The 72,089-nt window shown below is 37.1% G+C and overlaps 2 protein-coding genes, 1 long non-coding RNA gene and 1 other non-coding gene across 4 annotated transcripts; 2 read left to right on the forward strand and 2 right to left on the reverse strand.

The window, feature by feature from the left end:
* The first annotated feature begins 13,238 nt into the window (after positions 1-13,238).
* On the forward strand, positions 13,239-15,071 carry LOC140182695 (uncharacterized). The gene is made up of 3 exons (XR_011878734.1): positions 13,239-13,631; positions 14,142-14,201; positions 14,869-15,071. It is a non-coding gene; the product is annotated as an uncharacterized lncRNA (long non-coding RNA).
* Positions 15,072-22,694: 7,623 nt separating this feature from the next.
* On the forward strand, positions 22,695-25,322 carry LOC112785685 (uncharacterized). The gene is made up of 4 exons (XM_025829128.1): positions 22,695-24,507; positions 24,607-24,811; positions 24,896-25,062; positions 25,174-25,322. The coding sequence occupies exons 1-4, from the start codon at positions 22,695-22,697 to the stop codon at positions 25,320-25,322; spliced, it is 2,334 nt and encodes a 777-aa protein (XP_025684913.1).
* A 3,065-nt stretch (positions 25,323-28,387) lies between these two features.
* Positions 28,388-29,924, reverse strand: LOC112786693 (probable carboxylesterase 7). The gene has a single exon (XM_025830062.2). It carries the CDS (start codon positions 29,873-29,875, stop codon positions 28,607-28,609), a length of 1,269 nt encoding a protein of 422 aa, XP_025685847.1. The 5' UTR covers positions 29,876-29,924; the 3' UTR covers positions 28,388-28,606.
* A 10,106-nt stretch (positions 29,925-40,030) lies between these two features.
* On the reverse strand, positions 40,031-40,138 carry LOC112788218 (small nucleolar RNA R71). The gene has a single exon (XR_003195593.1). It is a non-coding gene; the product is annotated as a small nucleolar RNA R71 (small nucleolar RNA).
* Positions 40,139-72,089: the final 31,951 nt, after the last annotated feature.

Genomic DNA, 72,089 nt, shown 5'->3' on the forward strand with positions numbered 1-72,089 from the left:
GGAGAAGTTGGAGTTGCCTTTGTGTCTTCCTGAATTAACTCTGGTACTCACTGTTCCTCACCTGCTTGTGAGTGATTTCTCAATGCAGGCTGTATGTGATTGATATTGGTTGAGTAGGCTGCAAGATACTCCTCCGAATCTGAACCCCAGGTTTAGTGTGGATCCATCTTTACTTGAGGGTGAAGCGCGTACAGTTCATTCTCCTTGTATACCTACTCAAAACGTCACAACCAAGGGTCGGATCTTCCGGATCAGAGAATGCTGCAGTCTTTGGGTTTAGCCTCTACCACAAAGACCTAATCTCCCCGGAAAGCGGCTGAACTGATGTTCGAGAAGTCCTCATGAAGTCGTTGGATTAGCGTCTGAGAGATGTATATTCAAGCTGTTGGCTCCTTGTCCGGTGAAATCGCATCTACCCAAGTGACGGGGTGTTTGTCAGGCATTTCGTCTTAATGTGATTAATAGAGCTAATTGGTTAGATATCCTATTTCCACATGAAGTACAATAACATTTAGAATTAATCAACACGGATCGAAGAATAGTAGTAATTTATTAATTCATAGACTCAGTAGGACTCCTTCCTCAACCTAGAGTTTAGAAACTCATACTGAGATAAAATACAATGATAAACGAAAATAGGGTGAATAATGGTAAAGATGTCCGTGATTTAAAATACCTTTAAATAATAAACAGAAGCTAGTAAGGGTAAAATAGTCTTTTAGTATAAAATCCCTTCTGGGGCCACTTGGTGAGTGTTGGGCTGAGTTTTGATGAGATCCACGTGCTATGGGCTGGTGGAAACTAGCTAGGGGTCCTTTTGGGCGTTTGTACATTGTCTTGCTCTTGGGCAGACCTGGGGGGCAGGAAGCTGCGTTGGACGTCAGTTTGGCTTTCATCCGAACAAAGTATAGACTATTATATATTCTAAAATCTTGAAATATCTTTCCATAGCTGTTAGACGCTCCATTTGGATTCTGTAGCTAGAAAGCTTCAAATGAGGTAGGTCAAATCCGGACAGCATCTCTGCTTTTCTTCTTGAATCAGACTTCTGCTCCAGCTCTCATTCAGCCAGAAAATACCTGAAATTGTACAAAAACACAAAAACTCATAGTAGAATCCAAATATGTGAAATTAACACTAAAACCTATAAAAACTCAACAAAAACTAAATAAAAACTACTAAAACTATATGAAAGTGATGCAAAAAAGCGTATAAAATATCCGCTCATCACAACACCAAACTTAAACTGTTGCTTGTCCCCAAGCCACTAAAAACACAGTAGGATAGAAAAGAAAATTAAGATACAATAAATTTCTAAGTTTCAAATGAAGCTTAGTTAAAATCAGATGAGCGGGTCTTAGTAGCTTTTTGCTTCTGAATAGTTTGGTATCTCACTATCCATTGAAACTCAGAGATGTTAGCATCTTTAGGAACTTAGAATCCAGATAATATCATTGACTCTCCTAGTTAACCTTATTTTTGATTCTTGAACACAGCTTTCTGAGTCTTGGCCGTGACCCTAAGCACTCTGTTTCCCAGTATTACCACCGGATACATCATGCCATAGACACTTTAACTGGGTGAACCTTTTCAGATTGTGACTCAGCTTTGCTAGAGTCCCAGATAGAGGTGTCCAGAGTTCTTAAGCACACTCTTTTTGCTTTGGACCACGACTTTAACCCCTTAGTCTAAAGCCTTTCACTTGACACCTTCACGCCACAAGCACATGGTTAGGGACAACTTGGTTTAGCTGCTTAGGCCATGATTTTATTCCCTTGGGCCCTCCTATCCATTAATGCTCAAAGCTTTGGTCCTTCTACCCTTGCCTTTTGTTTAAAGGGTTACTAGCTTTTTCAATCTGCCCTCATTTTCCTGCATTTTTGGGCAGTAATGGATTTTCTGCTTTTTATTATTTTTTTCTTTTTGCCATTTTTTTCTTCTTTGCATGCATATAATTTTTGTCTTTGCAACATGCTTTTTTTTGCTTTTTTCTGCTTTTTCTTACTTTAAGAATCAATTTTCAGATTTTTCATATTATCAATAATATTTTTCCTTTTTATTATTCTTTTAAGAGTCAACATTCTAAAATTTAACTTCAAATATGCATTGTTTAATCATACATTCAGAAAACAAAAGCAAATGACACCACATTAAACTAATTAAACTAATCTTATTTAAACTTGAAATTCAAGCATCTCTTTATTCTTTTAAAAAAATTATTTAAGTAAGGTGAGAGATATATGGAACATTTTACAATTTTAAGACATCAATGTAAATGATCATGTAGCTAGAACAAGAGAACAAATAAAACAACATAGAAAACAGAAAAATAACAAGAAAGGAGTAAAAGAGAACAAATCCACCTTAATGATGGTGGCTAGTTCTCCTCCTTGAGAATTCCATGTAGTGATTGATCTCTTCAATGTCATTCCTTTGTCTTGTTAAGGCTGCTGCATAGGTTCATGTGCATGCTCTCTGGTTTGCTCCATCCTCTTCTTCTATACTTAAGAGTGGTAGAAGTCACAAAGCAAAGTTTTTGCAACACCAAACTTAAGAGTTTTGCTCGTCCTCGAGCAAATATGATCAATGGGGAAGAAGAAGGTGGGGTAGGTGGAGTTCTGTGGGACCTCTTGGTCCTGACAGGCTAAGGAATTCCAGATTCTCTGCTTCTCTGCATTGGCGTTTGGATGCCCAGGGGCTGCTCCCTGGTTGGAATTCAACGCTAGCAATGCTCCCCTCTTGTGGCGTTGAACGCCCAGTGATGACTTCCTTACTGGCGTTCAACTTTAACACTCTTTCCGGAGTGTTCTGTTTTCACTGCTGTGAAATCTGTCTCTTGACTGATGCATATGATCATGGCTCTGACAATTGAAAAGAAAAACAAAATAAAGGAAAATAAATATGGTTGAGTAAGGTTGGGTTGCCTCCTAACAAGCGCTCTTTTAAAGTCACTAGCTTGACCTTTAGCTCCTTACTGAGGTGAGTATGGGCTCAGATTTTCACCCTTGATAGTGAATTTTCTTCCTGTCCTTTCATGAATGAGCTCTACATACTCTAGAGATAGGACAAGGCTCACTGTATGTGGTAGGACTGGATTCTTAGTGAAGACAACTCTCATGTCAGGTGAGAGCCTTCAGTTGGGACTTTCTTGTCCATCCAGCCTTTAGGTACTTTCTTCTTAGTACCTTTGTGCTTAGAGCTTGTTGAGGCTGCCCAACACCAAACTTAGAATTGGTGTCTGGAGGTTCTACAGAGCTCTGCACAGAAAGAGAGGGTTGGCACACTAGGTGTTGTACTGTTATCTCTCTTTTAGAGAGAGAATTAGGATGAGGCATATTGAATAAGATGTGATCCTCCCCTAACTTTAGGGTTAGTTCTGCCTTAGCCACATCAATGATAGCATTAGCTGTGGCTAAGAAAGGTCTTCCAAGAATGACACAATCATCCTCATCCTCTCCTATGTCTAAGACAATAAAGTTTGCAGGGATGTAGTGGTTTTCAACTTTAACCAAGACATCCTCCACTAAGCCATATGGCTTCTTCATGGTCTTGTCTACCATCTCTAAAGAGACGTGTGCAACTTGTACCTCAAGGATTCCCATCTTCTCCATTACAGAGAGTGGCATGAGGTTTATGCTTGACCCTAGTCACATAGAGCCTTTTAAAAGGTCATAGTGACTATGGTACAAGGAATCAGAAAGCGTCCAGGATCTGGAAGCTTCTGAGGTAGCTCTTGCTGAACCAAAGCATGGAGTTATTTGGTGAGCAATGGAGGTTCTTCCTCTAGAGGCTTTGTACCAAATATCTTGGCATTCAGCTTCATTAGAGCTCCTAGGAAACGAGCAACTTGCTCTTCCCTAGTGTCTTCATCCTCACTTGAGGATGAATAGTCATCAGAACTTATGCACTACAGAAGTGCATTCAAAGGAACCTCAATTGTCTTTATAGTTTCCTTTGGTTCTAGGCTAGAGAGTTCTTGAGTGGGATTCAAGCACTCAAAGGGTGTGCTTGTGCTGGCATTCAATGCCAGCTCTATGAGCTTATTGGGCGTTGAACGCCCTTGCTGTCCACCCTAATTGCCGTTAAACGCCAGTCCCTCTAGCATTCTGGGTGTTGAACGTTCAGTGAGGGGTTCCTCACTGGCGTTCAGTGCCAGAATGGCTTCCTGGTTGGACGTTGAACGCCCAGTGAGGGGTTCCTCACTGGCGTTCAATGCCAGAAAGCCTTCCTGTTTGGGCGTTGAACGCCCAGCCAGTGCTCCCTGGCTGGCGTTCAACGCCAGCTCTTCTACCAGGATGGGCGTTAAATGCCAATGAGAACTTCCTCACTGACGCCAGGCTTGCTACCATTGTGGGCATTGAACGCCCAGTGAACTCTTCTTCACTGGCGTTTAACACCTTCCCATTCTCCTCTAATTCGGCCTCTACCTCCAAGGTTATGGCCTTGCACTCTTCTCTAGGATTAACCTCAGTGTTACTAGAAGAGTGTCAGGAGGAATCTCAGGGATCCTCTTGCTCAGTTTACCAACCTGTACCTCCAAATTTCTGATGGAGGACCTTGTTTCATTAATGAAACTATGGGTGGTCTTAGTGAGGATGGAAACCATAATGGCTAAGTCAGAAAGGCTCTACTTATAGGTCTCCATATTTCTTTGAGAAGATGAGAATGATGGTCTATTGTTGAACCTATTCTGGTTCCTACCACACCTTGAATGCTATTGAAACCTTGCTGAGATTTCTGTTGATCCTTCCATGAAAGGTTAGGATGGTTCCTCCATGAAGGGTTGTAAGTGTTTTCGTAGGCTCTCCCATGTAATTCACCTCCTCCATGGTGGGTTGATCAGGATCATAAGCTTCTTCTTCAAGAGAAGCTTCCTGATTACTGCCAGATGCAGTTTGCATCCCAGTCAGATGTTGAGAGATCATGTTGACCTGTTGGGTCAAGATCTTATTCTGAGCCAGGATGGCATTCAGAGTCTCAACTTCATGAACTCCTTTCTTCTGAGAGATTCCATGGTTCACAAGATTCCTCTCATAAGTGTACATGAACTGGTTGTTAACAACCATTTCAATGAGTTCTCTTGCTTCTGCAGGTGTTTTCTTCAAGTGGAGGGATCCACCTGCAGAGCTATCCAATGAGATATTGGATATCCCAGACAGGTCATCATAGAACATGCATATGAGGGACCATTCTGAGAGCATGTCAGGAGGACATCTCCTGATCATCTGCTTGTATCTTTCCCAATCTTCATAGAGGGATTCATCTTCTCTTTGTCTGAAGGTTTGAACTTCCACTCTAATCTTGCTCATCCTTTGAGGAGGAAAGAACTTAGCCAGAAAAGCATTAACAAGCTTTTTCCAAGAGTCAAGACTCTCTCTAGGCTGGGCATCCAACCAGAACTTAGCTCTGTTTCTTAAGGCAAAGGGAAAGAGCATCAGCTTGTAGACTTCAGGATTAACTCCATTAGTCTTTACAGTATCACAGATCTGTAAAAATTCTGCCAAGAACTAATGTGGATCTTCCATTGGAAGTCTATGGAATTTGCAGTTCTGCTGTAGAAGAGAGACTAACTGAGGCTTAAGCTCAAAATTGTTAGCTCCAATGGCAGGTACAGCAATGCTTCTACCATAAAAGTTAGAGGTAGGCATGGTGAAGTCAACAAAACCTTTCTGGCTCCTCTTGTGATTCGGCCATGCCTCCCTGTTCTTGTTCAAAACTTTCTGAGAGGTCTCTTCTGGAGTGTTGTGCTTTAGCTTGTTGTAAACGCCTCCTTAGAGTCTTCTCAGATTTAAGATCAGGAGTCAAGAGGGGTTCTTTATCCCTGTTCCTGGTCATAAACAAGAAGAAAAGAAAAGAAAGAAAAAGAAGAAAGTTCTTTGTGCCAATTGGCAAGAAGCTCCTCCTTAAAGTGAGATATGAAGAAAGACGATAAAATAGAAACCAAATGGGAGTTCTATGTTTAAGAACAAAGGACTCCCTGTAAAATGTGAAGAAGAAAGGAAAGAAGATAAAGAAATGTAGGTAGAAGAAGGGGAAGAAGAAGAATTCGAATGATATAGATGGAGAAGAGAAGAAGTATAAATAGAAAAAGCAAATAACAATTAAAATAATTTTGTTTTTATTTATTTATTTAATATTTTCAAAATTAGGTTATTAATTTAAAAAGAATTTTAAAATTTAAATGTTAAAGTTTTGAAAACTGAAGAGAGAAAAGAGAAGAAGTTTTCGAAAATTAAGAGAGATGAGAGTTAGTTAGGTAGTTTTGAAAAAGAAGAGAGAGAAGAAGATATTATTTTCAAAAATTAAGGAGGGAAGAGTTAGTTTGGAGGTTTTAAAAAATAAGAGAGAGAAAAAAGGAGATATAGTTTTCAAAAATTTGAGAGAGGGAAAGGTTAGTTAGATGGTTTTTTTTTTTTTTTTTTTTTTTTGGTGACTAGTTAGATGGTTTTGAAAAGGAAGAGAGAGAAAATAAGATATTAATTAAGAAAAGATAAAAATAAAAATAAAAGATAAGATAAGAAAATATTTGAATTTTAAAAATAAGATAAGATAAGAAAAGTTTTGAAAATATTATTTGAATTTTGAAATTTGATTTTGAAAAAGATATTTTTTTAAATTTTGAAATTTGAAAAGATAAGATAAGATTTTTAAATTTTTGAAAAAGATATGATATGATTTGAAAAAAATAAGATTTTTGAAAAAGATATGATTTTTATTTTTGAAAAATTTGATTTTCGAAAACTTGACAACTAAGATATGATAAGATAAAATTTTGAAATTGAAATCTGAATTTTTATTTTAAATTTTCGAAAATAGTGTTTAAAATTAAGTTAGAAAAGATATTTTTTATTTTTGAATTTATTGATGAAAGAGAAAAATACAAAAAAGACATAAGCTAGACTTAAAATTTTTAGATCTAGCACCCATGTTTTTTCGAAAATTTTTGGAGGAAAACACCAAGGGACACCAAACTTAAAAATTTTAAGATCAAGACACATACAAGACTCAAGAACACCTTGAATACTAACTAAGAACACTTCGAATACTAACAAGAACACAAAGAACAACAATTAAAGACTCAAAGAACACAAGAACATAAAAAGAACACCAAACTTAAAATCTTTTAGAAAACCAAACAAAATTTTCAAAAATCCAAAGAAAAATAACAAGAAAACACCAAACTTAATGAATTGAAACAAGATTTAAACAAAGAAAATATTTTTGAGAATTTTTAGAAAATAAGACTCAAAGAAAATGCAAGACTCAACAAGAACATCAACACTGTAACTCAAACAAAAAGCTGAGGATGCCAAAAATAAACTATATGAAAAAGGTTTTTGAAAGGGTTAAAAATATTTTTTGGAATTAAAAAATAAGAACATGCAAGACTCAATACCAAGAACAAAAATCAAAACAAGAAAATAAAAATATTTTTGAAAAGATGTTTGAATTTTTCGAAAAATTTGGAGAAGAAAATAAAAAATAAAATAAAGGACTTTAATCAAAGTTATACTCTTGCAAAAATCAAAGACTCAACAAGAACATAAATTGAACAAAGAAAAAAAAATATTTTTGAAAAAATTTTTAGTGATTTTCGAAAATTGAGAAGAAGAAAGTAAAAAAAAAAAAGACTCAACAAAACAAAATAAAATAAAATAAAATTACCTGATCTAGGGAGCAAGACAATCCTTCAGTTTGTCCAAACTCAAAATTCCCAGCAACGGTACTAAAGACTTGGTGTGCATGTATGCAAACCCCACATTTTTCGTACAGCAACAGTACCACCAAGTGCACTGGGTCGTCCAAGTAATACCTGAGCGAGTCAGGGTCGACTCCACGAGGATTGTGGTTTGAAGCAAGCTATGGTTATCTTGCAGGTCTTCGTCAGGCAGATCAGAAGGTTGATGGATTAGAGAAAACTATTCATAATTTGTATTTGTAAATAAATTTAGTTGGATTGAGACAAGGGCAATCAGTAATGGGAATAGAGTTGAGAGTTGGAGTTGCTTTGTCTTTCTGAATTAAATCTGTTACTACTACTCTCCTTGATTGTGAGTGATTTCTTCAATGGTAGGTTGTATGTGATTGACACTGGTTTAAGCAGCTGCCAATACTCCTCCGGATCTGAACCCCAGGTTTAGTGTGGATCCATCTCTACATGAGGGTGAAGCGCGTACAGTCCATTCTCCTTTATGATCCTACTCAAAACACCACAAACAAGGTCGGATCTTCCGAATCAGAGAATGCTACATCTTTGGGTTCTAGCCTCTACCACAGAGACCCTACTCTCTCCAGAAATCGGCTGAACTGATGTCTCGAGAAGTCCCCAACGAAATTGTAGATTAGCTGTCTGAGAGATGTATATTCATGCTCTTGGTCGTCCTTGTCCGGTGAAAGACGCATTCTGACCCAAGTAGACGCGAATGTTTGTCAGGCACGTTCGTCTTAATTTGATAAACAGAGCTAATTGGTTAGATCATCCTATTCACCATGATGAAGTACAAATATACATCTTAGAATTAATCAAACACGGATCGAAGAGAAATAGTAGTACTTTTATTAATTCATAGGACTCAGCAGGGCTCCTCCCCTCAACCTAGGAGGTTTAGAAACTCATAATGAGGTAGAATACAATGATAAAACGAAAATAGGGCTGAATAATGGTAAAGATATCCGTGATCTATGTAAAATACACTTTAAATACTAAACAGATGACTAGTAAGGGTAAAACAGTCTATTTAGTACTAAAATCCACTTCTGAGACCCACTTGGTGAGTGTTTGGGCTGAGCTTTGATGAGATCCATGTGATATGAAGTCTCTTGGGCGTGGAACGCCAGCTAGGGGGTCCTCTTTGGGCGTTTGTACATTGATCTCTGCTCTTTTGGCCCTGGATGCCTGGATGGGGGCAGGAAGCTGGTGTTGGACGCCAGTTTTGGGCCTTGTAATCCGAAGCAAAGTATAAACTATTATATATTACTGGAAAGCTCTAAAAGTCAACTTTCCATAGCCGCTAAGAGTGCTCCATTTGGACTTCTGTAGCTCCAGAAAAGCTCTTCCAAATGCAGGTAGGTCAGATCCAGACAGCATCTGCAGTGCTTTCTGTCTCTGAGTCAGACTTCTACTCCAGCTCCTCAATTTCAGCTAGAAAATACCTGAAATTGTTCAAAAAACTCATAGTAAAATCCAAAAATGTAAAATTAACACTAAAACCTATAAAAACTCAACAAAAACTAAATAAAAGCTACTAAAAACTATATGAAAGTAATGCCAAAAAGCGTATAAAATATCCACTCATCAATTACATTTCTTGTTAACTAAATAAATTTTAACTTTGTTTATTATATTTTATATCAATGATTTAGGTTTAAATTTTAGATTTTAGAATTTAGGATTTAACATTTAATATTTTAGAATTTAAAGTTGGAAAAGTATAGGTAGACAATGAAAATATTAAACAATGTGAACAATGGATACATCGGATATTCAATTCACTAGGTATACGGATAGTTATTCCAATATTAGGATTTAGGTGAGTAATTTAAAAGTGTAGTGTGTTTTACTTGAATTGGACCAATTTTAAAACCTATTGTTCATATTGTTCAAAAAAGTCATTGATTACTTAGCATAACCCTTTAAAATTTATGCTTTAGAATTCAAGGAATGTTGTACTTCTTATTTTTCTCGGAGGACATTAAATATAGAATATAAATTGAATATAAAATATATATATATTAAAATAAATTAAATAATATATGTATTCATCATATACAAATATATAATAGTTAATTATAAATTATCGATTTTTGTTGTGCACATTATATTTGTTAAAATATATTTTAAGAATATTTTTGTATTAACAAATTTAAAAGATAATTTAGTTTTGTCAGTAAATTAATAATTAGAAAGTAGTTTTGGTGGTTTATTTTAATTTATTTGTTAATAAATAACCATCTGGATTCATGTGTTCTGCCCATATTTGCAGGAAATTAAATACAGTTATTAACTTTACAAAAAAACACGTGGATTCATACTTTTATTGCAACGTTCAAAAAGCATAAAATAATAAAATTCAATTACGTACAGAGCTTTAATGTGAATGTATTTCAGATATAATAATTATTCGTTGTACTTCTACTCTATAAATATGTAGATATCGAAGATCCTTGGTCGTCCTCATATGTTGTGCAGGAATGCAATATCCCACATTTTACTCTTCTTGCCAATAAATGGGTATGGAATAATGTTAAGTAGTTAAAATATTATGAACAATAAATAAAAATATATAATCAATAATATTATATTTATAAAAGAATGTAAATTATTTTTTGAATTTAATCGATATAATTAATTTGTTTATAATTATTTTTTTATTTAATTACACTAAAAGTTAATTTTAAATTTAATATAAATTAAATCTCAAAAATGCTCTTTTATTATTATATTTACAATTTTATAAATTTTTTTAAATAAAACTTTTAAATTTTGATATTTTTAATTCTAGAAAAATTTTAAATCACCTCAATACATTTTATAAAAAATAAAATATCTTATATTTGATTAGTCTCTATTTATTAAAAACGTCCAAAATTATTAGTTTTTAATCTACAAAATAAAATAATAAATTAACACCAATTTATTAATTATAGACATTATATATATATAAAATTATGAATGTTAAATTAAAAAATTTTAACGACTATTATACAGCTCATATTTTACATATAGAATATAGACTATTAAAAAATAAAAAATAAAAAATAAAATGTAAAAAAAATTAAAAAATAAAATTTTAAAAATAATTATTAACTCATTATATATATCAAAATTAATAAATAAACATACATATGGATATTAAATAAAAATATCAAAATAATTAAAATTATGATTTATTAGTGTATATATGAGATAATAATTTAAAAAATACAATAAGACATATAATTTAAAATTTGGTAATATTAATTGTAAAAATTTATTAATTATGGACATCATACGTATGAAATTATGAATGTTATGAGTATGAAATTATGGATGTTATTAATATAAAATTACGGATGTTATGTATATGAACTTATGGATGTTATGAGTAAATTTATCAATTGAATAAATTAATTTAAGTATTTGATATTTTTAAATTCAATTATATAAAATTTGAAAATATTTGTGTTAAAAAATTAGAATAAATTATTATTTCACTTTGAAAAATATAAAACAAATATTACGTAAGTGAGACAATAAATTAGTGATTACAAAAAAAATTAATTAAAATTAATAGCAATTAAAATTTGGATTACTCGAATCTCTACAATAATATTATGTAGGTGTAGTGAAACAATAAAGAAAAAATAAATTAGTGGTTACAAAAAAATCAATTAACATTAATGACATTTAAAGTATGTTATTATGATTAGTCTTTAATGCAATAGTATATATGAAAATCAAATTATAAATAGTCTCATTAATATATGATATGTTACATTCTAATAGTTAGGGATATAATGTGATAAATTGAATGATAAGAGAGTGAAATAAAAAATCAAAATGTAAAAAAGTTATATAAATAAAGTTAAATTAAGAAATTTTTGGTTAGTTATGGCTGAATTATTTTGGCTCTCAAACTTTTTTCCATACATAATACTTGAAGAATAACAATATAACTAAGATCCTGTGAAGGAAAGATAAACAAAATCGATAACCAATATTCACACACGAAATGTTAACGTAAGAAGCGTCGAATATAGAAGCAATATATATGTGTGTGTGCGTGCGTGCGTACGTGCGTGCGTGTGTATATAGATTCTCTTCTTTATATATATGTATTTTGTCCTTCCTAGAGGTTGACTTGGAGAAACAGGATTTGTATTTTGTCTTTTGGAACACACTTTTGGTTGTATATATGTATAAGTATGGTCGGCCTTTACTTCACAGGTCGAGCTTGGAATTTGCTATTTGTATCTTTGGCACTCTATATCATATGTTTATTTTCCTTTTCGTGTGTTGTTATCTATCCCTTTATACTTACCCATTTCGAGTGTGAAATAGAGTAGAAATACTCAGTAGAGTACAAGTGTTTTTTCTTTTTCGAATTTAAGAGTTACTTGAATAAAATTGTAGAGAGTAAGTTAGAAACATGATGTGGCCGTCATCCTCCTATTCCGAGTTTCTAAGTCCCGATTTCGTCATTCTCAATGGTGGGGAGTGTTCCTGTAAGGACTATGACTGATGCTCAAGTTAAAATGGGTCACAAAAGGAATTAAGTTAGAGATAATACTTGAGTACACATATTTAAAATTGTGCATATATTATGAGGTTATGATGTTATAATTTTTCTTATGTGAGTTACTTTTTTCATGAGCTACTCTCATCATAAGATGCTTGATGCCTTATTGTGGTCTCTCTTCAACTTGTAGCTTGTAGTTCTTGTGGTGGATACCCTCAACTCGTAGCTAGGCTCAAGCGTCTGAGTTTTCGAAATTTCGATGAAGAAATATCAAAATAAATTCAAGTTGCCAAAATCAATAATTATTAAATTTACTATGCTTAAAATAGTAACTTAATAATGAAAATATTGAGTTTAAAATAAAGAAATTATTTTTCGTAAAATAATTGCTTGATGAATTTTTTCTATTTAAGTCCAATCTATCTAAATGATTTTTTTCCCATATAAAGTAATTGCTTGGACAATTGAATGATGAAATTTTTAATTTAGATTAGTTGACTCATAAATTTTTTTTTCAATAAACAATGGTTTAGAGATTATTCCTTTATTTCTACCATAAATTTTCATATTATTTTTTAAAAATAATACTCTCTAAAAAATTTTAAATAAAATTAATACATCATACCTTTTCATGATTAAATATGAATATGGTTTGACTTCAAGGAGCTCAATTAGGATTTTTATCATTTTTTTCTTTAATAAAAAATGAGCTTCCGTCTTCTGACTTTGTAAACTTCGATCTCTGAATGTCAAGTAGTAGGGGTGTTCAAAACCGATCCGGACCGAACTAAACCGACTAACCGAACCAAAAAAACCGAAAATCGAATAAACCAAAAATCGAAAAAACCGAAAAAATATGTTTTGCTATTTTTATTATGGTTCGGTTCGGTTTTCGCTTCTGATAATGAAAACCCCAACCGAACCGAACCGAACCGGTCAGGAAAAACCCTAAAATAACCAACACCCCATCCCCCCACAAAGGCCCAAACGAACGTGCCTAACCTAATCCCCTTACCCCCACACCCCACCCCCAAACGAAACTTAGCTAGTAGTCACTCTCTTCTCACACTCTCGCTTTCTGCACTCTCGAGGCCTGCGGCGAACCCACCTAGCGCCGACGAGACCGTTCCTCCCACCACCTTGCAGCGCCGCCGAACTCTCCCCCTAGCGCCTCCGAATCTTCCTCCCACTGCTCCCAGGACCTCCTCGCGAACAGAGTACAACGAAGCCCCAGCCCCAGCCAGCAGTGAGCAGCCCAGCACCACTCTCGCACCCAGCAGTAGCACAGCACCACCAACTCACCCAGCACAGCACCACGCCACCACCCAGCAGTGTTTCTGGCCACCCACAACTTAGCACCTCCCACCCAGCCACCGATTCAAGTCAGATATGGAGCGGTAGCCACCGAGCCAGGTATGTAATTTAACTAATTTCTGTTTTGAATTACTGAAAGTGCTTCTGTTTGTATTGTTGGTAGCTTGGTATTGTTGGAAAAATAATATAAACTGCTTCTGGTTATTATTAGTTTTTTTGGAAGAATAATATAAGAAACTTTTGAAGTGATTTAGTATGAAATCAGATTTGAAAACAGATAAACTGGTTTTGGATCTTGATAGGAAGATATTGAAATCAGATTTGAAGCAGATTTGAAGAATTAAATTTGGAGTAGATTTGAAATTAGTGTATTGTTGCTGATTGCTGGTTGAATTCTTTTTGTTGAATTACTTTATTGTTGGTATTGTTGCTGATTGTTGCTGGTTTTTAATTTATTTGTTGTTGTGTTTTTGCTGGTTTTTATTTGTTGTTGTGTTTTTGCTGGTTTTTAATTTGGCACAATACTTTGTCCTTCCAGTTCCAATGTTACTGTACTCTGTAAATGCGATATTACTTATGATTTCCTATTATTTTCATAAATTTGACAAGTATGGAGCTTTCAAGATCTTTATCTCCTTTTGTTGCCAATATGACAGCTTTGACAAATATGTAAGTGCTTAACTCTAAATCAGAGAACTTTAAAATCAGTTTATATACTTATTCTATGGCTGCACCTACAGCTCGCTGTTAAATGCGATCTATGTTCCCTCATAATGTGCTAATGAAATCCTTGGAATTCATGAAGAACATCTAGCCTAGTTAGTATTCACACAACAGGGACCAGAGTTGATGCATGACCTTCTCCATTTATTATTTAGTTACACCAATTATAAATTTATTATTCTAAAATCAGAACTTTGTTAATGGTAACAAATTGATGGGGGAGGAGGACTCTTATTGTTGAATTCCTTGTCTATATAGATAACTTATTTGTTTCTTTAACATTGCCTGTGAATTTATGTATGCAGAGTAGGTAAAAAAGAGGGCATTATTGCATAGAAGGAGAGGGAATAATAAAAATTTACACTTTTACAAAGTATTAGAGTTTCAATAAATAGACAAAAGTACAAATGAAAGAATTTGGAAGAGATAAAAGTACACATCAAAACTTAATAAATATCAGAGTACACATCAAAACTTCATAAATTATTTTGTTGTCATGTCCTCTCACTTTTCTTTCTAGTGAATAAAAAAATTTTACATGATTCAACTCCTTTGTTAACTAATTTTTATCAACATTTTAATAACCCGTGCTTTTGTTCATTTCATCTGAAAGGGTATGTATGTATAAGCAAGTTGCTCAGATGGCTGAACTGAAGAAGATTTTGTATGGGAAGTTCAAGGACTCGGTCAATCTGGAGGAGGATAGTAGCCTTCTTCTTGTTCATAGGTCTTTTTGGGTTGATTTGAACTCTATTGGACTTTGGAAAATTTTCAATCAGATTGTCCCATGTTTTATTTCATTTCATGTTTAGAGTATTTTCTTGCTTGAACTCTATTGTTCTCTTTATTATTAGAATGTACAACTAGATTAGAATGTTTTTTACTAGTCTTATATTATTATTATTGTTGTTGTTCTTATTATGTAACTGCTTTTTTATTTCAGGTTGGTTTGCGTTAAGAAGTTTAGCTGTTTTGTTGGGAAAGACACTATAATTTGGCTATCTTTTAATAGAAATTTATTTTTATTTTTAGTTGTGTTGACTATTGAACTTTTAAACTTCTTTAATTGTCGTATTTGAATTCCTTTTGTCTTTAAATTTTATTAGACCAAGACTTTGTTAGCTATTGTATATTTGTGCTTGTCGATTTCAATGTTATGACTTTGTAAAATAGTATGTTAGTATTTTTTTGAATTGATTCAAAAAACCGAACAAACCGAACCAAACCAAACCGATTTAATTGGTTTGGTTTGGTTCGGATAGCTTTGATAAAAAAATCGAACCAAACCGAACCGCAGTTTAATTGGACGATCGGATCGGATGACTTTTCTCTCAAAAACCGAACCAAACCACACCGCGAACACCCCTATCAAGTAGTGTTCTTTGTGGTAAATTTACAAAAAAAAAATTGACTTCTTACTTCACAACTTTTAAGTTGTTACTAAGCCTCTAAATTATTGACCATTTAATTGGTCTAGTAATTATAAGCCTTTGAAGTGTATAATGATATGATCACAAATTGAAATTTGTAAATCTTACTATCTTTTTGGTGGAATTTTTGTATTATGTGCTTTAATGCTTCTCTTTTATGATCATGCATTTTTTGCTTTTTTTTTGTTTGTTTAAGCATATTGTTCATCTTGTGAACATGGATTGTGTTAAACTCATCTTGGGGTAAAACTTAGAATGAAGAGAATGTGAAAAGCGACGTGTCCCCACAGACAGCGCCACCGTTCATATGTATTTTTGCTCTTCCGAGTTTAGGAGTTACCTGAACAAAATTGTAGAGAGTAGGTTGAAAACACGATGTTGCTGTCATCCTCCTATACCGAGTTCATAATGTCCCAAGTTCGTCATTCCCAATGGTGGGATCTTTCTTGCAAGGACTCCGACAGTTAAGTTAGCATGGGTCGCAAGAGGAACTAAGTTAGAGCTCATACCTAAATAATGCATGTATTTGGAGTAGTGCGTATGTTATGAGGTTATGATGTTACAAGTTTCTTTTATATGGGTTGCTCTTTTCATGAGCTAGTCTCATCATAAGATGCTTGATGCCTTATTGTGGTCTTTGTTCATATGATGCTCTTAGGCCTATAAATAGTCAATTTGTAACATTCTCCTGTAAAAGTACAATGATAGTTATAATTTAACAATTAACCTCATAAAAAAATTGAGTTATTAGGCATTAGAATGAGTTATGAGCAAGGTTCTAAAAACCGGACCGGTTCTTAAATCGCTCTAGTCACTAGTTTACTAGTCCAACTGTGACTCAATCAAAAAAACTATTTTATAATAAAATAATAAATACATTATAAATAAACATCCTAAAAAGTACAAACATCAAATATTATTCAAACTTTAATGTCTGAAAAAACAGTGTAGCATTTGCCAAAACTCAGATAAATGAAGTCTTGAAGTATACACTACAAGAAATGCAATGAGTACCATCAGATTTATCGTTATCTTGAAGTTGACGGTATAAACAGCGGCGAAAATTGTCTACCAGCGGGTTATTTTGTCAGATGCTAATTACCAGCGGAATTTTTAATGAATTTGTGGAGACTGAGTGGCTGCTAACCGTCAGATTATTTCGACGGTAACTTTGACGCCATATCATGTGTTTTGGTGCCAAGTTACCATCGGATTTGTTCGTCGATAAATCCTATAGTAATTTTTTGGCACAGTTAAGCCATAATTAGTAGTCAAATTAAGACTCTTCTTAACAAAATTAGGACAGAAATTCAAAATTACTAGAAATTAACAAATTATTTTATTAAAAATAAATAGTCTGAATATAATAAATATTACAGAAATATAATACAATGAAGTAGACATAAAAAAATCAAATCCCTAATCCCTACAGATCCTGATAATTGTCATCGTTGTTGTCTTCCCCCTGCTAAAGAGGCAGAGTAAGCGCTGATGTCAGTTCCCTACTAGCAGCGTTGCCGCTGGTACTAGCAGCACCGCTGCCTCCAGCGCACATCTGCTCATTGTACACCTCCATCTGCTCTCACAAACGATCTAGCTGCTCCAGCTTCTCTGTCAGGTCCGAGCTGATAGCAACGACTCCTTCCGCGTGTGTAAGAAGGTCGTTGTACCTCTTTTCAGATTGCTCCACTTGTTGGTGAAGCTCCTGTGTTAGATTATGTACCTCCTCCCTCAAGTCGACAATTTCTTGGGGTTTGGCAGGGCTGGTGGTAGAGGCAGATGTAGAGGCAGAGGAAGCCACCAATGCGGAGGAGCGGAGGCCACTGGCGAAGAACGACCCAAACCCAAAGCAACAATTCTTGTAGGGTTTAGAGGTGGTCTTGTGCCAAACTAACCAAGAAGGTTTAGCGGCTCATAACTCAAAGAGAAAACTAGGGTTCAAAAAGTGTGAAATTGCGTAAGAGAGAAGATTCCCTGAAGGGATAAATCTTTTTGCTTTTATATCTAGTCTAATTTGATTTGAAACTAAAATAAAAAACAAAAATAATAAAATCTAAAGCTAAAATATTTTTTGTAAATGAAAATAATTAAAACAAAATAAAATAGAACAATTAAACACTAAATCCAACTACAGATGCTCCTTTGGTGAAAGTGGATCCGCATTGCTAGCGCTAAACGCTGAATGGACAGAAACTCCTCTTTAAATTCTGATTGACTGGCGCTAAATGTCAGCTTTGGCATTTAGCACCCTAGTGGGCAGAGTTCTCCCTTGCGTTTCTGATTTGCTGGCGCTAAACACCCAGGTCCGCGTTTAGCGCCAGTTTGACAGATTCAAAACTCTTCTCTTTTCTTGCACACGACCTCTGCGAAACCGATCCAAACTTTACCTGTGGTAATTAAAACCTAAAGCAACTCAAATTAGCATCCAAAGAGGTTTTAAACACTAAAATTAAATTAAAACTCAATAAATTTGTATCTAAAATAAATAGAAAATGGAGAAAAGATGCTCACGTATCACAACACCAAACTTGAACTGTTGCTTGTCCTCAAGCAACTAAAAGTGATATAGGACTAAAAAGAGAAATCGTCTAAGACTTGAGTGTTCATTTAAACTCTTGTCCAATTACTAAGTGGTGTTAATGACACTTTGATTCTGAATAGGTTTTGCATCTCACTATCCTTTGAAGCTTAGAAATGTTTATATCCCTCAAAATTAGAACTCAGATGATATTATGGATTCTCTTCCTCCTTAAGCCCTGATTAATCCTTGAACACAGCTTTTTCTTGTCTTTTCTTTGGTGCTGTGCACCTTGAGCCTAGCCGTGACTCTAAATATTTTGTCTCAAGCTTAACTTGACACAAAAATACCACAAGCACTTAACTGGGGAACTCTTTGAGTTTTCATTTTCTTTTCTTTTAATTTCTCCTAGCCAGTGGTGCTCAGAGCCTTTAGCATACTCTGTAATTGCACTTAGTCTTGACTCTTAGTGCTCTATCCAAGGGTTACTTGTCATATTCACACCATAAGCATATGGTTGGGAAAATGACTCTTTAAACTTTTAATCATATTTGACCTTCCTAACCATTGATGCTTAGAGACTTGGATCTTGCCTTTTATTTTATTTTTCTTTTTTGCTGTTTGTTTTGTTTCAAGGATTAATTTCTTTCTCAATTTAGAGAATCCATAATATTTTTCTAAGTTCCTGTACCTCAAGAAATCAACATTCTTTACTTCAATCTCAATCATGCACTATTCACTTCATGCATTCAGAATCATAGATAATACCACAACATCAAAGTAACTAGAACAAATCAGAATATATACTCAAGTCTCATGTATTTTACTACTTTTTTCTTTTTCTTTTGATTTTTCAAACTCAATGAGCAATACATGAGATATTTTTTAAAATAAACATAAAATATCAAATTAAATACTAAGATAGAAAAATAATAAAATACTTCTAATAATCATGCAAAAGAATTCAAACGGATAACAGAAAGCAAGATAAAATAACTAGAATAATAGAAAATAAGTAAAGCAGTGGATAATGTAACTCAACCACCTCAGTCTTAGTGGTTACTCCCTCCCAGGAATCCTCTCAAGTGCGTCAGCTCCTTCAACTCTCACCTCTGACTCTGCTGTTCCTCTACTAGCTGATGGAGGAGGGCAGAGTGATCCTGATACTCTATCCTCAACTGATCAACAGAAGACGTCAGCTACCCAATAGATGTGGTTAACTGATCCCAATAGTCACGAGGAGGGAAATAATATCCCTGAGGCATCTCAGGCTGCTCTTGCTGAGAAGGGGAAACTAACTCCTGAGGCGGTGCTCGTCCAAGCTCCTTGGCATACTCCATACGGAACTAGCTCCTGAGGCGGTGCTCGTCCAAGCTCATTGGCATACTTCATACCCCTCCGTGTGATCGGCCTCTCAAATGTCAATAGGGGTGTCTCCATCAATGCGGACTCGAGCAGCCTCACACAAGTGGAAGATGAGGTGGGGGAAGGTCAATTTAATAGAGGTGAAGGCCTTCGCCACTATGTTGTACAGCTCCTGAGGGATCACACGGTGCACCCCCACCTCATTACCAAGTATGATGCAGTGAATCATCATAGCTCGGTCAATAGTAACCTCAGACCGGTTACTCATAAGGATGATGGAGCGCTAAATGAACTCCAACCACCCCCAAGCAACCGGCTTCAAATCATGCCTTCCCAATTGGTGTGGCTACCCTCTAGCATCCCTCCTCCATTGTGCTTTATGGAGGTATATATTAGTGAGGACCTGGTCCAGTCTCTAATCAGTATTGACTCTATGAGTGTAGGAGTGAGGATCATCTCTGAATGGTGGCAGCTGAAGTATATCCCTCACCTTCTCTGGACCAAACTCCAGGATCCTCCCTCAGACCATAGTGCGCTAGTTCTTTGGTTTGGGGTTCACACCCTTGACATGCTTGTAAGTCACCTAAGCATTTGGTGTAGAACTCCCTGACCATCAGAACACCAACATCAGTTACAGGGTTGCACAAAACTCCCCAACTCCTCCTCAGAATTTGTTCTCGGATCTCCGGATATTATCCGGTTACAAATCAAATCGGACCTCCGGGGTCACCTTCTTTTTGCTCACAACTTCATTAAAGTGACCCTCGTGGGTCTTGGAGAAGAACCGACTAAAGTCAAATGGACCGGTTGCAGGAGCTTTCTCTTTTTTCTTCCTTGAAGAGGATTCTCTAGTTTTTGGTGCCATATAGATAATGATAGAAATGAAAAAGTGGAGCATCCCAACACCAAGTTTAAAACTTTTGCTCGTCCCCGAGCAAAAAAAAAAAAAAAGAACAGAAAAAAAAGAAAGGAGAAAAATAAATTGACTATGAGGTGGTAAGAAAGGAGAAAAAATAAATAAGAAGGAAGTAACGAGGTGAAAATGAAGAAAAGGGATAGAAGATGGTGAATGGAGGTCTGGTGAAAAGTGAAAAAGAAGTAGGTCTTTATAGAAAGGGGGGAAGGTTCAGTTATATTGGAGAGGGAGTAGGGTTGGGTAAAGTAAATGGGTTGGTATATGGGGAATGGGAAAGAGAGATATGGGGGAGATTTGATGAGATTTGATATGGTGATGGGGTGTGAAAAATTGAATGAATGGATTTGGGGTGAAATATGAATTGATGGGGGTTGAAGGGAAGGAATGATGGAGGAGAGAGAGAGGGGTTTGAAATGGTAAAAAAAAAGGGTGGGTGAAGTTGTTACCGTTGCAAATTTGAATTTCCTTTCTCAATACTCAATTCTACGTCCAGCGTTTAGTGCCACAGTGCCTCGCATTATGTGCCATTTACGGAACTAAACGTCCATCCTGGCGTTTAGCGCCACTACCCTTTTAAATATTTTTTTAGGACGAGGCCTGGCGCTAAACGCCCAAGTGGCGTTTAGCGCCCTATGAGGCATGAGTCTGTCTTGGGTTGCGTGCCATCTAGGGCGTTAAACGCCAGAAGACGTTTAACGCCAACACTCTAGCTGCAAAATCAGGTGCTAAATGCCCAGCTTGGCATTTAATGCCACCCTTCAGTGAGCTCCTTGAGAATTGTGCCATTCTCTGTGAAGTATACATACTTTTTTTTATGATACACACATCTACACTTCAAGTTATTCCTGCCATAGTTGTAAGAACCGGACCGGACCGGCCGGTTCGACCGGAAAACCGGTGAACCGGACCCATAACCGGTCCGGTTGAGTGCTGTAACCGGATAAGGAAGAGAGCCGTTTCGAACCGGGTTGAACCGGCCGGTTTTGATGAAAACCAGAAAACCGGCGGTTTCTGGTTAACCGACCGGTTCGAAAATGTTTTTTTTTAATTTTTTTTTCTTTTCCAAAACGACGTCGTTTTGGTTTATTTAAAAAAAAAAAAAAAAAAAAAAGAAAAGTCCTACGGCGCCTAAGCCCCCCACCCCAGTTTTTAGTTTTCACTTTCCCCTTTTCCCCCCAAGGCCCCAACCCTAACGGCGCCTAAGCCCCCCTCAGTCCCTCACCTCACTCACCCAGCCCCCAGCCCCCAGCCGCCCGCCGTCATCCTCTTCGTCTCACCGCCAGGCGCCGGTCTGAACTCTGAAGGAACCAACTCAACCAAGGGAGTAGGAACAGGACAGAGACAGAGACAGATACAGACTCGCGACGGCGCCACCCGCGAACTCGCCGTTGCCGCGAAGTCGCCGTTGCCGCCCAGTCGAAGTCGCCGTTCCATCGCCGTCGCCCTCGCCCAGTCGAACTCGCCGTTCCAGCGCCGTCGCCCTCGCCCAGTCGAATTTGCCGTTCCAGCGCCGTCGCCCTCGCCCAGTCGAAGTCGCCGTTCCAGCGCCGTCGCCCTCGCCCAGTCGCCGTTGCTTTTCCGGTCGAACTCGCCGTTGCCTCACCCTTCTGCTCTGTGACTCTGTGAAACAGGTAAGCTCCAGTTGATTGTTCTGTAATATGCTTCTGCTCTGTTCTGTAATATTTCTGTAATATTTCTGTAATATTTCTGTAATATGCTTCTGCTCTGTTCTGCACTAGAAGTTTAATGATTGTTCTGTGAAAAATGCATTACACCCGCTCTGTTCTGTGAAAAACTTACTTTGTTTCTACACTTCTTGCTGACTTGCTGTTATGAATATGAATATGCTTGTTGAAATTGTTAAGCTGAATATCCTTGTTGAAACTTGAAAGCTTGAAATATGAAATTGTTGAATATGCTTATTGAAATTGTTAAGCTGAATATCCTTGCTGACTTGTAAGTTGTAAATTTGTTGTTTACTTGTTTTGTTGATTTGTACTGGAAATATGAAACTGTTGAATTATATGCTTGATTTGAAATTTGAATCTATGAAATATGAATATGTTTGTCTTGCTGAATAGGGAATTTAACTATTTAAGCATTTAAGGTTGCTGTCTTGGTGAATAGGGAATAGGAACTAGGGAATTTACTAATTTAGGATTGTTATTGTTTTATAATTTTGCGGTTTTGCTACTCCATATTCTTTTAGAATGTCTGCTGCGAATACACCATCAGAAACACCATCTTCGCAAGAACAAGGATCAACTGCTGATGCATCAATCGGAACCCAAAAAAACAATAATAGAGCAAAAAACGATCCTGCATGGGGTCATTGTAAACAAGTTGTGGAGTCTGGAAAAACAATTCTGCTATGCATATATTGTGAGAAGCTTATTAGGGGTGGAGGAATTCATCGGTTTAAGCTTCATTTGGCTGGAAAAGGAGGAGATGTTGAGTCTTGTCGAAAGGTGCCAGCTGCAGTGAGACACCAATTCCATGAAAGTATTGAAGAGCTTCGAAGCAAGAAAAGAAAAACTCAAGAACAATATGCCGAAAGTTATAATGCTTGTGATGATGTTGAAAGAGAATTTGACGAGATCGAACGTAATGAGATGCAACAACAACAAAAATCCAGGGTTCCAACACCTAACTCTAGAAAAGGAAAACAAGTCAAAGGTTTACAATCCTATTTTCCACCAGCAACAACACCCGGAGCTCAACCAAGTATCAAAAGCGTTCTTCAAAGCAAAGAAATTGTGGAGAAGTGTGATATTGCTATTGCGAAATGGATGGTGGATGCCTCTGTTCCATTTAATGCGGTTAATTCAGCTTACTATCAGCCAATGATTGATGCTATTGCAAGCATGGGTGCAGGGTATAAAGGGCCAAGTTATCCAAGAGTCCGTGGGTATTTGTTGAGTAAATTAGTTGAGGATGTGAGGAAAATGATTGATGGTTATCGTGAGATTTGGAAGCAAACTGGATGCACTATTATGGCCGATGGATGGACTGATCGTTGTAGGCGTACTTTGATTAATTTTTTAGTTTATTGTCCTAAAGGAACTGTTTTTCTAAAGTCGGTTGATGCTTCTAATATCTCAAAAACTGCTGAAAATTTGTTTAAGTTGTTTAGGGATGTTGTATTGTTTGTTGGTCCTGAAAATGTTGTGCATATTGTAACGGACAATGCTGCAAACTATGTTGCTGCGGGAAGGTTGTTGGAGGCTGAGTTTCCTAAATTATATTGGTCCCCTTGTGCAGCTCATTGTGTTAATCTGATGTTTCAAGATATTGGGAAGTTGCAAGAAGTGAGTCAAACTGTGTCACAAGCTTCACTGATCACTAAGTATATCTATAATCATTGCTATCCACTGTTCTTGATGAGAAAGTTTACAGGTGGGCGGGAAATACTTCGTCCAGCTCCAACTCGGTTTGCTACTAATTTCATTGCTTTGCAAAGTATTTTAGCTCAAAAGGATCCTTTGAGAGCTATGGTGACTTCTAGAGAATTTACAAGCTCGGCTTACTCCAAAGAAGCCAAAGCTAAGAAATTCGTGGATCAAGTCTTGGATTCTAAATTTTGGAGTCAATGCACTGATATTGTTAAGCTTACTGAGCCACTTGTTCGTGTTTTACGTATTGTGGATAGTGAAGACAGACCTGCCATGGGTTTTCTTTATCAAGCTATTTATAAGGCTAGAGAAGAAATGGTGAAGAGGTTTCAGAAAAGAAAGAAGGTTGTTGATCCTTATTTGAAGATTTTGGATACCCGTTGGGATGCACAACTTAAGAAAAATCTTCATGCCGCTGGTTATTGGTTAAATCCAGCTTTTCGATTTAATGCTGGAGAATTTGAAAAGCACAAAGAAACGATTTCTGGCTTGTTGGATGTCATTGAGAAATATGCTTATGATGATCCTGTACTGAATTCTAAGCTGACAAGTGAGAAGAGGATCTTTAAGAATGCTGAGAAAGATTTTGGAAGACCCTCTGCAATACGTGAACGAACCACTGTTATGCTAGGTGAAATTTCTTCATAAATTTGGTCTTTTACTATTGTGATGTATTAATTATGTGATATTATGATTGTGATAAATTATTTATCTGTTTTTTTATGTTAAGATCAATGGTGGGAATCTTATGGTTGTGGAGCCCCAAATTTGCAAAAGTTGGCTATTCGTGTTTTAAGCCAGACTTGTAGCTCTTCAGGTTGTGAGCGTAACTGGAGTATTTTTGAACACATTCACTCAAAGAAGAGGAATCGGTTAGAGCATCAAAAACTTAATGATCTTGTTTATGTTCATTACAACTTAAGGTTACAACAAAGGTACTTTTTTTATTGTTTTAAGTTGAAAGCATTATTTTAAAATCTTAATCATCACATGAGTAACGAAATATATTGATAACATAGGAACCAAATGAGAAACCAAGTTTATGATCCAATTTGTCTTGATGCATTTGAGGATCATTCGGAATGGATACTGGAAGATTCACCACCATTTTTAACTCCTGAAGAAATTGATGCTTTACGAAATGATCTTGCAAATATGTCTCTTCAATCACCTTTAGATGATTTAGGTATGCTTTTATTTATTTATGAATTTTGATCAACTATGATTTTTGTATGCCTTATAACATGTTTTATATTATTTTTTATCTTGATTTGTGAAACATTATCTATAATGCTAGATCAATTGGATTTGGAAGATGATCGGGATGAAGATGGAGCTAATAATTCTGTGGAAAATGCAAATCAAAATGAAACCAATCAGGATGTAGCTCCACATTTGTCAGATGAAGAGCAACTTGCCGACTTTGAAATCACTCCTTGGATTTAGTTTATGAATTGTTATCCATATTGTGTTTAATTAAGATACTAATGTACTAGTACTAACTACTTTCATGTTTATCTTTGTATTAGTTATATTTAGACTTTGAAACTTGGTTGTTTTTAAAATGTTGGTGAAGAACTAACGATATGTATTTTGAATTTATTAATTTTATGACTATTTTTAGTATTTTATATTTTTTATTTATGTGAAACCGGTTTTATCGGTTCAACTAGCGGTTTATCGGTTGAACCAATAAACCAGTGAACCAGTGACCTGATCGGTTCGATTACCGGTCCGGTTCTTACAACTATGATTCCTGCATTACCTCTCTTTGCCACAATGCTACTTCCTTTCTGTAATGTCATTATGCAAGTGTGTCATATATACTACTAAGTGAAAGAAAATCCACTTGAAAGAGTTAAGATATAATTCACTAACCTGCTCAAAAGTTTAGCTTCCAAAAATACACCTTCTCCAAGAGAAGCTACCTGCAGACTCCAACATAAAGAAATATTAATTAATTAAACACCACAAATATAAAATTCTGAATTGTCTCAACACACATACAAGAACAATCAAGTCTTTTACCATAGTACTATAGAAAGTGGCGACCAAGATGCTAATAATTTCAAACACAATAAAAAAGGGGGAAAGATCAAAAGAGAATAAAGAGCAACAATGCAAGAAGATATAACTAGAGGCTCTTATCCTTGTAGTAAATAAGAGCTTTCAGTTTCAAGTTTCTCTTTTCCATGACTTCAAATATATTAAAGTAGATTTATTTTAAAATAGAGTATATATATATATATATATATATATATATATATATATATATATATATATCAAAAAATTCAATATTCTTCTAGAAAACACAGCTTCTTCTACCTCTTCTCCAAAAACATAATCTGATTTAGGTTATTATCAGTATCCTCTGGCATATTCATGTTACATAACTATGGTTATTATGTAAAATTTTGAAATGTTTCTAAAAACTTACCAATATACTATAGAACATGTAAGTAGAGATCCTTCTAGTTTTTCCTTCCAAAAATAAACTAGGAAACAATAATTTACACAGATTTAAAGAACTAATACATATGACACATACGAACGAATGGGAACTTGTTCGCAACTTATATTTTAATAATATATATGAAAAAATAAATTGTTAATAGAGACTTACCAGCAACGTTCAAAAATGTTAATTATAATAAGTATATATAATTTAATGAATTTATGACCTTATTATATTATTTTTAAATTCTAAATAATAAATATACAATTCATAATAATTACCACACTTAAATCACAATATTAACCATACTAAATCTCAAATACAATAATATAATTCATATTCCATAAATCTACATCAAATTATCAAACCACACTTAAATCAAAATACACCACATATTTCATAATAATAACTATGTTACTATGAATTTTCTTAATTTTATATTTATAAGATGCTATAAAATAAGTAAAATATCTTTCAAAAAAAAAAAATAGTCAGCCTGCCCCACCCCCTCGAAAGCCCGCGAATTTGGCAAGACACGGATTTGGCAGGTATTTAAAAATTGGCAAGTCTAAAATTTTATTTCGGAAAAGTATATGAAACCAAAAGGTTACCAGCCAAAAACTAACTAAAATCACATTAATTTATATTAATAATTAATTTAAAATTTTTTAAATTCAAAATTTAAAAATTTAAAATTAATTAAGTAAACCTAATTAAAACCTATAAAAGCCTTCCTCTTCTCTCTCCCATTAACCTACCACCTCCAACAATCCCACATAGAGACCTCTCTTTCTCTGCTGGCCGGCGACTTCCATGCTCTCCGCGACGCCCTCAACAAGCGCATTCAAGGCAACTGCTTCAACATAAAGTTTACCTTCGACTTCGTCACTGACGAAACCTTCTCCTCTTCCCTCCTCAACCACCTCCTTCAAATCCTATCCACCCTCAATCGCGGCATCACTCACAAAAACACGTTTGATTCCCTCATCACCCTCAACTTTCGGTGTTGCTGAGTGTTTCTGTTTTCTGCCATGGATCCAAACCGCGCTAGGAACACCGATTACATAAACGCCTACGGATTCGGCGATGATGGTGGTACTTTGCTTTCAGATTTCAACGATTGGGATCTACACGGACAATACAATCACCCTTTCGATTTAACTCCAAGTAATGCTTTTGATCGGTTTGACGCCGACACATTTGGCTTGCATGCACATTCGGTTTTGAATTCCGGAAGCTCGGAGCCGTTTGTTCCACCCTCTTCCGCGAGCCATGTGGAAAAATCCATGTCGGGTTCAGCCTTTGGGGCTGTGGTTTCTATGGCGGATCCTTTCGTGGAAGACATTCATATTTGTAATATAAAAAAATTCAAAAAATATATAAAAAAACATCCATTTAGTATGAATAAGAAACATTCTGATACTTAGCAGAAGAAACATCTATATATATTAACTCTATAAAATTTTTAAAAAAATATGAAATTCTTAAAGAAATAGAGACATTCACATTTGTAATACAAAAAAATTCGAAAAATATATAAAAGAACATCCATTTAATATGAAAAAGAAACATTCTGATACTTAGCACAAAAAACATTCATATATATTAATTCGTAAAAATTTTGGATTCACCCAAATATATTTGGCTGGTTTTTGGCTAATACCCTTTTGATTCTCTAGCATTTTCAGTTCATTTTTTTTTGATAGTTTGGCCCAATAAATTCGGCCTATTTTGCCAATTCTGCCTATCTAGGTGGTACATGTTTTTTATAAAACTAAAATAAAAAAATTTAATATTGCAGATTTTGTAAATAAAAAATGTCAAACTTTCCTAAATTTTTAAAAATTTAAGTTGCATATTTAAGTTTTATAACTTTCGTAATTTTTGAAAAAAGAAAAAGAGGAGTGATGACTTATTTTCAAATTAGTTATAAGTGTATAATAATTATAAAAATTAAATTAAATAAAAATAAAGTGGTTCTTTAAATATAGAAAACATCATTAATTAACAAATTAAAAAATTAAAATATTTAAATTTAAAGACTGAACAATGGATAAAAATTGAAAGACAAGTATTTTCGTATTTAGACGAACAAAATATTAATTAAAGGAGGCACATGTGCATGGCAATGGCAAGTGATGAATCATGATATCGCCTAACCACACCATGCATTATGAGTGAGACCTAAACTCACTTATTCTAAAAGAAGCAATCTTTTTCAAAACAACAAAGAAACCAACATAAATTCAATTTGTCCCACGTCAACATGAGTAAGCTAACAGCAGCAATTCTTTTCATTGATAAAAGAAGCAATCTTTTTCAAGACCTCACGAGAACTGTCTTCATACGGCTTATAAACATGCTCGCAATGTCCCAAACCCTGATTCTCAACGAGCTCAACACTTCCACTCCAACCACTCTTCTTCAGCGCCGTAACGTAGTTCCTTCCGGCAACCAGCAAAGGATCCTTCTCCGCCACACACACCAAAACCCTCTTACACCCAAGACTCTGTAAATCCTCCACCGTCGGCTTCAGCCTCGGATCCTCCGGCCCGTTCTTCTCCTTGCACATGAACAGCCACTGATCATCGTCCCCTATTCCACCAAAGAAAGGGTGCACCAGAATCGCACCCTCCACACTCACACCCCTCGGTAACACTGTTTTTCCCACTAGGCTAGCCACCCAGTGCGAGAGGTTACCGCCGGTGCCGCTTCCGGCGATGAAAACACGCTGCAGGTCGGCAAGGTCGTTAAGCCAGGGCTCTGGTCCATCCCCGCCCTTGTGCGACACGACCCACTGGAGAGATCTCCAGGCGTCTTCGTAGCACTCGGGCGGTGATCGGGCCGGGAACTTAGCGTACTCTACGGAGACCGCAAGGACCTTGGCTTCGTTGGCAATGGCGGCGACGTGGTTACTGTATTCCTCGGTGAAGGCGGAACTGGCGCAGAAGCCGCTGCCATGGAAGAAGAGCAAGACAGGGAGTTTGTTGTTGGGGTTGGGTGTTTTTGGGAGGAAGATACGAGCGGAGACCGGTGCACATGGATCGGAAGAAATAACGGCGTCTTTAACGTCGCAGGGAGGATAGAATACTGGCGTGGAATGGAGTGACTCCACCCCGCCGTCTTTGTAGACGCGGAAGAAGGGGAACTCGAGTGACACCTCCTTTTCTTCCATGGTAGCTTCCACTCTCCTTTTTGCGTGTTTTTTCTTGATTGTTGCAGTGCCTAGAGAAATAGAGTGATGAACAGTGGTGCTGTAAGTGGATAGAGGGGGTTGTGGCTGAGGTGCTAAGGCCGGTGGCAGGATCGGGGTCCTCGGACGGAGGACAGAATATTTGCTTAAGAGGGAGGTGCTCCACCGTGCCGTCGATGCCATTGTTGTTGTGTGAATTGTCTTGTTTGTTGCAGTGCTTATTAGATTGCGAGAGTGATGAATAATGGAGGTGTAGGTGGACGAAGGGTTTTGTTGATGAGGTGCTGAGGCCGGTCGCAGGGTGGTCGTGGTCCTCAGAAGAATGGAGGAGCTGCACCGTGCAGTCGCCATTGTTGTGTGTTGTGTGTTGTGTGTTTGATGAGGGTGATGAATTGCTGAGGATGTAATAAGTGGACGAAGGGTTCACTTATATAATCAGTACATCCACCGTAAAAATTATTTAAAAAGACCTTGACCTGATCAATTTAAAATTGGTAATTAATTTTTTCTCTTTTCAACAAATTATTATTAATATTGATAAAATATAACACGTTATCCAAACATAAATATATTTAATTAAAATAAACTCGTCTAAAACGCAAACAGATTAGCAGTAAAAATATCCTTCTATTTTTTATTTTATGTTCATTTATGTTTTTTTTTTTCATTTTGTTCGAAATTAACCATTAACTTTGGAATGTTGTAAAGTTAAAATTATCTATTTATATTTTAGTTTTTTTATAAATATTGTCTATTTCCATTTTTTTTAACCTAAGATTTTTATTGATATACTTTATATTTTGTCCAGAACGTTCGATATTCATTATTATCGTTGACATATTAAAAAAAAAAAGTAAAACATGAATAACATGAAATAACATTTTTTATTTACTTTTAGAGCACTTTAAAAATTCTCTTAATTCACCTATAAATTTTTCTTGTTCATCAAATAATAATTTCTCAAATAAAGCGTAGTAATATTTTTAATGAGAATATGGCATATTGTGCGCCTTAATTAATTTTTAAATATTTTTAAAAAAGTGCGTAAATCGAAAATAAGTCAATCAAATGACGAACCAATTGGTTTTTTAAATCAAAATATGATAAAATAAATTTGTCAATAGCCAAAATACCCTTGATCAATATTATAGTCCCTCAAAACCGGTTTAATTGTTGCCATTACTAATTTAATTTAATTTAGTTTAATTTCTTAAAATTGGTTGATTTATTTGGTTCTCCTCCCCCCCCCCCCCCAAAACAAGTTTGACTACTAAAAGTAAAATCTCACTAATACTATTTTAATTTGCTAAATAAAAATACTCAGTGCTAAAGTATTTTTAGATTCAACCAAATCATGTTATGTATATGTCTACTTATACATTTTTCTTTTTTTCTATACACGCACTTTTGTATGCATCTTCTCATACTTAGATTCTTATGCGCCTTTTTCTTTTATTCTATTTTATTTTTCTACATCCTCTTTTTTTTTTTTTCTTTTCTGCGTCATCTTTTTCTTTAATAATTTTTGAATGAACTACTAACTCGATATTTTTGCGAATGAAAACGCGACTCTTCATGGAAAAAACAATCCATTTCAGCCCTCTGTCACCCATTTCCAGGACACAATGCAATTTTTATAGGTGTTTTTCCGTCAATTTCGAACGAAAAATGCTAACCTATCATAATAACCGTGTGTGCTAACACCTCTCCTTGCTGAGATGGATATTCGTTGCATACGTGTACACTTCAAAATCATTAGAGAGTTAATTGTCATCTTCCATGTCTGCAAAAACGTCATTGTTTCCCCTGTCATCTTCCACTCATATGTCCATGTTGAATAGTTCCTCGTAACCAACCTCTTCCTTAACGGTGAGACCTCCCTTACCTCCTTCAATTTGTTGTCTCGTTGCACCTTGTGGCCACTGCCGCCAGTTCTTGCAGGAGCTACACGACTCAGAGAATATCCAAATCCTCATAACCTCCGACAACAATGACCAATTCACCCCCTCTCCGACTTCCTTCCAAGGTTTTCCTTTTCTCTTGGAGCCCCGAAACAATGGGTTGATGCTCACAACCCAAACCCGAATGAATTGTGGTGATGAAGATGAGAATTTGATATCCAATAATGGTATTGTTTGCAATGAACACGGTACAATTGTTGATGATGAGAAGTTAAATATTACGGCTTTGGAGACTGTGAATATGTCGCATGTGTCCTTTGGTAGCGTTTGTTGCGGGTGGCGGTGGTGGGTATGATAAGATCGTGGGTACAATGCTGGTGGAGAAAGTGGGTGCTCTAGTGAGACAGTAAGATTGTTGATGCGTTCCATTTCATCCACGTGCCACTTCCAAGCATTGCTTTGCTGTTTCGATTCCGATGATATTTGACAATTGGCATGGTTTTCAAATTCAGATTGTCATTATTGTTGTTGGTTTTCTCAATGATCATGGTGCTTATTCATGGATATGAGTCAATGAATCATGACGCTATAAGAAAATCGCTAAGTACCGTCGATAATAAAGTTACCGCCGGTAATAAAGTTATCGTTAGATTTACCGTCGTCCTGGAGTTGATGGTATAAACGTCGTTGAAAACTACTTACCAATGGATTTTTTCGTCCGACGCTAATTATCGGCGGATTTTCTATCGGTATTTTCAATGGATTTATCGAGACTGAGTTAATGATTATTTTCAATGAATTTGTCGAGAGTGAGTTGATGACTGTCGAATTTTGGCGCCATTTCACGTGTTTAGGCACCAAGTTACCGTCGGATTTATCCAAAGGGTAAATTCAAAGGGTAAATCCTACGATAATATTTTTTTTTGGCATAGTTAAACCACAATTAGTAGTCAAATTAAAACTTTTGTTAACAAAATTGTTAGCAAAAATCTAAAATTAACAAAAATCAACAAATTATTTTATTAAAAATAAATGGTTTGAATACAATAAAATATCACAGAAGTAGAATACAATGAAGTAGACAAACAAGAAAATAAAACCCCTACAGATTCCGGTAATCTTCGTTGTCATCGTTGTGGTTGTGGTTGTAACACCCTACCACACAGAGCTTTACGCCTAGGACATAAATCAAACGTGGTGAGGCGCTACGACCTCTAAAACAATATATATATATATATATATATATATATATATATATATATATATATATATATATATATATATATATATATATGAAGAGTAGTTTAACTAGGAGCCTTGGAAGAAAGAATGAACAAAACAAGACCGAACACACGTCACACACGAAAAGCGATTAGATAGAAGAATTATATAAAAAACCAAAGAGACAAGTATATAAACAGAGTTTCAAAAGATAGATACATAATCAAGCTCTAAATTCAACCTACGAAGCAAATGTCGGCTAAATTCTAGTTTTCTAAAGTCAACCTCTAAAAGGGACAGGAAACATAAATACAGGGCGGAGTATAATATATATAAATGTCGGCTAAATTTTTAGAGGTTGACTTTAGAAAACTAGAATTTGTATTTGTCTTTTAGTTTATTTTTGGGTTGTATAATATATATATATATATATATACATAAACAAAATACAAAACACCAAGTCCGAAAATAGTTCTTTGCTTTCAAAGAGTCTTCAGAATGCTTAGTGAGGTGTCTCTCAACCTGCATCTGAAAAACAGCAGAATATGTATGGAATGAGAATCGGGGGTTCTCAGTATAGTAAAGGTGCCCACATAGATATATATATAAGGTCCCGAAAAACTAGAGGCATTCCTAGAATTCTGACACTCAGATTCAAACCTAAATTTTGTTTCAAACTAGAAATATCGATAATCTATTTAGGGGATTCTAGTTCTAATATAACTATTCAATTTTCGTTTCCTTCACATCTCCTAAACACTGGGTCGAAGTCGAACAACCCTCATCATGCATCCACCATATGAGGGGGCTCCCAGATGCAAACATATATAATACAATCAAGAAAAGCACAAATATGGATAGCAAGTACATCAAATAGGACAAGTAACAGTTAATTATAGTTAAACAATTAGGCAAACCAAAACAATGCATACTCAAACAAAACATACAAGTGCAAATGATGCATGTCTGCGCTATGGCCGATGATATCATCTATCGGTTATACAGCCAAATCCGACATGTCTAGTAGCTAACTGATGCGTGATGACAAGTCATCTTATGCTAGTTTCACAAGCATTTTTCATTTGTTTCATTAGGTTTTATGCACTTTCTTGCACAATAAGTAAATGATTGGAGTAGAATTTCATGTTTATTTTGGTTCAATCAAACATTATTAATTACGTACAAAATCATGAGATTCATGCAAGAATTAGATGATTATCATAAACCCTATGATTTTGGTGAGACTTTGATGGCATGTTTGATTGATGACAGGAGAAAAGATGATGAAAAGAAAAAGCAAAAAAGTGAGGTGCAAATGAACGCTACGTTCACTAGTGACGCGCACGCGTACAAAGCACTTACACTCAGGATGACACTTTTGGAGACCCACGCGTACACATGCATGGCGCGCACGCGTGGAAGGAGGATCAACGTTCACCAGAAATGAACGCTACGTTCACTTTGAATGAACGCCTGCGATACATTCAGAATTGGAATTTGAATTTGGCCACCGACGTGCACGCGTGCTTGACACGCACGCGTCGAGGTGACAAAAGTGATGGTTGGCGCAAACGCGTACATGATGCTGGGGCGTAGAAGTGGTGATTTACCATCCATGCGCACGCGCAAAGGACGCACACGCGTGAGGAGCGTTCATGGCGCGAACGTAGCATTCAGTTAATGAACGCTTCCAAGGGACACGCATACGTGAAGATGGTGCGCAAGCATGGCTGAGGCTGAAGACAATGATGACACGCACGCGTATGTGACGCGTACACGTGATGATGCATTCAGCAAGCGAAGACGCGCACGCGCAGGGACGCGTACGCGTGGGTGAATGAACGCTGTGCTCAATTTGAAAATGCTCCGTTCTCCTGGAAGCTGCAACCAAGTACCATCCTGATCCACTACAACAAAGGCAAAAAAAAAAAAAGCTCACTCTAAGTACTTGATGACAGAATTGGAAAGTGTATAAATAGAGAAGAATTTGATTTCATGAGGGAGCTCTCATTTTTTTTCATCCTTTCTAGAATTTTAGATTTTGAGATCGGATTTGAGTTTTCTTTTTGCCGTTTTTCTTCTTCTGTAATTTTTTCTTTTCTGTTTTGATAAGAGAGCAATTGAGACCTTAGTTTTCTTTCTGTTTTTATTCTTCTGCAATTTTCCATTTCTGTTTTAGAGTTTTAGAGTTGATATGAGTTTTCTTTCTGTTTATCTTCTTCTGCAATTTTCCATTTCTGTTTTGGTACTAGAATCCTGATTGATCATTTTTTCTGAATTTCTTCATCTTAGAGTTCTATGATTTACTGCAATTCACATTTTCATTTCTGTTTTGATTTGCCAGCACCCAATTCCCTTTCTAATTCATGCAATTTAAGTCTCCTTGCAATTTAGATTCTGCAATTTAAATTTCTTGCACCTTAAGTTTTAGTTATTTACATTTCTTGCAATTTAAGTTTCAGCTCTTTTAATTTCTAGCACTTTAAGTTTCTGCAATTTACTTCTTCTGCACTTTAAGATTCTGCCAATTTTCATTCTGCACTCTAGTTTACTTGCAATTTATTTTCTGTTAATCAAGTTTCACCTAATTCATCAAATATTCGCTTAACTAAATTCATCACCATACTAAAGTTGCTTAATCCATCAATCCCTGTGGGATCGACCTCAATTATGTGAGTTTTACTACTTGATGCGACCCGGTACACTTGCCGGTAAGTTTGTGTGGAATCGATTTTCCCTCATCAAGTTTTTGGCGTCGTTGCCGGAGATTGATTTAGATTGACAATGATTAAGTAGGTGATAATCTAGATTAAGTATTTTTATTTGTTTTTGTTATGCATACTAACTGTTTGAGATTTTGTTTAAGCTAACCTTAACCTCACTCTAGCAGTAGAGTGCTTTGTTTTTGGTTTCTAGTTTTGTTTGTGTTGTATGCCAAGAGGAAGAAGAGGTGAATCCACCTCCTTTGATTCTGAGCCAGAGAGAACATTTTTGAGATTGAGAAGAGAAGCAAGAGGGAAGGGAGTTATTGGAGAAGAATAATCAGAAGAGAAAGATCAAAAGATGGAGGGTAACCTCCCTAATCCACCAGAGGAAGCGGCCAACAATAATGGTCCACCTCAAAAGAGAGTTCTAGCCTCTTACACCTTCCCCAATCTAAGAAACTGTGGGAGCAGTATACTGATGAGCGGATAATTTATACGCTTTTTGGCATTTTTTTTAGTATGTTTTTAGTAGGATCTAGTTACTTTTAGGGATGTTTTTAATAGATTTTGTGTTAAATTCACATTTCTGGACTTTACTATGAGTTTGTGTGTTTTTCTGTGATTTCAGGTATTTTCTGGCTGAAATTGAGGGACTTGAGCAGAAATCAGATTCAGAGGTTGAAAAAGGACTGCTGATGCTGTTGGATTCTGACCTCCCTGCACTCAAAGTGGATTTTCTGGAGCTACAGAACTCGAAATGGCGCGCTTCCAATTGCGTTGGAAAGTAGACATCCAGGGATTTCCAACAATATATAATAGTCCATACTTTGGCCAAGAATAGATGATGTAAACTGGCGTTCAACGCCAGCCTTCGGCCCAAATCTGGCGTCCAGCGCCAGAAAAGGATCCAAAACCAGAGTTGAACGCCTAAACTGGCACAGAAACTGGCGTTCAACTCCACAAATGGCCTCTGCACGTGCAACACTCAGGCTCAGCCCAAACACACACCAAGTGGGCCCAGGAAGTGGGTTTATGCATCAATTACTTACTCATGTAAACCCTAGTGACTAGTTTATTATAAATAGGACCTCTTACTATTGTATTAGGCATCTTTGGTCTCAGTTTTATTCCATTGTTCATCTTAGGAGACTATTGATCACGTTTTAGGGGGCTGGCCATCTCGACCATGCCTGAACCTTTCACTTATGTATTTTTAACGGTAGAGTTTCTACACTCCATAGATTAAGGTGTGGAGCTCTGCTGTTCCTCAAAGATTAATGCAAAGTACTACTGTTTTCTATTCAATTCTTCTTATTTCTCTTCTAAGATATCCATTCGCACCTAAGAACGTGATGAAGGTGATGATTATGTGTGACACTCATCATCCTTCTCCCTTATGAACGCGTGCCTGAGAAACACTTCTGTTCTACATGAATTAAGCTAGAATGAGTATCTCTTAGATCTCCTAACCAGAATCTTCGTGGCGTAAGCTAGAATGATGGCGGCATTCAAGAGAATCCGGAAGGTCTAAACCTTGTCTGTGGTATTCCGAGTAGGATTCAATGATTGAATGACTGTGACGAGCTCCAAACTCGCGATTGCAGGGCGTTAGTGACAAACGCAAAAGGATAGTAAATCCTATTCCAGCATGATCGAGAACCGACAGATGAATAGCCGTGCCGTGACAGGGTGCGTGAGCAGATTATTCACTGAGAGGATAAGATGAAGCCATTGACAAAGGTGATGCCTCCAGACGATTAGCCGTGCCGTGACAGGGCATTGGATCATTTTCCCGAGAGATGACCGAAAGTAGCCATTGACAGTGGTGATGTATCACATAAAGCCAGCCATAGAAAGGAGTAAGACTGATTGGATGAAGATAGCAGGAAAGCAGAGATTCAGAGGAACGAAAATCATCTCCATTCGCTTTTATTGTTTATTTTAATCTACATAAGTATCTCTAATAAATCTACATAAGTATCTCTATCCCTTTTATTGTTTATTTTAATCTAATAAAATATCATGTTTAAATCCGCCTGACTGAGATTTGCAAGGTGACCATAGCTTGCTTCATACCAACAATCTCTGTGGGATCAACCCTTACTCACGTAAGGTTTATTACTTGGACGACCCAGTACACTTGCTGGTTAGTTGAACGGAGTTGTGTCCACACGTAGAGCCACAATGAGGATTCAATACAATTATATATTGTTACTCTCATACAAGTACAAAGAACATGGAACACAATTTCGTCCACCAAGTTTTTGGCGCCGTTGCCGGGGATTGTTCGAGTTTGGACAACTGACGGTTCATCTTGTTGCTCAGATTAGGTAATTTTCTTTTTGTTTTATTTTCAAAAATTTTTCAAAAATCTTTCAAAATTTTCTCCTTTGTTTTCGAAAAAAAAAATGTTTTCAAAAATAAATTATTCTATGGCTTCAGAATTTTTAAGAATGAATTCTAGTGTTTCATGAAGCATGTTGAAGCCTGGCTGGCTGTAAAGCCATGTCTCAATCCTTATACTCAAGAGAAGAGCTTCTTTATCTTTCTTAGCCAATTGGCTGTTGAATGTAAGGAATGTCAGGCGTGTCATGTCTGAGTTACATACTAAAGCTTGGCTGGCTATTAAGCCATGCCTGACCCTTTGATTGGAGCTTTAGAGCATAAGATTCCTGGAATTCATGTTGAAAATTTTGGAATCCTTATTTTTTCTTTTTCATATAAATTTTCGAAAAATATAAAATAAAAATCCAAAAAAATTTAGAAAATCATAAAAATCAAAAATATTTTTGTGCTCTTGTTTGAGTCTTGAGTCATATCATAAGTTTGGTGTCAATTGCATATGCATCTTGCATTTTTTCGAAAATATCATGCATTCATAGTGTTCTTCATGATCTTCAAGTTGTTCTTGGTAAGTCTTCTTGTTTGATCTTGATGATTTTTTGTTTTGTGTCTTTTCATGTTTATCATATGCATTCTTGAATTCTTAGTGCCTAAGCATTAAAGAATTCTAAGTTTGGTGTCTTGCATGTTTTCTTTGCATTAAAAGTTTTTAAAATTATGTTCTTGATGTTCATCATGACATTCATAGTGTTCTTGGTGTTCATCTTGACATTCATAGCATTCTTGCATGCATCACATGTTTTGATCTAAAAATTTCATGCATTGCATCTTTTTAGTGTTTTTCTCTTGCATCATAAAAATTCAAAAATCAAAAAAATATCTTTCCCTTTTTCTCTCATCAAATTCGAAAATTGAGTTGACTTTTTCAAAAATTTTTAAAAAATCAAATTGTTTCTCATGAGTCAAACCAAATTTTCAATTTGAAAATCTTATCTTTTTCAAAATCTTTTTCAAAAAACAAATCTTTTTCAAAATTCTTAGTTATTTTCGAAAATTCCAAAAATATTTTTCAAAAATCTTTTTCTTATTTTGAGACCAAATTTTCGAAAATAACAATAACAATTAATGTTTTGATTCAAAAATTTGAATTTTGTTACTTGCTTGTTAAGAAAGATTCAAACTTTAAGTTCTAGAATCATATCTTGTGATTTCTTGTGAATCAAGTCATTAATTGTGATTTTAAAAATCAAATCTTTTTCAAAACTAATTTCTATCATATCTTTTCAAAAATATCTTCTCATCTTATCTTTTTCAAAATATCTTTTCTAACTTCCTAACTTCTTATCTTTTCAAAATTTGTTTCAACTAACTAACAAACTTTTTGTTTGTTTCTTAACTTTTTCAAAACTACCTAACTAACTCTCTCTCTCTAATTTTCGAAAATATCTCCCCTCTTTTTCAAAAATTTCTTTTTAATTAACTAATTATTTTAATTTTTATTTTTGATTTCAAAAATTTTTCGAAAAAAATACTAACAAATTTTCAAAAAACCAATTTTCAAAAATCACTAACTCTTTTTCAAAAATATTTTCGAAAATTTCCTCTCCCCCATCTTACTCTATTTATTCATTCATATCCTAACATCTCATTTCACCTCCTTCCATCCCTACAGCTGTGTTTCTTCCTTTACATCACATTCTTTATCTCCACATCTTTTCTTCCACTCACACAGGGATCCTTATACTGTGGTATAAAGGATCTCCATTATTATTATCATTTTTCTGGCCATTCTTCCTTGTCATATGAGCAGGAGCAAGGATAAGAACATTCTTGTAGAAGCAGATCCAGAACCTGAAAGGACTCTGAAGAGAAAATTAAGAGAAGCTAAAATACAACAATCCAGAGATAACCTTTCAGAAATTTTCGAATAGGCAGAGGAGATGGCAGCCGAAAATAATAATAATGCAAGGAGGATGCTTGGTGACTTTACTGCACCTAATTCCAATTTACATGGAAGAAGCATCTCCATTCCTGCCATTGGAGCAAACAACTTTGAGCTGAAACCTCAATTAGTTTCTCTAATGCAGCAGAACTGCAAGTTTCATGGACTTCCATCTGAAGATCCTTTTCAGTTCTTAACTGAATTCTTGCAGATATGTGATACTGTTAATACTAATGGAATAGATCCTGAAGTCTACAGGCTCATGCTTTTCCCTTTTGCTGTAAGAGACAGAGCTAGATTATGGTTGGATTCTCAACCTAAAGACAGCCTGAACTCTTGGGATAAGCTGGTCACGGCTTTCTTAGCCAAGTACTTTCCTCCTCAAAAGCTGAGCAAGCTTAGAGCTGATGTTCAAACCTTCAGACAGAAAGAAGGTGAATCTCTCTATGAAGCTTGGGAAAGATACAAACAGTTGACCAAAAAGTGTCCTTCTGACATGCTTTCAGAATGGACCATCCTGGATATATTCTATGATGGTTTATCTGAGCTATCAAAGATGTCACTGGACACCTCTGCAGGTGGATCCATTCACCTAAAGAAAACGCCTGCAGAAGCTCAAGAACTCATTGACATGGTTGCTAATAACCAGTTCATGTACACTTCTGAAAGGAATCCTGTGAGCAATGGGACGCCTATAAAGAAGGGAGTTCTTGAAGTTGATACTCTGAATGCCATATTGGCTCAGAACAAAATATTGACTCAGCAAGTCAATATGATTTCTCAGAGTCTGCATGGAATGCAAGCTGCATCCAACAGTACTCAAGAGGCATCTTCTGAAGAAGAAGCCTATGATCCTGAGAACCCTGCAATAGCAGAGGTAAATTACTTAGGTGAACCTTATGGAAACACCTATAACTCAACATGGAGAAATCATCCAAATTTCTCATGGAAGGATCAAAAGCCCCAACAAGGCTTTAATAATGGTGGAAAAAACATGTTTAGCAATAGCAAGCCTTTTCCATCATCAACTCAGGAACAGACAGAGAACTCTGAACAAAATGCTTCTAATTTAGCAAATCTAGTCTCTGATCTATCTAAAGCCACTGTAAGTTTCATGAATGAAACAAGGTCTTCCATTAGAAATTTGGAAGCACAAGTGGGCCAGCTGAGTAAAAGGATCACTGAAATCCCTCCTAGTACTCTCCCAAGCAATACAGAAGAGAATCCAAAAGGAGAGTGCAAGGCCATTGACATAAGCGCCATGGCCGAATCTGTGAGGAGAGGAGAGGACGTGAATCCCAAGGAGGAAGACCTCCAGGGACGTCCAGTGATCAATAAGGAGCTTCCCCCTGGGGAACCAAAGGACTCTGAGGCTCATCTAGAGACCATAGAGATCCCATTGAACCTCCTTATGCCCTTCATGAGCTCTGATGAGTATTCCTCTTCTGAAGAGAATGAGGATGTTACTGAAGAGCAAACTGCCAAGTTTCTTGGTGCAATCATGAAGCTGAATGCCAAATTATTTGGCATTGATGCTTGGGAAGTTGAACTTCCCTTGTTCATCAATGAACTAAGTGATCTGGATCAACTGACATTGCCTCAGAAGAGACAGGATCCTGGAAAGTTCATATTACCTTGTACCATAGGCACCATGATCTTTAAAGCTCTGTGTGACCTTGGTTCAGGTATAAACCTCATGCCTCTCTCTGTAATAGAGAAACTGGGAATCTATGGGGTGCAAGCTGCTAAAATCTCACTAGAGATGGCAGACAGCTCAAGAAGACAGGCTTATGGACAAGTAGAAGATGTATTAGTAAAGGTTGAGGGCCTTTACATACCTACTGATTTCATAGTCCTGGATACTGGAAAGGAAGAGGATGAATCCATCATCCTAGGAAGACCTTTCCTAGCCATAGCAAGAGCTGTGATTGATGTTGACAGAGGTGAAATATTCCTTCAATGGAATGAGGACTCCCTTGTGTTTAAAACTCAAGGATCTCCCTCTGCAACCATGGAGAGGAAGCAGAAAAAGCTTCTCTCCAAGCAAAGTCAACCAGAGCCCCCACAGTCAAACTCTAAGTTTGGTGTTGGGAGGCCACAACCAAACTCTAAGTTTGGTGTTGAACTCCCATATCCAAACTCTAAGTTTGGTGTTGGAGAGTCTCAACAAAGCTCTGCACATCTGTGAGGCTCCATGAGAGCCCACTGTCAAGCTATTGACATTAAAGAAGCGCTTGTTGGGAGGCAACCCAATGTTTATTTATCTAACTATATTTTTCTTAGTTATGTGTCTTTATAGGTGCATGATCATGAGGAGTCACAAAATAAATATAAAAATTGAAAACGGAATCAAAAACAGCAGAAGAAAAATCATACCCTGGAGGAGCATCTGTCTGGCGTTCAAACGCCAGAACAGAGCATAGTTCTGGCGCTGAACGCCCAGAATGGGAGCATCCTGGCGCTGAACGCCCAGAACAAGCATGGTTTTGGCGTTCAACGCCAGAAATGGCAGCAAAGGGGCGTTGAACGCCCAAAACAGGCACCAACCTGGCGCTGAACGCCCAGAGTTGTGTGCAAGGGCATTTTGCATGCCTAAATTGGTGCAGGGATGTAAATGCCTTGACACCTCAGGATCTGTGGACCCCGCAGGATCCCCACTTTACCTCCTCATAATCCTAGTTTTTATTTCCACATCTTCTTCTTCATTTGCTCAAGGGCGAGCAACATTCTAAGTTTGGTGTGGTAAAACAATTATGTAAAGGATCTATAGCTCAGTGGTAGAACATTTGACTGCAAATCAAGAAATCCCTGAGATACCTCAGGGGATACATTTTCTTCCACACAATTATGGGAAGCAACTAAGGGTGGAACATCAAGAGCACTCCATCATCCTTCATGAAATCAGAGAAGATCTAAAAGCAATAAAGGAGGAGCAGCCAAGGCAAGGAAGAGACATAGAAGAGCTCAAGGACATCACTAAGGTGGACTCATTCCTTGTTCTTACTTTTTCTGTTTTTCGTTTTCTATGTTATGTGCTTATCTATGTTTGTGTCTTCATTACATGATCATTAATAGTTAGTAACTTTGCCTTAAAGTTATAAATGTCTTATGAATCCATCACCTCTCTTAAATGAAAAATGTTTTAATTCAAAAGAACAAGAAGTACATGAGTTTCAAATTTATCCTTGAACTTAGTTTAATTATATTGATGTGGTGACAATGCTTCTTGTTTTCTGAATGTATGCTTGAACAGTGCATAGGTCTTTTGAAGTTGTTGTTTAAGAATGTTAAATATGTTGGCTCTTGAAAGAATGATGACTAGGAGACATGTTATTTGATAATCTGAAAAATCATAAAAATGATTCTTGAAGCAAGAAAAAGCAGCAAAGAACAAAGCTTGCAGAAAAAAAAAATATAGGCGAAAAAAAAAATTTTAGAAAAAAAAATAGAAAGAAAAAGAAAAAGCAAGCAGAAAAAGCCAATAACCCTTAAAACCAAAAGGCAAGGGCAAATAAAAAGGATCCCAAGGCTTTGAGCATCAGTGGATAGGAGGGCCTAAAGGAATAAAATCCTGGTCTAAGCGGCTAAACCAAGCTGTCCCTATCCATGTGCTTGTGGCGTGTAGGTGTCAAGTGAAAACTTGAGACTGAGCGGTTAAAGTCAAGGTCCAAAGCAAAAGAAGAGTGTGCTTAAGAACCCTGGACACCTCTAATTGGGGACTCTAGCAAAGCTGAGTCACAATCTGAAAAGGTTCACCCAATTATGTGTCTGTGGCATTTATGTATCCGGTGGTAATACTGGAAAACAAAGTGCTTAGGGCCACGGCCAAGACTCATAAAGAAGCTGTGTTCAAGAATCATCATACTGAACTAGGAGAGTCAATAACACTATTCGAAATATGAAGTTCCTATAGATGCCAATCATTCTGAACCTCAATGGATAAAGTGAGATGCCAAAACTATTCAAGAGGCAAAAAGCTATAAGTCCCGCTCATATGATTGAAGCTTTGTTTCATTGATAGTTTGGAATTTATAGTATATTCTATTCTTTTTATCCTATTTTGATTTTCAGTTGCTTGAGGACAAGCAACAATTTAAGTTTGGTGTTGTGATGAGCGGATAATTTATACGCTTTTTGGCATTGTTTTTAGTATGTTTTTAGTAGGATCTAGTTACTTTTAGGGATGTTTTTAATAGATTTTGTGTTAAATTCACATTTCTGGACTTTACTATGAGTTTGTGTGTTTTTCTGTGATTTCAGGTATTTTCTGGCTGAAATTGAGGGACTTGAGCAGAAATCAGATTCAGAGGTTGAAAAAGGACTGCTGATGCTGTTGGATTCTGACCTCCCTGCACTCAAAGTGGATTTTCTGGAGCTACAGAACTCTAAATGGCGCGCTTCTAATTGCGTTGGAAAGTAGACATCCAGGGCTTTCCAACAATGTATAATAGTCCATACTTTGGCCAAGAATAGATGACGTAAACTGGCGTTCAACGCCAGCCTTTGGCCCAAATCTGGCGTCCAGCGCCAGAAAAGGATCCAAAACCAGAGTTGAATGCCCAAACTGGCACAGAAACTGGCGTTCAACTCCACAAATGGCCTCTGCACGTGCAACACTCAGGCTCAGCCCAAACACACACCAAGTGGGCCCAGGAAGTGGATTTATGCATCAATTACTTACTCATGTAAACCCTAGTGACTAGTTTATTATAAATAGGACCTCTTACTATTGTATTAGGCATCTTTGGTCTCAGTTTTATTCCATTGTTCATCTTAGGAGACTATTGATCACGTTTTAGGGGGCTGGCCATCTCGGCCATGCCTGAACCTTTCACTTATGTATTTTTAACGGTAGAGTTTCTACACTCCATAGATTAAGGTGTGGAGCTCTGCTGTTCCTCAAAGATTAATGCAAAGTACTACTGTTTTCTATTCAATTCTTCTTATTTCTCTTCTAAGATATCCATTCGCACCCAAGAACGTGATGAAGGTGATGATTATATGTGACACTCATCATCCTTCTCCCTTATGAACGCGTGCCTGACAAACACTTTTGTTCTACATGAATTAAGCTAGAATGAGTATCTCTTAGATCTCCTAACTAGAATCTTCGTGGCGTAAGCTAGAATGATGGTGGCATTCAAGAGAATCCGGAAGGTCTAAACCTTGTCTGTGGTATTCCGAGTAGGATTCAATGATTGAATGACTGTGACGAGCTCCGAACTCGCGATTGCAGGGTGATCGAGAACCGACAGATGAATAGCCGTGCCGTGACAGGGTGCGTGAGCAGATTATTCACTGAGAGGATAAGATGAAGCCATTGACAAAGGTGATGCCTCCAGACGATTAGCCGTGCCGTGACAGGGCATTGGATCATTTTCCCGAGAGATGACCGAAAGTAGCCATTGACAGTGGTGATGTATCACATAAAGCCAGCCATAGAAAGGAGTAAGACTGATTGGATGAAGATAGCAGGAAAGCAGAGATTCAGAGGAACGAAAATCATCTCCATTCGCTTATCTGAAATTCCTGCCAATAAATCTACATAAGTATCTCTATCCCTTTTATTGTTTATTTTAATCTAATAAAATATCATGTTTAAATCCGCCTGACTGAGATTTGCAAGGTGACCATAGCTTGCTTCATACCAACAATCTCTGTGGGATCGACCCTTACTCACGTAAGGTTTATTACTTGGACGACCCAGTACACTTGCTGGTTAGTTGAACGGAGTTGTGTCCACACGTAGAGCCACAATGAGGATTCAATACAATTATATATTGTTACTCTCATACAAGTACAAAGAACATGGAACACAATTTCGTCCACCATATACTCACTCCTAATGTTCATGCAAACAACTTTGAGTTGAAGCCTCAACTTATTACTCTGGTGCAGAACAATTGTTCCTATAGAGGAGGTTGATGAGCGGATATTTTATACCCTTTTTGGCATTCTTTTTATATAGTTTTTAGTATGTTTTAGTTACTTTTTAGTATATTTTTATTAGTTTTTATACAAAAATCACATTTCTGAACTTTACTATGAGTTTTTGGATTTTTCTGTAATTTCACGTATTTTCTGGCTGAAATTGAGGGACCTGAGCAAAAATCTGATTCAGAGGCTGAGAAAGGATTGTAGATGCTGTTGGATTCTGACCTCCCTGCACTCAAACGCGTTTTTTTGGAGCTACAGAAGTCCAATTGGCGCGTTCTCAATTGGGCTGAAAAGCTAACATCTTGGGCTTTCCAGAAATGTTAATAGTTTATACTTTGCCCGAGATTTGATGGCCCAAACTGGCGTTAAACACCAGCCAGAGACCCTTTTCTGGCGTAAAAAGCTGGAACTGGCACCAAAACTGGAGTTGAACGCCCAAACTGGCACCCAAGCTGGCGTTTAACTCCAAGAATGGCCTATGCATGTGAAAACTTCAAAGCTCAGTCCAAACACTCACCAAGTGGGCCCCGAAAGTGGATTTCTGCACTATCTGCACTTAGTTACCCATTTTCTGTAAACCTAAGTTACTAGTTTAGTATAAAAATTACTTTTAGAGATTCATTTTGAACTTATGACATTTTACATCTCATATTGTATCTTCTACGGCATGAGTCTCTAAACCCCATAGGTGGGGGTGAGGAGCTCTGCTGTGTCTCAATGGATTAATGTAATTACTATTGTTTTCTATTCGATCACGCTCGATTCTGTTCTAAGATACTCACTCGTACTTCAATATAAAGAATATGATGATCCGTGACATTCATCATCATTCTCAAATTTATGAACGCGTGCTTGACAACCACTCCCATTCTATCTAAGTTCAACGTAGTCATTGGGTGACAGCTTGAGTGCGTATCTCTTGGGTTTCTAATCCACGAGTTTGACTTGCATCTCCTGACAACAGAGCATTCAAACCCATGAGATCAGAACCTTCGTGGTGAAGGCTAGAACAAATGAGCTTCAAACTCACAAATGTTGGGCGCAGTGATAGTGTGCAAAAGGACAGAGAGGTCTTATTCCGACACGAGTGAGAACCGACAGATGATTAGCCGTACAGAAGCCGTGCCTGGACCATTTTCACTGAGAGGAAGGATAGTAGCCATTGACAACGGTGATCCACCAATGGATTTCCACCATAGGAACAATTGTTCTCTATTAGTGTAATGAGTTGTGGCTTCATGTTGTGGTGTTCTTCTTTCTCAGACACTCCTTCTTCAATGATATCCTTCCCTTTGGCAGATCTTCTTCCCTATGACATATAAATCAACAACGGAACACACAGTGATTCTCTTGAAAATTAAGTGTGGTCAGTTGAGACAAAACTTCAAACAGTTAGTGGGTTAGTCAAAAATTAGAGAAACAGAAAATAAAAATGCTAGATCTAGATCACCACCTCACTTAATCATTGTCAATCTAATCAATCCCCAGCAACGGCGCCAAAAACTTGATGGGATATTTTCGTGGAAAAACGAATTTCTCCAAAACACCCAAATCTAATCGGCAAGTGCACCGGGTCGCATCAAATAATAATAACTCACGGGAGTGAGGTCGATCCCACAGGGATTGAAGGATTGAGCAATTTTAGTTTAGTGGTTGATTTAGTCAAGCGAATCAAGATTTGGTTGAGAGATTTGTGATTTGCAGAATTTAAATTGCATAGAAAGTAAAGGAAATGGATGAATTGCATGAAATTAAAGAGAACTGGAATTTAAAGTGCTGAATCTTAAAGAGCAAGAAATTAAAAGGCAGAAACTTAGAACGCAAGAAATGTAAATTGCAGAATCTTAAAGTGCAAGAAATGTAAATGGCTTGAATTGTAAAGGGAATTGGGAGTTGGATTTGCAGGAATTAAACAAGGAAAAGTAAATTGCAACAAACAGAGAAGTAAAGGATGTCTTGAATCAAACCGGATCTTAAAACAGAAATGTAAATAAGCATGAAAACAGTAAACAGGGAATGGGAAATGGGAAATCCGGATCTCAAGACCCAAGAGACTAGAAAACCAAGTCTAGATCTCAATGCCTTCCTAGATCCAACAAGAACAATTTCAAAGGAAATGTAGATTGCAAAGAAAGTAGATGAAGAAGCAAGTAACCGAAACTGAAATTCAATTAAGCAGAAAATTAAACAAGATCCCAAGGTGAGATTGAAACAGAATTTCTTCAATTCTCCACCCAAAATCCAAGACAAGAAAAGTAAAGAGTGCTGGGCAAGAACAAGGAAGAAGAGAGATCAATTCTCCTCCCCAAATTCTCTTGAATTAAAACAACAATGCTAAGAAATGTAAAAGTGAGCTCTAAGCAAACCGAAAAGAAAGCTATTCTGAAAAACTAAAAGGGAAGCTCCCTTAAAACTTAAATTCTAATCTATTTATACACTTTCTTCAAATGGTCTTCAAGCCTTCAATTGGGCCTTTGCTCTTGGTGGAATTGGGTTGAGAGAGGCCTTGGTTGATTGCTCTTGGAGTTTGGAGAAGAACCGAATTGAACCGGGTTGGAATCATGAAAGCTTGAGTAAAAGTTGGAGTAAAAGTTAGGGGCTAACTTTTGCTCCAACTTTTCACATCAGCACCCTTGTTTTGCTGATACCAACGTTGGGGCAAAAGTTAGGGGTCTAACTTTTGCTCCAACGTTGGCCTCCCCTTGGTTATTCATGGCGCCAACGTTAGCCAAAAAGTTAGGGGCTAACGTTGGCGCAAACTTTTGCTAGTCCAGGGAGTATTTTTCATGCGCCAACGTTAGCCAAAAAGTTAGGGGCTAACGTTGGTGCAAACTTTTTGTGCATCCAGGGAGTGTTTTTCATGTGAAAAGTTAGCCAAAAAGTTAGGGGCTAACTTTTGGTCCAGCTTTTGCCCAAAAGTTAGCCAAAAAGTTAGGGGCTAACTTTTGCTCCAGCTTTTGCCCAAAAGTTAGCTAAAAAGTTAGGGGCTAACTTTTGCTCCAGCTTTTACTTCCTGGTTCATAATTAATCCAAAAGTTTGAGCTAAAGTTTGAGGCAAACTTTTGCTCAAACTTTTTGTTCTCTCTTCCTCCTAGCCCTTCCTTCTTGCATCAACCTTTCTCCAAGCTTTCTTCACCTATCATTAATCAACCAAACACATCAAAGCTATGCTCAAAATCATGAGATATTCATTCTTTCATAATATGTGACAATTATAGCATAAAATCTCATGAAATAGCATGAATTCATACATGGTTGATTAATATCAAAGGAAACATGAAAATCTACCCAATTGGCTTGCTTATGGCTCAAGAAAGTGCATAATTCTATTGAAATCAAAAGAAAAAGGCTAGTGAAACTAGGCTAAGATGACTTGTCATCACAACACCAAACTTAAAGCTTGCTTGTCCCCAAGCAAGAAATGAATTATGCTCAATGGTTCTTTCATTTAAGATGGATTGAAGAACAACTTGTAAGGTCCTGTGAGTGAAGTGATTAAGTGTCAATGGGGTGAACTCTAAATCATATGCTCTTGCAAGGGCTTCAGTGCTCACTAGTCCTCATATATTGGGAGTCTTAGGTCTTAGAATTTTCATCCAAATGGTATCATGGAGATCTCTTTATATGTAGTCACCTTGAAGCAGCTTATAGTTTCTTTGCTGTGGCCTTGACTCTAAGTGTCATGTCTCAAAGCGGCTCTTTAGATAAGCTTTCAATCAATACTCCTAAACCAGTTGGTTTTAAGGTATTAGGTGTTAAAGCACCCCTAAGGATTTACTTGCTCAAGCCTCTTTCCTTAACACAGCTCAACCACAAGCATTTACTAGGCTAACAACTCTTTGAGTTTTGTTTCTTTTTTTCTTTCTTTTTCTGCCTAGTAATTGATGCTCAGAGCCTTGGGCCATGTTCTTTTTGTTTTTGTATTTTCTTTTCTTTCTTTTGTTTTGTTTGCTGCTTCTTGGATCAATAAATTTTTGAGAATCTCCACAATACTTCTTTGAACTTCATGTCCTGCCTATGAGCTCCCATGCAAGTTTTCACAAGCATGCAACCTCAATACACATTCATACAACTAGAACCACAACTTCTCCTAATCTTTTGCTTGCCTCAAAATTGTTTAATTCCTCAATCCTTCTTTTCAAAGAACTTTCATGTGATGCAATTTTTTTGAACATTGAGTGCAAACAAGTTTTGAAGAGAAAAATGTTGTGAATGATCAAGCATCTTGCTTATTGAATTACAGAAAAGAAACCATGCTAAATAGACAGATAATCAGGGAAACTAAACCACTCTCAATCATAGCAGTGTTTGATGTAAGATAATCACTTAACAATACAACCTTTTGGAGTTCACTTGCTTTCCTTTTTCTCATCATCATCATTGCTGGCCTTTAGGTTCATCTTTTGTTTCTTTGGTTGATGATGCTTAATCCTTCCAAAAGCTTGTATGGACCTCTGCAATGATATTGAAAGTTGCTTGTTCCCCAAGCACTTGGAAACAATGGTTAGTCTGGCTGATTTATTTATGGGCTTTTGAACTTACTTTGGTGTGGGAACACCAAACTTAGTACCTTGCCAATGGTTTTCATGCATCAAATTAACCATGTGTGATAATTTTTTTCTTTTCTTCTTCTTTTTCAAAAGCAATAAAACTGAAAACTAGGAAACAGCAGAATAGTTAACTAGTTCATCGAACATGCTTGAAGCCAGCATTATGCAGAAAGTGAGAATGTGTTTTATAATGGGATTTTGGTGAAACACCAAACTTAGAATCCTTCATTCTCCTTTAGATTGTTTTGGTGTGCAATACCAAACTTAGCTTCTTGCATTATAGATAAAACTAATTAACCTTTTTATTAAAATAGTTATGAACAGAAAACTACCTCCGGTTGGGTTGCCTCCCAACAAGCGCTCTTTTATTGTCACTAGCTTGACATCCTTCATCCTCTGATCATGGAAGTTGAGGTTTCTGTTGCCTTTGGTTTCCTCCTCTCACCGTAGGCTTCTCCTTGATAGTTGTTTCTTTTCCCGTAGCCTTCTCACTGTTTTCCATAACTGCTTTCCCTTTCAACCCAGCAGCTTTTTCACTGTTCTTTGAGTCATCTTCAGTGGCTCTTAGGGACATATTTCCCTCTCTCCCACCCAGTTTAGCAAGGTTTTGAACCAGTTGTTCCATGTGCCTTTCAATTCTCTTGAGATATGCCTCTTGGTTTTTCCTTATATCCTCCTGCTCTATTATTGTCATTTCTTGAATTTTCATAAACCTTTCCATCATCATTTCTAGAACATAGAGTCTTTGGAAGTTTAGGATTGGTTGTGGCTGTGTCAATTGTGGTGATTGATGTAAGTCATTTTGGGCGGGTGGTGAGGTAGGACAGGGCTGGAGGTGTGTATATTGGGGTGGTGTGTAGTGATTTTTGTTGGTATGGTGGTGTTTTTGCAGGTTTGGGAAGTTGGGGTTGTTATAGTTGAAGTCCCTTTGTTCCTGATGCTGAGATTCCCTCATTCTTAGATAAGAATGTGGTTTCCATGGTGGAAATTGTGCATTCACTGTGGCAGAATGTAGAGAATCAATTTGTCTAGCTATTGATTCCAATTGCTGCTGAGTTTGCTGGTATAGCTGTTTGTTTTGATTCATGATTGCTCTCACTCCTTCAAGATTCATTACTTCCTTTTCTGAAATTGCATTCCGTGGTGTCTCAAATGAGTGTTGGTTATTGGCTCTTTTGTCACTGAACTCTGCAGTTCCTTGGATGGTTGCTGTTGCCTTGAGTAGGCCATCTGAGAAGTAATCTACTGCTCTTCTTGTTTCTGAGGTTAATCCTTCATAGAACTCTTGAAAATCCACCTTGTCACTTGCTTTCTTGTATCTTTCCCATGCTTTGAACAATGGTTCTTCCTCTCTTTGTATTAATGGATGTATTCCTTCTTTCATCTTAATGTTTTGTTGGGATGATGAGAATTTGGCTAGGAACTTAGCAACCAAATCATCCCAACTAGTGATACTTCCTTGGGGAAATGTTTCAAGCCATTGTGCCGCTTCATCCTTCAGTAAGAAAGGAAATAACAAGAGCTTACAGGTATCATGGTTTACACCATTGAGATTGACAGCACCACAAGTTTTCAGAAAAATGGATAGGTGCTGTTTAGGGTCTTCCAATGGATTTCCACCATAGGAACAATTGTTCTCTATTAGTGTAATGAGTTGTGGCTTCATGTTGTGGTGTTCTTCTTTCTCAGAAACTCCTTCTTCAATGATATCCTTCCCTTTGGCAGATCTTCTTCCCTATGACATATAAATCAACTACGGAACACACAGTGATTCTCTTGAAAATTAAGTGTGGTCAGTTGAGACAAAACTTCAAACAATTAGTGGGTTAGTCAAAAATTAGAGAAACAGAAAATAAAAATGCTAGATCTAGATCACCACCTCACTTAATCATTGTCAATCTAATCAATCCCCGGCAACGGCGCCAAAAACTTGATGGGATATTTTCGTGGAAAAATGAATTTCTCCAAAACACCCAAATCTAACCGGCAAGTGCACCGGGTCGCATCAAGTAATAATAACTCACGGGAGTGAGGTCGATCTCACAGGGATTGAAGGATTGAGCAATTTTAGTTTAGTGGTTGATTTAGTCAAGCGAATCAAGATTTGGTTGAGAGATTTGTGATTTGCAGAATTTAAATTGCATAGAAAGTAAAGGAAATGGATGAATTGCATGAAATTAAAGAGAACTGGAATTTAAAGTGCTGAATCTTAAAGAGCAAGAAATTAAAAGGCAGAAACTTAGAATGCAAGAAATGTAAATTGCAGAATCTTAAAGTGCAAGAAATGTAAATGGCTTGAATTGTAAAGGGAATTGGGAGTTGGATTTGCAGGAATTAAACAAGGAAAAGTAAATTGCAACAAATAGAGAAGTAAAGGATGTCTTGAATCAAACCGGATCTTAAAACAAAAATGTAAATAAGCATGAAAACAGTAAACAGGGAATGGGAAATGGGAAATCCGGATCTCAGGACCCAAGAGACTAGAAAACCAAGTCTAGATCTCAATGCCTTCCTAGATCCAACAAGAACAATTGCAAAGGAAATGTAGATTGCAAAGAAAGTAGATGAAGAAGCAAGTAACCGAAACTGAAATTCAATTAAGCAGAAAATTAAACAAGATCCCAAGGTGAGATTGAAACAGAATTTCTTCAATTCTCCACCCAAAATCCAAGACAAGAAAAGTAAAGAGTGCTGGGCAAGAACAAGGAAGAAGAGAGATCAATTCTCCTCCCCAAATTCTCTTGAATTAAAACAACAATGCTAAGAAATGTAAAAGTGAGCTCTAAGCAAACCGAAAAGAAAGCTATTCTGAAAAACTAAAAGGGAAGCTCCCTTAAAACTTAAATTCTAATCTATTTATACACTTTCTTCAAATGGTCTTCAAGCCTTCAGTTGGGCCTTTGCTCTTGGTGGAATTGGGTTGAGAGAGGCCTTGGTTGATTGCTCTTGGAGTTTGGAGAAGAACCGAATTGAGCCGGGTTGGAATCATGAAAGCTTGAGTAAAAGTTGGAGTAAAAGTTAGGGGCTAACTTTTGCTCCAACTTTTCACATCAGCACCCTTGTTTTGCTGATACCAACGTTGGGGCAAAAGTTAGGGGTCTAACTTTTGCTCCAACATTGGCCTCCCCTTGGTTATTCATGGCGCCAACGTTAGCCAAAAAGTTAGGGGCTAACGTTGGCGCAAACTTTTGCTAGCCCAGGGAGTATTTTTCATGCGCCAACGTTAGCCAAAAAGTTAGGGGCTAACATTGGCGCAAACTTTTTGTGCATCCAGGGAGTGTTTTTCATGCGAAAAGTTAGCCAAAAAGTTAGGGGCTAACTTTTGGTCCAGCTTTTGCCCAAAAGTTAGCCAAAAAGTTAGGGGCTAACTTTTGCTCCAGCTTTTACTTCCTGGTTCATAATTAATCCAAAAGTTTGAGCTAAAGTTTGAGGCAAACTTTTGCTCAAACTTTTTGTTCTCTCTTCCTCTTAGCCCTTCCTTCTTGCATCAACCTTTCTCCAAGCTTTCTTCACCTATCATTAATCAACCAAACACATCAAAGCTATGCTCAAAATCATGAGATATTCATTCTTTCATAATATGTGACAATTATAGCATAAAATCTCATGAAATAGCATGAATTCATACATGGTTGATTAAATCAAAGGAAACATGAAAATCTACCCAATTGGCTTGCTTATGGCTCAAGAAAGTGCATAATTCTATTGAAATCAAAAGAAAAAGGCTAGTGAAACTAGGCTAAGATGACCTGTCATCAACGACCCAATACACTTGCTGGTTAGTTGTGCGGAATTGTCACATAAAGTGTCTTGCAATTTCGTGCACAAAGTTTTTGGCGCCGTTGCTGGGGATTGTTCGAGTTTGGACAACTGACGGTTCATCTTGTTGCTTAGATTAGGAAAAATTTATCTTTTTTGGTTTAGAGTCACTAAATTTGAGTCTTTTATTTTCTTTTCAAAAATCTTATTTTTCTTTATTAATCTTTAATTTTCCTTTGAGTCTTTTATTATTATTTTTGTTAAAATTTTAAAATTCTTGTTTTCTTTTTCTAGATTTTTTCGAAAATTTTTAATAAATAGATAAAAACCAATAAACTAATAATTGAGTCTTCTATTTGAGTTTAGTTTCATGTTTTAATTTTGGTGTCAATTGCATGTTTTTATTTTCCTTCAATTTTTTGAATTGCATGTTTTTATTTTTCTTCATATTTTTAATTACATGTTCTTAGTTCTTTCTTGATCTTCAAATTGTTCTTGATAATTTTCCTTATTTGATCTTAAATTTTCTTGTTTGGTGTCTTTTGTTGTTTATCTTATACATTTTTGAATTATTAGTGTCCAAAGTATAAAAAATTTTTTAAGTTTGGTGTTTTTTTTGTGTCCTTATTTCCTTAAAAATTTTCAAAATTTGTTCTTGGTGTTCATCTTGATCTTCAAAGTGTTCTTGGTGTTCATCTTGACAATCAAAGTTTTCTTTTTTGTTTTCTTTGTTTTGATCTAAAAATTCTAAGTTTGGTGTTGATGAGCGGATATTTTATACGCTTTTTGGGGGTATTTTCATTATAGTTTTAGTAGGATTTAGCTACTTTTTAGTATAGTTTTATTAGTTTTTATGCAAAAATCACATCTCTAGACTTTACTATGAGTTTGTGTGTTCTTCTGTGATTTCAGGTATTTTCTGACTAAAATTGAGGGATCTGAGCTTTAATCTGATTCAGAGGCTGAAAAAGGACTGTAGATGTTGTTGGATTCTAACCCTGCTCCACGCGAAATGGATTTTCTCGAGCTACAAAAACCCAATTGGCACGCTTTCAATTGCGTTGGAAAGTAGACATCTAGGGCTTTCCAGAAATATATAATAGTCCATACTTTTCTTGAGCTTTGACGACGCAAACTGGCGTTGAACGCCAACTTTCTGCCCTATTCTGAAGTTAAACGCCAGAAATAAGTTACAAACCAGAGTTAAACGCCACAAACAAGCTGCAACCTGGCATTTAACTCCAAAAGAAGCCTCTAGACGTGTAAAGCTCAATGTTCAACCCAAACACACACTAAGTGGGTCCCAGAAGTGGATTTCTGCACTATCCATCTTAGTTTACTCATTTTCTGTAAACCTTAGCTACTAGTTTAGTATAAATACTACTTTTAGAGACTAACTATGTATCGGATGACATTTTACACGTTTCATATTGTATTTCTGATGGCATGAGTCTCTAAACCCCATGGTTGGGGGTGAGGAGCTCTGCTGTGTTTCGATGAATTAATGCAATTACTACAGTTTTCCATTCAATCACGCTTGTCTCTATTCTAAGATATTCACTCGCACTTCATCCTGATGAATGTGATGATCCGTGACACTCATCACCATTCTCAACCTATGAACGCGTGCCTGACAACCACTTCTGTTCTACCTCAGATTGAGTGTATATCTCTTAGCCTCTTGGTTCATGATCAGAGTCTTCGTGGTATAGGCTAGGACTATTGGCGGCCATTCCCGAGATCCGGAAAGTCTAAACCTTGTCTGTGGTATTCCGAGTAGGATCTGGGAGGGGATGACTGTGACGAGCTTCAAACTCACGAGTGCTGGGCGTAGTGACAGATGCAAAAGGATCAATGGATCCTATTCCGACATGAGTGAGAACCGACAGATGATAAGTCGTGCAGTGACAGCGCATTTGGACCATTTTCACTGAGAGGACGGATGGTAGCCATTGACAACGGTGATCCACCAACATACAGCTTGCCATGGAAGGAGCCTTGCTTGCGTGAAGAAGAAGACAGTAGGAAAGCAAAGATTCGGAAGACAGAGCATCTCCAAATCCTCAATCTGTTCTCCATTACTGCATAACAAGTATTATTTAATTTATGCTATTTACTCTTCATAAACCCAATCATTTTTATTACTAATTTTCTGACTAAGAATTACAAAATAACCATAGCTTGCTTCAAGCCAACAATCTCCGTGGGATCGACCCTTACTCACGTAAGGTATTACTTGGACGACCCAGTGCACTTGCTGGTTATTTGTGCGGAATTGCAAAAGTGTAATTGTGATTTCGTGCACTAAGTTTTTGGCGCCGTTGCCGGGGATTGTTCGAGTTTGGACAACTGACGGTTTATTTTGTTACTTAGATTAGCAAAAATTGTTCTTTTGGTTTAGAGTCTTCTATTATTGTTTTTGGTTAAAGTTTTAAAATCCTTATTTTCTTTTTCAATTTTTTTTCAAAATTATTAGTGCTCAGAATATAAAAATTTTTAAGTTTGGTGTCCTTTGTGTTTCTGTTTTCTTAAAAATTTTTTCAAAAGTTGTTCTTAGCGTTCATCGTGATATTCAAAGTTTTCCTGTTTATTTCCTTTGTTTTGATCTAAAAATTTAAGTTTGGTGTCATTTTTACTGTTTTTCTCTTTCTTCATTAAATTCAAAAATATCTTTTCTCTTTATTTTAATTAATTTTTGAATTTTCCTTTAAAAATTCAAATTTTTATTTTAAAACTTTCTATTCTATCTTATCTTAGTTTTGAAATTTCAAAATTCAAAATCTTTTCAAAAATCATATCCAAAGTTTTTTAAATCTTCTTAATTAAGTAATTATTTTAGTTTTCAAATTTATTTTTCTCTTAGTTTTCGAAATTTACATTTTATTTTCTAATTATTTTATTTTATCTTATTATCTTTATTTAATTTTAATTATTCGGTTTGATTCTATTAAAATAAAAACAAAAATACATTTTATTTGCAATTCATATCAATTCCATTTTATCCATCATGGACTTAAATGGAAATGAACAGTCCAGAAGGACTTTGGGGTCATATGCTAACCCCATTACTGCTGCATATGGGAGTAGCATCTGTATACCTCCCATCAAAGCAAGCAGTTTTGAGCTGAATCCTCAGCTCATTGTCATGGTGCAGCAAAATTGCCAGTATTCCGGTCTTCCACAGAAGAACCTATTGAGTTTCTGGCGTAGTTCTTGCAAATTGCTAACACAGTGCATGACAAGGAGGTAGATCAAGATGTATACAGGCTGTTACTGTTTCTGTTTGCTGTAAAAGATCAAGCTAAGAGGTGGTTAAATAAACAACCCACAGCAAGCATAAGAACATAGAAACAGTTATCAGATAAATTCCTGAATCAATATTTCCCTCCAAAAAGGATGACGCAGCTAAGGTTGAACATCCAAGGCTTTAAACAAGAGGATGATGAATCCCTTTTTAACGCCTGGGAGAGGTACAGAGGGATGCTAAGGAAATGCCCCTCTGAAATATTTTCAGAGTGGGTGCAATTAGACATCTTCTACTACGGGCTTACAGAAAAAGCTCAGATATCTCTAGACCACTCGGCTGGTGAATCTATATACATGAGAAAGATTGTTGAAGAGGCTCAATAGCTTATTGATATAGTTGCTAGAAATCAGCATCTGTACATAAGTAATGAGTCTTCCATACAAGAAGAAGCTAAGGCAGTATCAACTGACTTTAGTCCTCAGGAACAAGTTGCTGAAATCAATAAGCAAATATCTTCTATAACAAGACAGTTAGCAGAATTTAAGGAGATGCTACAAGAGACCAGAATTGCTAACAAGGATATGGAATCACAATTGAATCAGACAAAACAGCAATTATCAAAACAGATAACAGAAGAATGCCAAGCAGTTCATTTAAAAAGTGGAAGAACGTTAAATACTCTAACTCAAAGCAGCAGAAAGCCAAGAAAAGAACAACTGACAGAGGATGAACAACTTGCTACCCAAAATCCCTCTGAGGACAATAAGAGCCCAGAGAGGAATAGGTATGCCGATCAAATGCCAGAAAAGGGTAGAAACCTGGCGTCAAACATCCAATCCATGTCCAGCTCTGGCGTTCAAACGTCAGTGAGGGATCAGACACCTGCAAGTGCTGATACTAACTCCCTTAAGAAGGCTTCTCAACCTGCCTCTGTAGGAAATAAACCTGCAGCAACTAAGGTTGAAGAATATAAAGCCAAAATACCTTATCCTCAGAAACTCCGCCAAGCGGAACAGGATAAACAATTTGCCCGCTTTGCAGACTATCTCAGGATTCTTGAAATAAAGATTCTATTTGCAGAGGCACTTGAGCAAATACCCTTTTATGCTAAGTTCATAAAAGAGATCTTAAGTCATAAGAAGGACTGAAGAGAAATAGAAAAAGTTTTTCTCACTAAAGAATGCAGTGCAGTCATCCTAACAAGCTTACCAGAGAAGCTTAAAGATCCCGGAAGCTTTATGATACCTTGCACATTAGAGGGTACTTGTACCAAGACAGCTCTATGTGACCTTGGGGCAAGTATCAATCTAATCCCTGAATCTACTATCAGAAAGCTTGGCTTGGCTGAAGAGGTCAAACCAACCCGGATATGTCTTCAACTTGCTGATGGCTCCATTAAATATCCATCAGGCATAATTGAGGACATGATTATCAAGGTTAGGCCATTTGCCTTTCTCACTGACTTTGTAGTGCTGTAAATAGAGGAGCACAAAAGTGCAACTCTCATTCTAGGAAGACCTTTCCTAGCAACTGGACGAACCCTCATTGATGTCCAAAAAGGGGAGGTGACCTTAAGAGTCAATGAGGACAAGTTCAAGCTGAATGCGGTTGAGGCAATAAGGTATCCAGACACATCAAATGACTGCATGCGTATTGATATTATTGACTCCCTGGTAGAGGAGATCAATATGGCTGAGAGTCTCAAATCAGAGCTAAGAGATATCTTTAAAGATGTCCAGCCTGATCTGGAGGAATCAGAGGAAATAAAAGAGCCTCTAAAAATTCCTTAGGAAGAGGAGAAACCTCCTAAACCCGAGCTCAAACCACTACCATCATCCCTGAAATATGCATTTCTGGGAGAAGGTGACACTTTTTCGGTAATCATAAGCTCTGCTTTAAATCCACAGGAAGAGAAAGCACTACTTCAAGTGCTAAGGACGTATAAGGCTGCTCTTGGGTGGTCCATAAGTGATCTTAAGGGCATTAGCCCAGCAAGATGCATACACAAGATCCTATTGGAGGACGATGCTAAGCCAGTGGTTCAACCACAGAGGCGGCTAAATCCAGCCATGAAGGAGGTGGTGCAGAAAGAGGTCACCAAGTTACTAGAGGCTGGGATTATTTATCCCATTTCTGATAGCCCCTGTGTGAGCCTTGTCCAAGTTGTCCCCAAGAAGGGAGGCATGACAGTGGTTCATAATGAAAAAAATGAACTGGTTCCTATAAGAACAGTTACAGGGTGGCGTATGTGTATTGATTACAGAAGACTCAATACAACCACCAGGAAGGATCACTTTCCTTTACCATTCATAGACCTAATACTAGAAAGACTAGCAGGTCATGAATACTACTGCTTTTTGGATGGCTATTCAGGTTATAATCAAATTGCAGTAGATCCTCAGGACCAAAAGAAAACAACATTCACATGTCCTTCTGGAGTGTTTGCCTACAGAAGGATGCCTTTTGGTCTGTGCAATGCACCTGCAACCTTTCAGAGGTGCATGCTCTCTATCTTCTCTGATATGGAAGAGAAATTTCTGGAGGTCTTCATGGATGACTTCTCAGTATTTGGGGATTCATTCAGCTCCTGCCTTGACCATTTAGCACCTGTTCTGAAAATATGCCAAGAGACTAACCTAGTTTTAAACTGGGAAAAATGTCACTTTATGGTGACTGAAGGAATTGTCCTTGGGCATAAAATTTCAAACAAGGAAATAGAGGTAGATCAAGCTAAAGTGGAAGTAAATGAAAAATTACCACCACCTGCCAATGCTAAGGCAATCAGAAGCTTTCTGGGGCATGCAGGATTTTATAGGAGGTTTATAAAGGATTTTTCAAAAATTGCAAAACCTTTGAGCAATCTGCTAGCTGCTGACACGCCATTTGTGTTTGACACAGAGTGTCTACAGGCGTTTGAAACCCTGAAAGCTAAGCTGGTCACAGCAACAGTTATTTCTGCACCAGACTGGACATTACCATTCGAACTAATGTGTGATGCTAGTGACCATGCCATTGGTGCAGTATTGGGACAGAGGCACAACAAGCTTCTGCATGTCATTTATTATGCTAGCCGTATTTTAAATGATGCCCAGAAAAATTACACAACCACAGAAAAAGAATTGCTTGCAGTGGTTTATGCCATTGACAAGTTTAGATCATACTTAGTAGGATCAAAAGTGATTGTGTACACTGACCATGCTGCTCTTAAATATCCACACACAAAGCAGGATTCAAAACCTAGGCTCATAAGATGGGTGTTGCTTCTGCAAGAGTTTGATATAGAAATAAGAGGCAGAAAAGGGACAGAGAACCAAGTGGTTGATCATCTGTCCCGGATAGAACCAGTAGAAGGGGTGTCCTTTCCCTCTATTGAGATCTCTGAAAGCTTTCCGGATGAGCAATTGTTTGCCATTCAAGAAACACCATGGTTTGCAGACATTGCAAACTATAAAGCTGCAAGATTCATACCCAAGGAGTACAGCAGGCAACAAACAAAAAAATTAATTACTGATGCAAAGTACTACCTGTGGGATGAACCATATCTCTTTAAGAGATGTGCAGATGGAATAATCCGTAGGTGTGTGCCTAGAGAAGAAGCACAGAAGATCATATGGCATTGTCATGGATCACAATATGGAGGACATTTCGGAGGTGAGCGAACAGCCACAAAAGTCCTCCAATGTGGCTTCTACTGGCCCACTCTCTATAAAGACTCCCGAGAGTTTGTGCGTAACTATGACAGCAGCCAGAGAGCTGGTAATTTGCCTCATAGTTTCGCCATGCCTCAGAAAGGGATCCTAGAGATTGAGTTATTTGATGTATGGGGTATTGACTTCAAGGGGCCTTTCCCACCATCATACTCAAACACTTATATTCTGGTGGCAGTCGACTATGTATCCAAATGGGTAGAGGCCATTGCAACACCCACCAACGATACTAAAATAGTGCTGAAGTTCCTCCAGAAACATATCTTCAGTAGGTTTGGTGTCCCTAGAGCACTAATCAGTGATGGGGGCACTCACTTCTGCAACAAACAACTTTACTCTGCTATGGTCCAATATGGAATTAGCCATAAGGTGGCAAATCCATATCATCCACAGACAAATGGGCAAGCTGAAGTCTCTAATAGAGAAATAAAAAGAATCCTGGAACGAACTGTAAGTACCCGTAGAAAAGATTGGGCAAGAAGCTTGGATGACGCTCTGTGGGCATACAGAACAGCATTCAAGACTCCTATAGGGACCTCTCCATACCAGCTTGTGTATGGTAAGGCCTGTCATCTACCCGTGGAATTGGAGCATAAGGCCTACTGGGCAACCAGATTCCTAAACTTTGATGCCAAATTAGCTGGAGAAAAAAGATTGCTCTAGCTGAATGAACTAGAGGAATTCAGACTCACTGCTTTCAAAAATGCCAAGCTTTACAAAGAGAAAGCAAAAGGTGGCATGACAGAAAGCTGTCATCTAGAGTCTTTGAACCAGGACAGAAGGTTCTGCTGTTTAACTCTAGGCTCAGATTATTCCCCGGAAAACTGAAATCCCAGTGGAGGGAACCATATGTGATTATAAGTGTGTCACCATATGGCTATGTGGAGCTTCAAGATATTGATTCTAATAAGAAGTTCATTGTTAATGGACAGAGAATCAAGCATTATCTTGAAGGCAATGTTGAGCAAGAGTGCTCAAAGCTGAGGCTAGATTAAAAGCTCAGCAAGGTCCAGCTAAAGACAATAAAGAAGTGCTTGCTGGGAGGCAACCCAGCCATTAGCAAAGCCTATTTTGTTATTTAAATAATAATTATACGAGTTTAATATAAATAATCTTCAAGGTAAAGAATCAATTGCATAAGTTCACAGGGTTACAGAAGGATTCAGAGTACAAAACAGGGAGAAGGAGCTCAAAAGAAGCATCTACTGGAGTTTAACACCAGTAATGATACCTTTCTGGGCGTTAAACGCTATAATGGGTACCATTCTGGGCGTTTAACGCCACACGTGCAGAATCCTGGGCGTTCAAAAAAATGCCCAGTGACAAAGGAATTCTGGCGTTTAACGCCAGCCAGAAGCAAAAGCTGGGCGTTAAATGCCCAAAAGAGGCTACAGAGGGGCGTTAAACGCCAAAACATGCAGCAGTTGAGCGTTTAACGCCAGGATTGTGGAGGGGAGGAAGTTTTGTTTTCCAAATCTATATTTTTTAAAATTTTCATGATTTCATCCACAATTTCTTGCATAAACATGTTACAAACTCTCATCTTTCAATTTCAAATTCAAAAAAAATCTTTCTTCATTTTTCTTCAACCCCTCTTAAAAAAATCTTTTTCAAAATCCATATATCTCTTAATTCCTTTTCAAATCTTTTTCAAAAACTCATCTATCTTTTTAAATTCTTTTCAAATCCTTTTCAAACTATCATATTATCTTTTCAAAATTAAATCTATCTTTTTCAAATCCCCCTATTATCTTTTCAAATTTAAAATTTCATCTGTTGCATATCATAATTATCTTTTTACAAATCATATCTTCTATCATATCTTTTTCAAAATTTTCAAACCCACCCCTCCTTTATAAATCCAAACTCGGCCTCCCCCTCTCCTCCACAATTCGAACTTGCCTCTCCTTCTATTCCTCTCCTTTCCTTTCTTTTGCTTGAGAACAAGCAAACCTCTAAGTTTGGTGTGTTGTATTTTGCATGATCACTGAGCTAAGATTCACTGAGATCATGGCTCCTAGAGGAAAACAAACCACTTCAAGAGGCAAGAAAGAGAATATTCCAAAATCACTTTGGAATCAGGAGAAGTTCTTAACAAAAGAACATGCATACCATTACTACAGAATAATGGGTCTAAGATCAGTGATCCCGGAAGTTAAATTCGATCTGAAAGAAGACAAATATCCGGAGATCCAAAAGCAAATTCGAAACAGGGGCTGGGAAATCCTAGCTAATCTTGAGACAAAGGTGGGAAGAAACATGGTTCAGGAATTCTACGCAAATGTATGGCAAACAGATAGGAAGAGAAGGGCTGGAATCGCCTTTTACACCTTTCGAACCATGGTCAGAGGGAAAGCTATTTACTTCCACATTGACAAAATAAGAGAGATCTTCAAGGTGTAGCAACTACAAGATGATCCGAATTCCTTCAGTAAGAGAATAGTGAGATCAGATAAGCGCTTGGACCAAATTCTGAAGGATATATGCATCCCTGGAACCAAGTGGACAACCAACACAAAGGGTGTCCCAAATCAACTCAAGAGAGGGGATCTCAAACCAGTCACTAGGGGCTGGCTGGACTTCATTGGGCGTTCCATATTTCCCACCAGTAACCGCTCTGAGGTTACCCTCAAAAGAGCAGTCATGATCCATTGTATTATGCAGGGAAACGAAGTGGAGGTTGAAGATCTGATTTCGAGTGAGCTCTACACAATTGGAAACAAGAACTCCAAAGAAGCTAAATTGGCTTACCCAAGCTTAATATCTCTGCTATGCAAGGATGCTAGGGTAAAGATGGGAGTGGATGAGTATATCTCAGTCGAGCAACCAATCACAAAAAAATCAATGGAAGGACAACAGGTGCAAGACAACTCCATCAAAAGGAGGGCACAGGAGTTCCTCCCAGAAATCCCTCAGATTGACTACTGGACCCGCCTAGAGGCCTTTGTCACCAAGCTGCAAGAAGCTATGGATCAACTAAAAGAAGAACAGCAAGTTCAAAATAACATGCTCTGCAAACTGCTGAGGGAACAAGAAGAGCAAGGGCATGAGCTACAGGAGCTGAAGCGCCAGAAGCTGTCTCTTGAAGGGCCAAGCACCCCACAGACTAAAGGAGCATCCATCTCCCAAAATAAAGGTTGTTGAGTCCTAATCTTAACTTTAAATCTGTGATAACTTTTACTATTAGAAATCTGCCTTAGAAGTTATATGAGTAGTAGTAATTAGTACCTTTATCTTTATTTTTTTATTTTATTTTTTTATCCCTAATTAAGTTATAATTTATCTTTCTTATCATCATTAAATATGAATAAAATAGCAGATTTTTCGAATAAGGAGGCAATTTTATTTTCGAGTTTTTAATGAGAAAAAAATTCAAATTATTTATATGTGGTGGCAATACTTTTTGTTCTCTGAATGAATGCTTGAATAGTGCATATGTCTTTTGAATTTGATGTTTATGAATGTTAAAACTGTTGGCTCTTAAAGAATGATGAAAAAGAGAAATGTTATTGATAATTTGAAAAATCATGAAATTGATTCTTGAAGCAAGAAAAAGCAAAAAAAAAAGCCAATAGCCCCTTTAAACCAAAAGGCAAGGGTAAAATAAAAAGGGTCCAAGGCTTTGAGCATCAGTGGATAGGAGGGCCCAAAGGAATAAAATCCCGGCCTAAGCAGCTAAACCAAGTTGTCCCTAACCATGTGCTTGTGGCGTGAAGGTGTCAAGTGAAAAGCTTGAGACTGAGCGGTTAAAGTCGTGATCCAAAGCAAGAAGAGTGTGCTTAAGAACTCTGGACACCTCTAATTGGGAACTCTAGCAAAGCTGAGTCACAATCTGAAAAGGTTCACCCAGTTATGTGTCTGTGGCATTTATGTATCCGGTGGTAATACTGGAAAACAAAGTGCTTAGGGCCACGACCAAGACTCATAAAGTAGCTGTGTTCAAGAATCAACATACTAAACTAGGAGAATCAATAACACTATCTGAATTCTGAATTCCTATAGATGCCAATAATTCTGAACTTCAAAGGATGAATGGAGATGCCAAAACTGTTCAGAAGCAAAAAGCTACTAGTCCCGCTCATCTAATGAGAATTTGAGTTTCATGTAAAACTCTGAGATGTTATTGCCTCTTGACCTTCTTTCTATCCTGTTTTATTTATCTAGTTGCTTGAGGACAAGCAACAGTTTAAGTGGTGTCATTTTATTATTTTTCTCTTTCCTCATTAAATTCAAAAAATATATTTTCCTTTATTTACTCATCATTTTCGAATTCCTTAGGTTGACTTAGTCAAAAATTTTTTAAAATTTGGTAGTTTCTTGTTAGTCAAGTCAAAATTTCAATTTTAAAAATTTATCTTTTTAAATATTTTTTAAAACTTCCTAACCACTTTCTCTCTCCTCATTTTTTTTCGAAAATCCACACCAAAAATTTTCAAATCTTTTTAATTAATTAATTAATTTAGTTTTCTAAATTCTTTTATTTCTTTTTCTTTTCTTAATTTTTGAAACTTGCATCAATTTTTTTATTTACTTTATTTTAATTTCTTGAATTTCAAAAAAAAAGAGGAATAAATTTTTTATTTACAATCTACATCATCTCCCTTTCTCCATCATGGACCTAAGTGGAAATAAATAGTCCAGAAGGACTCTGGGATCATATGCTAACCCCACTACTGCTTCATATGGGAGTAGTATCTGTATACCCCCCATCAGAGCCAGCAACTTTGAGCTGAACCCTCAGCTCATTATCACAGTGCAGCAAAATTGCCAGTATTTTAGTCTTTCACAGGAAGAACCTACTGAGTTTCTGGCACAGTTCTTATAAATTGCTGACACAGTACGTGATAAGGAAGTAGATCAGGATGTCTACAGATTATTACTGTTTTCATTTGCTGTAAAAGATCAAGCTAAGAGGTGGTTAAATAACCAACCCACAGCAAGCATAAGAACATGGAAACAATTATGAGACAAATTCCTGAATCAATATTTCCCTCCAAAAAGGATGACACAGCTAAGGCTAGACATCCAAGGCTTTAAACAAGAGGATAATGAATCTCTTTATAATGCCTGGGAGAGGTACAGAGAGATGCTAAGGAAATGCCCCTTTGAAATATTTTCAGAATGGGTGCAGTTAGACATCTTTTACTATGGGCTTACAGAAAAGTCCCAGATGTCTCTACACCACTTAGCTGGTGGATTTATACATATGAGAAAGATAATTGAAGAGGCTCAAGAGCTCATTGATACAGTTGCCAGAAATCAACACCTGTACTCAAGTGGTGAGACCTCCATGAAAGAATAAGCTAAGGCAGTATCCACTGAACTTAGTCCTCTAGAAAAAATTGCTGAACTCAATCAGCAACTATTTTCTATAACAAAACAGTTAGCAAAATTTAAAGAGATGCTACAAGAAACCAAGGATGCTAACCAGAATATGGAAAAACAATTGAATCAGACAAGACAGCAGTTATCTAAACAGATAACAGAAGAATGCCAAGCTGTTCATTTAAGGAGTAGAAAGACATTGAATGTCTCAACTCAAAGCAGCAGGAAACCAAGAAAGGAACATCTGACAGAGGATGACCAAACCACTACCCAAAATCCCTCTGAGGACAGTAGGAGCCCAGAGAGGAATGATTCTGGCGTTCAAATGCCAGAAAAGGGTCAGAGGTTGGCGTTGAATGCCCAGTGGATGGCCAATTCTGGCGTTCAAACGCCAATGAGGGATCAGACACCTGCAAGTGCTGATAACAACCCCCTTAAGCAAGCATCTCTAACCACTTCTGTAGGAAATAAACCTGCATCAACTAAGGTTGAAGAATATAAAACCAAGATGCCTTATCCTCAGAAACTCCACCAAGCGGAACAGGATAAACAATTTGCCCGCTTTGCAAACTATCTCAGGACTCTTGAAATAAAGATTCTGTTTGCAGAGGCACTTGAGCAAATACCCTCTTATGCTAAGTTCATGAAAGAGATCTTAAGTCATAAGAAGGATTGGAGGGAGACTGAAAAGTTTTTCTCACTGAAGAATGCAGTGCAGTCATTTTAAAAAGCTTACCAGAGAAGCTTAAAGATCCCGGAAGCTTTATGATTCCATGCACATTAGAGGATGCTTGTACCAAGACAGCTTTATGTGATCTTGGGGCAAGTATCAACCTGATACCTGCATCCACTATCAGAAAGCTTGGTTTGACTGAAGAAGTCAAACCAACCCGAATATGTCTCCAACTTGCTGATGGCTCCATTAAAATTCTATCAGGCGTAATTGAGGACATGATTGTCAAGGTTGGGCCATTTGTCTTTTCCACTGACTTTGTAATGCTGGAAATGGAGGAGCACAAGAGTGCAACTCTCATTCTAGGAAGACCTTTCCTAGCAACTGGACGAACCCTCATTGACGTCCAAAAAGGGGAGGTAACCTTGAGAGTCAATGAGGATGAGTTTAAGTTGAATGCTGTCAAAGCTATGCAGCATCCAGACACATCAAATGACTGCATGAGCATTGATATTATTGACTCCCTGGTGGAAGAGGTCAATATGACTGAGAGTCTCGAATCAGAGCTAGAGAATATTTTTAAAGATGTTCAGCCTGATCTAGAAGAACCAGAGAAAATAGAAGAACCTCTGAAAACTCCTCAGAAAGAGGTGAAGACTCCTAAACCCGAGCTCAAACCACTACCACCATCCTTGAAATATACATTTCTGGGAGAAGATGACACTTTTCCGGTAATCATAAGCTCTGCTTTAGAGCGACAGGAAGAGAAAGCACTAATTCAGGTGCTAAGGACACACAAGACAGCTCTTGGGTGGTCCATAAGTGATCTTAAGGACATTAGCCCAGCCATATGCATGCACAAGATCCTATTGGAGGATGATGCTAAGCCAGTGGTTCAATCACAGAGGCGGATGAATCCACCCATGAAGGAGGTGGTGCAGAAAGAGGTCAATAAGTTACTAGAGGCTGGAATTATTTATCCTATTTCTGATAGCCCCTGGGTGAATCCTGTCCAAGTTGTCCCCAAGAAAGGAGGCATGACAGTGGTTCATAACAAAAAGAATGAACTGGTCCCTACAAGAACAGTTACAGGGTGGCGTACGTGTATTGACTACAGAAGGCTCAATACAGCCACCAGAAAGGATCATTTTCCTTTACCATTCATAGACCAGATGCTAGAGAGACTTGCAGGTCATGAATATTACTACTTTTTCGATGGCTATTCAGGTTACAATTAAATTGTAGTAGATCTTCAAGACCAAGAGAAATAGCATTCACATGTCCATCTGGAGTATTTGCCTACAGAAGGATGCCATTTGGTCTGTGCAATGCACCTGCAACCTTTCAGAGGTGCATGCACTCTATCTTCTCTGATATGGTAGAGAAATTTTTGGAAGTCTTCATGGATGACTTCTCAGTATTTGGAGACTCATTCAGCTCCTGTCTTGACCATCTAGCACTTGCTTTGAAGAGGTACCAAGAGACTAACCTGGTTTTAAACTGGGAGAAATGTCACTTTATGGTGACTGAAGGAATTTTCCTTGGGCACAGAATTTCAAACAAGGGAATAGAGGTGGATCATGCTAAGGTAGAGGTAATTGAAAAATTACCACCACCTGCCAATGTTAAGGCAATCAGAAGCTTTCTAGGGCATGCAGGATTCTATAGGAGGTTTATAAAGGATTTTTCAAAAATTGTAAAACCTCTGAGCAATCTTCTAGTCGCTGATACACCATTTGTCTTTGACACAGAGTGTCTGCAGGCCTTTGAGACTCTGAAAGCTAAGCTGGTCACAGCACAGTGATTTCTACACCAGACTGGACATTATCATTCAAACTAATGTGTGATGCCAGTGACCATGCCATTGGTGCAGTATTAGAACAGAGGCATGACAAGCTTCTGCATGTCATTTATTATGCTAGCCGTATTTTAAATGACGTGCAGAAGAATTACACAACCATAGAAAAGGAGTTGCTTGCAGTGGTTTATGCCATTGACAAGTTCAGATCTTATTTAGTAAGATCAAAAGTGATTGTGTACACTGACCATGCTGCTCTAAAATATCTCCTCACAAAGCAGGATTCAAAACCCAGACTCATAAGATGGGTGTTACTTCTGCAAGAGTTTGATATAGAAATAAGAGACAGAAAAGGGACAGAGAACCAAGTAGCTGATCACCTGTCCCGGATAGAACCAATAGCAGGAGCGTCCCTCCCTCCTACTGAGATCTCTGAAACCTTTTCGGATGAGCAACTCTTTGCTATTCAGGAAGTACCGTAGTTTGCAGATATTGCAAACTATAAAGCTGTGAGATTCATACCCAAAGAGTATAGTATGCAGCAAACAAAAAAATTGGTTTCTGATGCAAAGTACTACTTGTGGGATGAACCATATCTCTTTAAGAGATGTGCAGACGGAATAATCCATAGATGTGTGCCTAGAAGAGACTCCCTATAGAGACTACTATAGAGACACCCGAGAGTTTGTACGTAACTGTGACAGTTGCCAGAGAGCTGGTAATCTGCCTCACGGTTATGCCATGCCTCAGCAAGGGATCTTAGAGATTGAGTTGTTTGATGTATGAGGTATTGACTTCATGGGGCCTTTTCCACCATCATATTCAAACACTTATATTCTTGTGGCAGTAGACTATGTATCTAAATGGGTAGAGGCAATTGCAACACCCACTAATGATACTAAGATAGTGATGAAGTTCCTCCAGAAGCATATCTTCAGCAGGTTCGGTGTCCTAGGGTACTGATCAGTGATGGAGGCACTCATTTCTGCAATAAACAGCTTGACTCTGCTCTGATTCGATATGGAATTAACCACAAAGTGGCAACTCCATGTCATCCACAGACAAATGGGCAGGCTGGAGTCTCAAATAGAGAACTAAAACGAATCCTAGAAGGGGCTGTAAGTACCCGTAGAAGGGATTGGACAAGTCTGGATGATGCTCTATAGGCATACAGAACCGCATTCAAGACTCCTATAGGGACCTCTCCATACCAGCTTGTGTACAGAAAAGCCTGTCATCTGCCAGTAGAATTGGAACACAAGGCCTATTGGGCAACCAGGTTCCTAAACCTTGATGCTAAGGTAGCTGGAGAGAAAAGATTACTCCAGTTGAATGAGCTGGAGGAGTTCAGACTCAATGCTTTCGAAAATTCTAAAATTTACAAGGAGAAAGCAAAAAGGTGGCATGACAGAAAGCTGTCATCTAGAGTCTTTGAGCCAGGACAGAAAGTTCTGCTGTTTAACTTTAGGCTCAGATTGTTCCCTGGGAAATTGAAATTCCGGTGGAAGGGACCATATGTGATTACAAGTGTGTCACCATATGGATATGTAGAGCTTCAGGATATTGACTCTGACAAAAAGTTCATTGTTAATGGACAGAGAGTCAAACAATATCTTGAAGGCAATGTTGAGCAAGAGTGTTCAAAACTGAGACTAAATTAAAAGCTCAGTAAAGTCTAGCTAAAGACAGTAAAGAAGCGCTTGCTGGGAGGCAACCCAGCCATTATTAAAAATTAGATATTTATAACAATTATATGAGTCTATTTAATTTTGTTATTTATGTTCGTTAATGCATTTCAGTGAATAAGTCAGGGAAATGAAGGTTCAGGACATAAAGCAGGAGAATCACAGAGAAAAAGAGCTCACTAGCGTCAAAATGCCAGTAAAGGGGTATTTTGGGCGTTAAATGCCAGAATGACTATCATTCTGGGCGTTTAATGCCAGTAAGGCTATCATTCTGGGCGTTAAACGCCAGAATGGGCAGCATTTTGGGCGTTTAACGCCAGAAACAGCAGCATCCTGGGCGTTCAAATAAAAAGCCCAGTAACAAAGAAATTCTTGCGTTTAACACCATTACGCCAGCCAGAATACCTGGCTGGGCGTTAAACGCCCAAATTGGCTGCCAGATGGGTGTTAAATGCCAGAACAGCAAAGGGAAGGTAATTAATTTTGTTTCCAATTCGATTTTTTCAATTTTTCATGTTGTAATTCATAATTTTTTTTTGCATAAAAAATATTTCAAATGTTCATCTTTCAATTTCTATTTTCAAAAACTAATAATCCTTTCAATTCTTTTTAATTCTTTTTAATTCTTGTCCATATCTTTTTCCAAACTTACATATCTTCTCAAATTCTTTTCAAATCCTTTTAATTTTTTTTTAACATTAACAAGTTTTTCAAAATTAATTACCTCACTCTTCTTCTACTCCCTTCTATCTTATTTTGCTCGAGGACGAGCAAAGCTTTTAAGTTTGGTGTGGAAAAGTTAGGCTTTTTGCTTTCTATTACCACTTATGGCACCTAAAGTCGGAGAATCCTCTAGAAAGGGGAAAGGGAAGGAAATTGCTTCCGCCTCCGAACCTTGGGAGATGGAGAAATTCATCACCAAAGCCCATCACTAAGAAAGAGGATGGAGCAAACTAGAGGAGCTCAAGCACTCCATTGGACCATTAAGAGGAAGAAGTAGCCGCCGTCACTAAGGTGGACTTGCTCCTTAATTTCCTTGATTTTATTGTTATTTGTCTGTTTTTATGTTTATTTTCTGTCTAAGTCTTGTTTTTATTACATGATCATTAGTGTTTAGAGTCTATGTCTTAAAGCTATGAATGATTCCATGAATCTCTCACCTTTCTTAAATAAAAAATATTTTTATTTGCAAAAGAAAAAGAAGTACATGAATTTTGAATTTTATCTTGAAAATAGTTTAATTATTTTGATGTGGTGGTAATACTTTTTGTTTTCTGAATGTATGCTTAAACAGTGCATATTTGAAATTGGAATTAAGAAAAGTTGGCTCTTCAAAGAATAATGAAAAAGGAGACATGTTATTGGTGATCTGAAAAATCATAAAATTGATTCTTAAAGCAAGAAAAAGCAGTGAAAAAGCAAAATCTTGCGAAAAAAATGCGAAAAATAAAAAAAAAAAGAAAAAAAGAAAGAAAAAGAAAAAGCAAGCAGAAAAAGCCAATAACTCTTTAAACTAAAAGACAAGAGCAAAAAGCCAATAACCCTTTAAACCAAAAGGCAAAGGTAAAAGAATCCAAGGCTTTGAGCATTAATGGATAGGAGGGCCCAAAGGAATAAAATCCTGGCCTAAGCGGCTAAATCAAGCTGTCCCTAACCATGTGCTTGTGTCATAAAGGTCCAAGTGAAAAGCTTGAGGCTGATTGGTAAAAGTCATAATCCAAAGTAAAATAGTGTGCTTAAGAACTCTGGGCACCTCTAATTGGGGACTCTAG

The sequence above is a fragment of the Arachis hypogaea genome, chromosome 20 (assembly GCF_003086295.3).
Source record: "Arachis hypogaea cultivar Tifrunner chromosome 20, arahy.Tifrunner.gnm2.J5K5, whole genome shotgun sequence".
Taxonomy (NCBI): domain Eukaryota; kingdom Viridiplantae; phylum Streptophyta; class Magnoliopsida; order Fabales; family Fabaceae; genus Arachis; species Arachis hypogaea.

Coding starts and splice junctions, on each gene's coding strand:
- LOC112785685 (XM_025829128.1), top strand. CDS start 22,695: ATGTCTGCTGCGAATACACCATCAGAAACACCATCTTCGCAAGAACAA. Junction 24,812..24,895: donor AACTTAAGGTTACAACAAAG/GTACTTTTTTTA, acceptor TTGATAACATAG/GAACCAAATGAGAAACCAAG. Junction 25,063..25,173: donor ATCACCTTTAGATGATTTAG/GTATGCTTTTAT, acceptor CTATAATGCTAG/ATCAATTGGATTTGGAAGAT.
- LOC112786693 (XM_025830062.2), bottom strand. CDS start 29,875: ATGGCGACTGCACGGTGCAGCTCCTCCATTCTTCTGAGGACCACGACC.